This window comes from Marmota flaviventris, chromosome 3 (assembly GCF_047511675.1).
Source record: "Marmota flaviventris isolate mMarFla1 chromosome 3, mMarFla1.hap1, whole genome shotgun sequence".
Lineage (NCBI taxonomy): Eukaryota > Metazoa > Chordata > Mammalia > Rodentia > Sciuridae > Marmota > Marmota flaviventris.
The window spans coordinates 24480684-24552087 of NC_092500.1; the positions used below are offsets into that span (position 1 = coordinate 24480684).

At 39.4% G+C, this 71404-nt stretch overlaps 2 protein-coding genes, 1 non-coding gene and 1 pseudogene across 4 annotated transcripts in view; 3 read left to right on the top strand and 1 right to left on the bottom strand.

Moving 5' to 3' along the window:
- Window positions 1–13447: 13447 nt before the first annotated feature.
- Trnad-guc (transfer RNA aspartic acid (anticodon GUC)) lies at window positions 13448–13519 on the bottom strand. Its single transcript has one exon. It is a non-coding gene; the product is annotated as a tRNA-Asp (tRNA).
- Window positions 13520–13898: 379 nt separating this feature from the next.
- On the top strand, window positions 13899–51585 carry Lta4h (leukotriene A4 hydrolase). 2 transcript variants are annotated; one of them, XM_027951603.2, is made up of 19 exons: window positions 13904–14137; window positions 19764–19894; window positions 21452–21572; window positions 24843–24911; window positions 26424–26528; window positions 27634–27686; window positions 30139–30211; window positions 30441–30581; window positions 31520–31543; window positions 32111–32181; window positions 37437–37548; window positions 38063–38207; window positions 39151–39254; window positions 39946–40016; window positions 45365–45419; window positions 47079–47174; window positions 49177–49259; window positions 49888–49992; window positions 51367–51585. In XM_027951603.2, the coding sequence occupies exons 1-19, from the start codon at window positions 13979–13981 to the stop codon at window positions 51482–51484; spliced, it is 1836 nt and encodes a 611-aa protein (XP_027807404.2). In that variant the 5' UTR covers window positions 13904–13978; the 3' UTR covers window positions 51485–51585. The 2 variants fall into 2 exon arrangements, with proteins under 2 accessions (XP_027807556.1, XP_027807404.2); XM_027951755.2 differs by lacking the exon at window positions 49177–49259 and having other exon boundaries at window positions 13899–14137; window positions 51367–51457.
- Window positions 40035–45420, top strand: LOC114105376 (transmembrane protein 230 pseudogene; annotated as a pseudogene).
- Window positions 51586–56203: 4618 nt separating the features above from the next.
- The window catches only part of Hal (histidine ammonia-lyase), an 18813-nt gene continuing 3612 nt past the window's right edge, over window positions 56204–71404 (top strand). Inside the window, exons 1-17 of the mRNA XM_027928783.2 lie at window positions 56204–56450; window positions 57109–57169; window positions 57274–57301; window positions 57764–57838; window positions 57937–58009; window positions 58103–58169; window positions 58419–58456; window positions 59123–59248; window positions 59675–59814; window positions 61606–61653; window positions 62281–62428; window positions 63105–63200; window positions 63296–63354; window positions 65388–65468; window positions 67668–67733; window positions 67811–67976; window positions 68698–68832. Coding sequence (XP_027784584.1) covers window positions 56204–56450; window positions 57109–57169; window positions 57274–57301; window positions 57764–57838; window positions 57937–58009; window positions 58103–58169; window positions 58419–58456; window positions 59123–59248; window positions 59675–59814; window positions 61606–61653; window positions 62281–62428; window positions 63105–63200; window positions 63296–63354; window positions 65388–65468; window positions 67668–67733; window positions 67811–67976; window positions 68698–68832 — 1654 coding nt within the window. The remainder of the gene's footprint in view (window positions 56451–57108; window positions 57170–57273; window positions 57302–57763; window positions 57839–57936; window positions 58010–58102; window positions 58170–58418; window positions 58457–59122; window positions 59249–59674; window positions 59815–61605; window positions 61654–62280; window positions 62429–63104; window positions 63201–63295; window positions 63355–65387; window positions 65469–67667; window positions 67734–67810; window positions 67977–68697; window positions 68833–71404) is intronic.

The following is a 71404-nucleotide window of genomic DNA, read 5'->3' on the forward strand; positions in this document are numbered from 1 at the left end:
TGCTCAGCAGGTAAAAGTGCATTAAATGCATTTTTGACTTTACGACATTTTTCAACTCATGATGGGTTTGTTGGGGGTAACCCCGTTTTGAGTTGAAGAGGCACTTGTGTGCTTTAAGTATTCAGCCTCCCACACTGATGTTTAATGGTTTCATGTTATGGTCCCCATTTCCCAGTCAGCTTATAAACCTCCCAGGGACACATGGGATGGGCATCCATGCTGTTTGACACCTGCTGACAGTGTCTGACGATACCACAGAGGTGTGTTTATGCCTTTGCCAGTTCAGGAGTTGCAGTTATCCCTCTCCAAGTGGAGACCAAGGGGCAGAGGGCAGGAGAGCAAGGAGAAGAAAAAGTTGAAAAACTCCAAAGAATCTGGAAGGTTCTGTTGGCTTCCTTAAAGAGAAGATATAAAAGCTCAATCTATCACAAAATATCAATATGTAACTTTATATTATTCCTAGCTGGGTGATTTCTCTCAGAAATAAAAAGGCAGCACTTCAGGAGTGAGCGATGGGGAAATTCTTAGAAGCTAAGTCCTCCTTCACAAAACCACCACCTTGGCTTCCAGGATGTCTCTTCTTTGTGCCATCTTTCCTTATTTGTTTCCCCCGCTTTCCTCTACTTTGTTTTATGCTCTTCTTCTCTACTGAGGGTCTACTCTGTTGTTTCTACTGAGCTGGATGCTGTTGGAGAGCTTTAAGAAGCCTTTAAGCCACCTTAACTTCTTTGGAAAGAGGGAGACAGAAGTATAAAAAAAAAAAAAAAAAAACAAGTCCAAACTATCTGGAAGGACAAGAAATGCGTCCAGTGCACTCTCATGACCTGCAGTGGTGATAATCTACCAAGCTGCAGTAAATAGTGAGTTAGTAAGTCCTGAATCACTGCTCCCAGAAAAGTACAGCAGGTTCCTGTGAGCCTCTGGTCATAACACTTTCTTCAACCAATCAATACATAACCTCGTTTTATGGGTGTTTCTGTTTAAAGAAACTTTATGTAACATCTAGCTGATTCATTAACATTGAACTCAGCGCCAGGGGACCATAACTCATGCCTGAACATGGCTTCTCTAACACACGTGTGTTTACTCTAAAGCACAAGGCAGGCTTCCTGCACTTAGGAGCCCTAGACAGCACTCGGCACTCACTGCGAGCAATGTAAACAGTAAAATCACCAACAAAAAGCCAAAAAATATGAAAAAAAAAAAAAAAAAAAGAAAGAAAACATGGCACTAATCTGCAAAAGGGCACTTGTTTGTAGTCCAAGAAACAAGGCAGAGATGTCACCTTGTCTGGACTCAGTGGAGACAGCCTTTGGCATCTCAAATTTTCACAGCTCTGAGTGTGTCTGAGAATGACCACCAAAGCTCTGTGAGTACTGTTTGTAGGATAACAAATAAGTTTCAATAAGTAGTTGAATTTGCAAATATCAAATCCATGAATAAAGCAGATTAGCTCTATATTTATACACATATGTATGTAAAGTTCATGATCAGAAGAATTAAGGATCAAAAGAGAAAGGGAGCTGGGGTTGTGGCTCAGAGGTAGAATGCTTGCCTAGCATGCATGAGGCACTGGGTTCGATCCTCAGCACCACATAAAAATAAACAAATAAAATAAAGATAGTGTGTCCATCTACAACTAAAAAATAAATATTTAAAAAAAGAGAGAGAGAAAGGAAATACACTGGGGAAATATTTGTGGAGAAAGAGGGCAGGGAACCAAGGTGAGAAGTGTGGGAATGGAGGGCCTTGCAGGATCCTGGCCCAGATGGGTAGAACTGAACAAGGTTCTGCATGTCTGGGACAAAAGAAGAGACACACTGGGGAAGGGGTTGCTCTGGAAGCCAAGGGAAAGCATCTTGGAAAGGAGGTGAGGCCAGGTCTCGGGTCTGTGCAAGTTTGTGGCTCAGTCCACAGGGTACAAAGCCTCAGTTAGGGGGAGTAAATTGGATTTTTTTTCCTTTTATTGAGATCTGTTGCACAGTGTGGAGAAGACAGCTACTGGTTAGGTACTCAACATTTCAGTGCCATTGGGAGAAGGTAGATCCCAAATGTTCTTGTCATAGAAGGTGTCAAATGTTTGAAGTCGTGGATGATTGATTGGCTTGGTCATTCCACACTGTATTAAAGATTCATAATATCACTTTGTGCCCCATAGTTATATACAGCCACAATTTGTCAATTTATAAAAAGAAAGAAAGGAGGGAGGGGAAAGCAAAGGAAAAGAAAGAAAGAAGGAAGGAGGGATGGAGAGAGAATAATTTCTCAAACACAAAATTAGTTAGTTTCTTAAACAGATTTGTAGGTGAGAAGAACATTGAGGAGGAAAGCCTTTGGGGTTGGTCTTCAATCATGAAAACATTTCATGAGCAAATAGAAATAACCTGCTCTGTGGGCAAAGCAAGAGAAATTGGGCCTGGAGCCAAACAATTCAAAGACAGAAACATGGCTTCTGAGAAAGAAATCCTGCAAACACTTGTCAAACCCTCCCCATGTTTTAGGTTCTTAGAACAAAAGGTGTAAGTTTCTGCTGTGATGAAAGATCATGGCTATTTAGTAAGAAAAACACAAGGAGAGCTGGAATCTCTGAGTCAGAGAAAACAAAAGAAAACAAAACAAAAACCGGTATAGCCAGCTTACTATCAGATGCACCTAGAAAAGAAACGGAAGTAACTGAAAGGAAAATGAAGTAGGGTCTAGACCAGCATTGGAGGATTTTTTTCCTTATAACTTATAGACAGCCCCTCTCCTTCATTTACCTTCCCCACTTCCCAAGCTGGGGTAGGGGGAGGGGTTGTTGGATTTGTAGAAACAGAACCCAGTTGCCACAATGAATGATTTTTCCATTGGTGCAGCAATCCCAAAGGAAATTTCCTGGCGTGGGTTCAGCTGTCCAAGTTTCAAAGCAGCACATCAAAATCTGGCTACAATCTGTTCACCAACAGACATACATTGGAATGTCCATAGCAGCACCTATCAGGAGCGGTGATGTGAATTGTGGTCTCTCAACTGTCCAGCAACAGGAGGGTGCCTCTGCTGGGAACTCTTGGTGCAAAGGTAGGAGTGAGACTGCCCAGTTGCTATGGTGACACCCCATTCAAAGGGGTTTCCATGATTGCTACAGGACTCAAGTCTTGACCCTGAATTTGGACACCAGCTGCCACAGTACAAAAAAGAAAATTATAATTGGTTTCCCAGAACTTCAATCTTGATCCTGTGAACTTAAAACCTATAAATAAATGTGTTGAGCTGGCTCTGTGTCATTACCTCTCCATCATGGTGTAATGATCCACCTGGTCTCAGCTTTCTTTCTGCTTGTCTCTTTGTCCTTTCTAATCCCCCATCATCCCTTACCTGGTTTCTGAATTAACCACAGTACAGGTCGTGGCAAGCACCAATAACCCAGAATTGTGCTGGGAACAGTGGCAAACCCTAGTAATCCCAGCGACTTCAGAGGCTGAAGCATGAGGATTGCAAGTTCAAGGCCTACCTCAACTGTCTAGGGAGGCCCTGTCTCAAAAAATAAAAAGAGCTGGGGATATAGATCAATGGTAAAGCCCCCTGGGTTCAATACCCAGTACCAAAAAACAAACAAACAAACAAACAAAAAAGATCCCAACATCAACAAAACCAAGCCCCCCAAAAACCCCAAACCAGAAATTACCCAAATGTCCATCCACTGTAGAATGGATAGAAAAATCAGCACTACCTAGCACTGAGAATACACAACCTACAACCTAGAACTATACCACAATATGTGAGAATCCCATAAAAATAATGCTGAGCCAAAGGAGGCAGGCATGAGAGTACATACAGATGTTTCCATTTATATCAGAGAAACAGCAAAGCATGTCAAGCAATATGCACACGGTAGGCAGTGGTCACTAGGAAGCAGGATGTATAGAGACTGGAAGGGAACTTATGGGAAGCAGCTAGTGGAATGTGATAATGTTCTGTTTCTAATTTGGGTGCTACTTGTACCAGTATGAACTTATTCACACTAATGTGCACTTACATAATGAAAGTTCCCCCCAAAGTTTATGTATTAGAAAATTTATCTTCAAATTCATATTACTGGTGTCTGGAGATAGCCTCTTTGGGAGATCATTAGAATTAGAGGAGTTCATAGAGGTGGGAACTCCATGATGACATTAGTGGCTTTGTAAGAGGAGGAAGAGAGATCCAAGTTTTCACACTTGGTTAGTCTAGGTGGTACCCTCTGTCATGTTTAAATGTGACAAATGGACCCTCTTATCAGATGCCAGCACCATGCTTTTGGACTTTCCTGCCTCTTGAAACAAGAGCCAAAGAAATCTCTGTTTTTAATACATTACCCTGCCTCTGGTATTTTTTTTTAATAGCAACAGAAAACAGACTTAGGCAGGTAGTAAGCTTCAGCAACAATGCTTTAAAGTGTCTACTATTAGCAGGAGGGTAACCAGGGTACTTGGTGTTGCAAGCAAAACTATTGCCTAGTGGCATCAGAAGACAAGAAGGGTCCAGAGGGCGCCTTTTTCTTTGTTCCAGAGTCAACACTGAGTAAGGCACTGATTAAGAGGTTATCTAGAACTTCTGACAAAATCTCATTCATTAATTCATTTACGCATTTCATTCATTCAACAAACAAGCACAGAGAGGGAAAATATACAGTCTGGGGCTTAAGGACATGCCATCTAATAGGAGAGAATGACAGGCACCGTGTGGTAAGGGCTTTGCTGGGGATAACATTACTTTATTAAGAGAGTACTGACATGGGCATCAAGGGCAGCAGACACCCCCAAAGGGGTCCTGACATAGCTGTTAAACTCTTGAGCTAAATTTCTTCCAACTCCAAAAGTTCCCTTTGAGTCTCTAAGGCACTGGTGTCATTTAATACATAAAACAGATCACTTGGGGACTTCAGAATGCCGATTCTGATTTTTTGAAACCCGTATTTCTGATGAGGCTTCTAGGAGCTGCTGCTACTGGCGGTGGTCCTCAAGCTCACTTTCGGTGGAGAAAGAGAAAAGTCATGTGACCACAGGTCATGGTCAGGCTCCAACCCTGGACAGTTTAATGATCTATTTTGCTTAGGCCAGTTCTGAAGGGCACAAGTAGAGAAACAATGGCAGATTGGGTGGGAGGGGTCACTGGTGACTGCAGAGGCTCTCCAGACCCTGCCTGCTGTCCATCATGGGAGTGAGTCAGGAGTGGAGAGGTGGGAGGGGAAATCCACTTATGCTGTTTTATACAATTGGCAGGACTTTGTCTCACGCTCTTTCATTTCTGGTCTCCCCAGCTGCCAGAACCTTCTCTTGACACAGAGAGCAGACTGGAGACGTGAATATAAACATGGAATTCTTGCACAAGGCTGCACAAGCAAAAACAGATTTAACAGGAAAATGGAGAAGTGGGCTAGTGTTGCCTCCACCATTTTGTAAGCTAAATACAAAGAAAAAGGTGGCTGAAATCATTTCCTTTATTTTGTCACTCACTGGAGGGAGGCAGTGCAGGGTGTGGCCTGTGTCTTGTTCCCCTGGGAAACAGATTCTACCAGACTAGAGGGAGAGGAGGCCTGAGGGAGAGAAGGAGAGTCCTGCCACAGTTAGGGAGAGGAGTCAGAGGAGGAGGAGGGGCCCTGGGGCCTCCAGGCTTGAGTAAGAAAGAGTCAGAGGAGGCGGAGAGCTTGGGTAAGGTGAGTTGTGCGCAGCTCACACAGGGCTCACACAGGGCCTGTGGGGCCACCTCAAGAGGCTGCAGAGCTAACTGGGGCCTGTGTTAGAAAGCAGGAGTAAACAGGAATCCAGGGAAGGCTGTTTGTGTTTGTGGTTTCTGGACCAGTGACCTAGATTTATTCAATTTTCATATCAATAAAATAACTATTTGGAATAGGAAATATATTCACTTACATCAAAACTCCAAAGGGATTCTGTTGTAATATCTGCTTCTTGCCTCTGTTCCTTGGCCACCCAACTTACCTTCCCCACAAGCAAATGATACTGTGAATTTCTTGAAAATCCTTCCAGAAATATTTTACGTGGGTCTGGGCGAATGTTTTATATATTCTCCTCTCACCCTTCACACGGAAACAGCAAGTCACACATAACCAGTATTTGTCACTCTCTCAGAACACACTGCTCCATTACCTTTCCAGATTGTTAACCCCCACTCCAACCATCTTTTGATCTTATCTGTTGACTCTATCTCTTCACCATCTCTCATGTCCCTGGGCTAAGTCCTCCTAGGCAGCCAAGCATGACTAGAGAAAATCCTCCCCAGTAATGCTGGCCTGCTTCATGTTAATTCCTGACCAAGATCTTCCAATGGCCCTTGGAGGTGCTCAGCCACCAAACAAACCCCTCCAGTCTCCCTTTCTCCTTACCTTACACCTTCTCTTCTCCCCTAGAACCTCCAACACCTTATTTTCCCCCAACCTCATTTTGCCAGCCTAGACAGAGGATTCGGCAAGAGCATTACTAAGAAGTGATCCCATTCAGCATCGGTTTAGCAACCTGAAACATGGGATCATAGCAGCTGATCCTACATCATGGAAAAACTGAAGCAGTCAGAAGGGCAAGTCCATGACCCACCTGACTGCATCTGTGCCAGGTGCTCTCTCCCCTCCTGTGCTAGAGGTGACTGTGTGCTCCAAGCTAAGGCCACTGTCTTCCCTTGTGGCCTGGATCTGGGGCGCCTGAGCAAGAACACTGCTCCAGCTTTTCACCCACTTCTCTCCTACATCAGAGGCTCCCCCTGAGCTGGAACAGTCCCAACAGCCAACAAACACACTTTTATATCTTCCATCTTAACTGAAATCCCTCAGCAGCTATGATCCCATGTTTCTGATCTCCTTTTCAGAAAAAAATCTTAAAAAAAAAAAAAAAAAGAGCTACTTATATATATACTCTGACTTTAATTCCTGTCTCTATTCTCTTCAACTGGGCTTTCACTGCCTGTGTCTCCCTGCCATCTGTCAAAATTGTTCTTGTTGGGGTCACCAATGAATTTCAGGTTGCTAAACCCAATGGTCAATTCTCAGCCCTCATCTGATTTAACCGCCAGTAACATCTGACATAGTGGATTACTCCTTCCTCCTTGAAATACTTTTTCCACTTTTCTTTTGAGACACATACTCACTTGGTTTTCCTTCAACAGTAGAGACCCTCCTTTCGCAGTCTCCCAAGCTAGTTTCTTCCTTCCTTCCTTCCTTCCTTCCCTCCCTCCCTCCCTTCTTCCTTCCTTGTCTTTCTTTCTTTCTTATCTTTCTTTCTTTCTTTTTCTTTCACTATCGGCATGCTGAGTTCAGCCTTCTCCAGCTTTTCCTCTGGACTCTGTGCTCTATATCCAACTGATTGCTCAACATTTCCCCTCAGATGATGGACAGACACCTCCAACTTACTACATAGAAGACTGAACCCCTGAGTTTACCCTTCCCCACCCCAATCTACTTCTCCCACAATCTCCCCACCTCAGCTAATCAAACTACATTCTCCTGGTTCCTTGGGCCCAAAGTCTTGACATCACCTCTGACTCATTTCTCTCATATTCCATATCTGAACTGCCCATAAATCCTAGTAGCCTGCCTGCCAACAGTATGCCGAATGGGATCACTTCTTAGTAACGCTCCTGCTGAATCTAGGCTGGCACCATCTCTCACCTCAGAACTCTTCCCCCTACTCTGTTTTCCTATAAAACTGTCAAAACTGAAGATACCTACATGTTTGTTTTTTAAAGCAACAAGAAGGGACGTAGGAGAGGTAAACTTGACAATTTACTGTCTTTCCTCTTCTTCACACCTCCCAACACACAGCCCTTCAATCTGTCTTCCATGCAGCTACAGACACATCTTTCTAAAAGACGATAGAAGAAAAATTCTGAGATGTTCTAAATTTAATTACAAAGATTGGGGACATGTGTGTGGGGGGAGCTGCTAAGATGAATGTAATCAATTAAAACTATCATCCTAAGCCAATAAAAGACTGCTCCATATTCCTGAATATGAGTTAAAACCTTGAATAATACCCCCTGTGGCTGAGTCCTAGAGCCACTGCCTCCTGTTTACATGGAAATTTTCTGGATGCAGTCAGTCTAGAAGCAGTAAGTACTTCTTATGGGTTCCCTCTTATCCCAAAACTTTCCCTCCTTATGTTATCCTATTCTTCTTATCTGTAGTTAATGTTAGTTCAAGGTAAACCATTTGTGCCTTCCTTTCCCCAAATTTTCATTATAAAAATGAAAACAGGTCTAATGGACACATTCCCCACTGCCATCCAGCCAGCAGACAGTGGGACTGGTGGATGTGGAACTTCTCCCAGGACCTGGTTCTTCCCTTGCTAGCATCCGTAGCTCAATAGGGGTTCAACGACAGCAAGGCCTCATCCTGCATGTCCCAGTTAAGGTGACTGATGACTTCCTACAGCCTTGAGGAGAAGTTCTAGCTCCTTCTTCCTGTGGTGAACATGATTATTTCAACCAAGCCCTTGCCTTCCCCTTCAGTTCACCTCCAGGTCTACCCTACATGTTCTCAGGTTACCTAGAGGCACCAGACAGGGAACTTCCAGGAGACAGGGAAATGTCCCTGGAAAAATAACACATGTGGGGGATGCACACTTGTGATACAGGGTGGCACGCAGGAGCAGGCGGGTAGTTAAGAATAATCAGAGGCCAGAGTACTTTTGGGGGAAGAGTGAATGATGCAACTGGAAAAGCAAGTGGGAACAAGACCCTGAAGGGCCTGGTGGCCACGATGGGAGAGCCTGCTGCTTTTGACCAACATGGGGAATCATGTTAGGTTTCAACCTGGGGGTTACATTGCTTAGGTGAGATGAAATATTAATTTGACTGACTTAAATAACTTGAGGTAAAGCAAGATATGAATTTCTTCAAGTGGGAAGCAAGAAGCAGAGTTTATGAGGAGCTAGAATCAAAGGATTACCAGACTACATAAGGTAGAAAGCCATTCTGTTCTAATACGATCTTAAAGAATACCAAACTCAGGAATCTAGATGTTACTTCTACAGTTTTCTGTAGATATCTTAAAAATAAGCAATGTAGGATTCTCAAAGCTTATAAATATCAAATGCAAAAATAACAACCACCACCATGAAACGGTGAACTTAGACAAGAAATGAGTTTCATCTTTCATTTCAACACTACAAAAAGCATAAAAATGTACTGCATATATATATATATATATATATATATATATATATATATATATATATATATATATTAATGATGTGTTATTAAAATTCTTTGTCCAATCTTTCTTTTTCTAAAAAAAAAAAAATCCTTCATTGACCTTTTAATTCCTTGGATTGTATGTCAAAAATTCTAGTATTTGAAAATGGAGGGCTGGAGGTGTACCTCAGTGGTAGAGCAGTAGAGCACTTGCCTAGCCTGCATGAGGCCCTAGAGTTCAATCCCCAGTACTATTTTAAAAAAAGAAAAAAAAAAAAAAGAAGAAGAAGAAACAGCCTAAATTAAAAAAAAAAAAAAACAAACACAGAGCACATCTGCTACAGACATTGGTGAGGTCTTGAAGTATTTTAAGCAAGATTATTAAATTAAAAAGAATGTTTTAGTAGATAATGCAAGAGAGAAGGAAAAAAGACCTATCTAACACATAATAACATTTTTCAGATTTATGCAGTAATCCACAATCAAGTCGTAGCAAACTGACAGAGAAGGGCAAGTCCAAGGTACAAAACTGATAAACTCATCCAATTTTGACTAGGTATCTTAGTAAAGATCGAATTGCTTGTGAGTGACAGAAAATCCAAAATAATTATCTTAAACAAAGGATGTTTACCTTTCTCGCAAATAAAAGAAATCCAGAGAAGTCCACATGGGGAGCTCATGATCCCCAGAGATGGAGCTATTTGTAGCTCCTGCCTCCTTTGATCTTGCTGCCTCACCATCCTCAGTAGATGGCTCCAATCTCATGATATAACATGTCACTTAGAGGTCTAACCATCAAGTCTACATTCCAGATAACAGAACAGGGAAAGACTCCCCCCACCCCCTACACTTAAAGATCCTTTTAAAGACACTTTCTAGAAGTCATCATTGACAACTGCAATTATGTACCATGGGTCAGAACTTTGCATAAATACGAAGAAGGCTGGGAAAGGTAGCATTTTCCTAGGCAGCAATATGTCCAGTTAAATATGGATAATTTTACTAAAAGATGAAAAGAAATGGGCAGCAAACAGATATATAACTTGTAGAGGAAAGAAGAAAGGTATATTATTAAAGAGTGTGTGCAGGCATTGCATTAGCTAGTAGAGTTTCATACCCCCAGAATTATTCTTTCCCAAACACATCTCTGCTTCTGGCCCATTCCTTGATTCCTGCTGTGTTTACCTGCCCAATCCCCATTCCTCATGCTCTATCCTACCATTTTCCCTACTACAACCCTTCTCACTCTTCAATCCCAGCTCAAATGCTATATCATCCATGAAGTTATTCCTGACCCTCTTCAAAAGGACAGAAGTTGATCCTCTAGGGTTTCCTGTAGAGTGTTCCACAGGCCTTTGTTTTCATCTTAACACCAACCTGTCTTATGGCATTGGTATAGTTGGGTACAAGTAGAAGAGGCTTCCCCAATTCTTCTCTAGGTAGTAAAGTGTAGAAGAATGCACTTAATATCTATAAGATCTGCAAATTATATTGAAGTTTAAAGAAAGGAAAGGACTATGTGGGAGAGGGTGGGGAATGTGAAGACTATATACCTTTTAAGGGAAGTGTCAATGAACCAAATGAAATTTCCTGTAAATGCATTTCCAAATATGATCTCGCCTAATGTTGCAATCCCTTTTCAGAAGCCTAATTTGGTATGACTTGCTGTGCTGGAGAAACATTTGTTATTTCTCACTTCTCAGTTCTCAGTTCTTCCTAAAAGAAATATTAAAATTATGAAAATAGACAAAACGAAAGCTAATAGCAATACCAACACTAGTTAACATGTAACATACACTCATTCACATTCATAATCTCATTTCATCTTTCGACAACCCCACAAGGCACAGGTACCTCAATTATCTTGAGGGGATGGAGGGATAAGCTAATTTTTCCAGGTGAGCAGCAAGGTTAGAACACTTCCTGTTCATACAGATCAGTAAATATGTGTATTATTTTTCATAAAACTTTATATAGATTTTTTTGTGGGGAGCACTGGGAATTGAACTCAGGGGCATTCAACCACTGAGCCACATCCCAGCCCTATTTCATACTTTATTTAGAGACAGGGTCTCACTGAATTGCTTAGCACCTTGCTTTTTGCTGAGGGTGACTTTGAACTCACGATTTTCCTGCCTTGGCTTCCCAAGCCACTGGGAATACAGGCCAGATTGTCTTTTTTCATCCTTTAACTCTGCTTTGGTAGAGAGGCTCTGACACAACACTTATTTTATGAACATAATGGAAACCCTCGTTTTTAAAATAATTTTCAATCCTACAATGGCCATAAAAAACACTCTGATTATTTGTGAATTGCTCTTATTGTACACTCCACTTTTGAGAACCAGAAATACCTTAAAAAATAATTCCCATTGTATAACTATCTTTTGATAAACCTATTAATGAGTTGAGGAATTCATCTGGAGTTATCTGTGGGTATCTTTTCTTGAACACAAGTAGCATAAATCCTGTAGGTTCCTGGTAATCAATAATGGAAGATGATAATATTGCCATTTATTTCATTAAAACAATCTATTCTTTTTCTATACTAGCTAAGAAAAGTAATTTGACCGTATGTTATTTTATTAAATTAATTCTACTATATGATATTTGTTGTTCTAGATTTGGTAACTTCAAAAAATGTTTGCAAATGTTGATCGTGTCATACAGTCTTAGGGCCTATGACATTAGGACCTATGTACGTTTGAGGAACTGGATTTTATAATTTGGAATGTTTTTGTTTTATTTTGCTTTCCTTCGGCTTGCAGGGGCCTGCACAAAGATACCCAGATGCTTGGCATCTTTTTCTGTTGCTGGAGCCAAACCTAATTGTTAGACCACTTTGATAGAGAATTGGATTGTCCCAGCATGCTCAATCCCACAACTCTCCCTGACACTTCAATTTTCTCTTCTATGGAACTCTTTCACCTCTATACCTAACTATGTTCTGGTTTCTCTTGCCCCCCCCCCCCCCCCCAAGTAAAAAACACTTTCTCAATGCTGCCTTCCTCTCTTGCTACCCCTTTTGATTTCCCTTCTTACACTGGCTGAGCATCTCGACAGTGACTAATGCTCTCCTTCCCTTTTTCTCTTCCAATGCTAAAGCCAGGACTCTAGAGCTTCACTTTCAATCAAACCACAAAAGTACATAAAACCACTATCTTCCCCACCCGGACACCACTGCCAAAGCCAAAAGAGAATTTTCACTCCTTATTTTGATGGCCTTCTGCCTTGCCTTTGACATCGCTGGCTGGCTCTTTCTAGTTTATTTCACAAGGATCTCTTCCACTAGTTCTTTTAAAAATTTACTCTCTGGTATTCTCCCAGCTTCTAACTTGTTTTTACTGCTGTTCTCATGACACATTCTCCTTAGGTTGCGTTTACCCACTGTCATAATGCCACCCACCACATTATAGCGCCTGACATTTCCCCAGAGGTATACATCTATATCTACCTTATACTTTCCCAGAGCTGTAGATTTAAATATATCAAGTGAAAGGAGGTATCTGCTTTGACTTCCGTAGGTTCTCAAACTCAGCATCTTCCCTTTAAATCTATTCTCTCCTTAGAGTCTACTATCTTTGGTGAATGATTCCAGCAACTGATGCCAGAAACCTGAGTCTTCTTAGGTTCCTCTCCATCTGAGAACCCACTTAACCTCTCAGTATTCATTCCGTTCACTTCTTCCTCTCCATCTTTACTTATTACCTACATCAGGTCCCCTCCATCTTCTGTCTGAACTATTGTAGTAGTTTCCTAACTTCTCTGTTTAAGACCACATCTTCATTCTCTGAATACTGTCAGTGCTCTTTGTAATATAAAGCTGACCATGCATGTCACCCCCTTGCTTAAAAGTCTTCAATGTGTATTCAGGATTAAAGGCTCAGCTGTTTTAAAGTTCTCCGAAATCGGTTCTCTTCCAACTATGCCCAGTTCCACCCCTGAGGCTGCGCCTTTAAAGGCAAGGCATTCTTCACCCTCTCTGGGAAGAATCCCAGAGTTGATCAAAATGTCCCAGATTGCACTCCCATTGTTACCGGTGCATGTTTCTATCAGTGAATTTTAGAATTGCAGTTTCTAAAACAGGAATGTTGGCTTACTCTCACTACTACTGCTTATTCTCACTAACACTGCCATTGTTTTAGATCTCCAGGACTTGGAAGTGTGCACAATAAGCCCTAAAGTGTACGAAAATGAGTTTACTTTGATTAGGTTGCCAACATGGCAGGGCGGCAAACAGCAACAATGTCACCGCTAGTGGTAACAAAAGAAAAAGGTGGACTCGTGCCTCCCCGTCGGGGAATCGAACCCCGGTCTCCCGCGTGACAGGCGGGGATACTCACCACTATACTAACGAGGAGTCGCACAGAAGAAAGCCTTCTGATAGGCATTTTATCTGTACCCCGCCCTGCTCTCACTACTATTGCTAATAAGAATGATATTCATTTGTTGTCATTGCAGTTTCCAGTGAAGTTGAATGAAACTAAAATGGAAGTGCTCTCTCCGTCTCTCTGATCCACTTATTTCCCCAGCCCACCGTCCCTTTACCGCCCCGCGCTCCAGAAGCCCCCCGATCCCCAGCACCACCCCTGACACGCACGCTCCCAGGCAGCCTCGCGCAAGGCTGCTCGCGCTGCACCATGGGACCTGTAGTTCCGTCCCGCCACCTCTCGCGCTCCTCTGACTTGTAGGGACTCCGTTTCCCGGTGTGCCCCGCGAGTCCCTCTCCTCCTCACCTCCCTCCAGTTCTGGCTCTCAGTCGAAGTCCGGCCGCTGAGTGTCTGAGTTCGTTCCGGCGTACGGCGGATCTCTTAGAGCCATGCCTGAAGTCGTGGATACCTGTTCTTTGGCCTCTCCGGCCTCAGTCTGCCAGACCAAGCACCTGCACCTGCGCTGCAGCGTCGATTTCACTCGCCGGGTGCTGACCGGGACCGCTGCGCTCACCGTCCAGTCTCAGGAGGACAACCTGCGCAGCCTGGTACGGGGGCTTCTGTGCAGTTTCCACCTCTCCCCGCCACCCTCTTCTCGTCCCCTAGCCCCTCATCGCGCTTGGCTTCGGGATCTCGGTTCCCCTCACCGCGGCAGCCCCCCAGCCCCGCGCCCTGGTCTGCTCCTCCTCTCTCCCCCACTCTCAGTCCCCTCTTCCACCCCGCGTCTGCCTCTGCATCCATCCCGCCTAGGATGAAGCGTCCCTCCCGCCGCCCCTCCTCAAGACCCTTTCCTTGGTGCCCGCGCACGTCCTAGCGCCCCATCCGCGCCTTTCTTCCGTCCCATCTTCGCAGCAGTCCCCCCTCTCCCCATCGCCCTGCCTCCCAGCGCTACCCGCCGCCCCCCGTGGCCTCCCCGTTTCCTCTGGCCCACTGTCCAGAACTCCCTCCTCAGGCCCTGGACTTCTCTCAGCCCCCAGAGCACCTTCCTCGTTCCAGTCTTAGCCAACTCTCCGCTCCCGATCCGGTATCCTGTTGATCCCTGCTCCCACTTTTCCCTCCCAGGCACCTTTTTTTGTAGCCACCAGATGTATGGGTTACTCTGGATCGCCCTGTTCCTTGATCTCTCTGCCAGTAGTTCTCAAGGCTCTAGGGATTCCCAGGCCCAGATTCTTCTTTCCGCCCTGCTTTAGAAAATTTCAGTCTCTGCTTTCTAAAGTGGAGGTGTAGCTTCTTCCCTTCAGGGTCTTTCCTCCCTGTGCTTCTCATCACCCTTATCTTCTAGCAGTTTAAGGGAGGTGGGGGTGGGGGCAGGATATTCAAGCTTTCTAAGGACGACTCAATACAATCAATTAATAGTTGGTTCCAAGGAGCAAGTAATGACTGCATTTCTTAGAAAAATATATGCTTCTATAAGCTTTTTAACCATTTAAATAAAAATATGTTGATTAATAAAATATTATTCAATGATTTTTATCTGGACCATTTAACCTTTATTCAATGTTCTTTCTCATAATGCCTGATGAAAAACATTTAGAAATAAGAGAGACATGGAAAGCCTGCCCACATTCTGTCTCCTAATCAAGGCCGGATGGTACACAGTGTATTTTGCAGGGCAGTATGTTTGTATCTACTGAAGCAAAGCAGTAAGATAAGATATTGAGGAGGGAAATTAGCGTCAAACAATTAAACAAAATTGCAAATATAGATAAGAATGGATACTTTTTTGTGTCTCTTTTTACTACTTGTATAATCTTTGAGTTTATTAATATGAATTAATAAAGCACTGAACTTTCTTATTCTTCTGTATTGATATGTAATCACCAAAAGTACTTTAAGTAAGAAAGAAAAAGTATTATAAGCAAAAAGATAACTATTTCCGTGTAGATTGCACTTTGGTCTCTTGAGTACCATGCTATATTTTATTGCAGCTTTGCCCTAGCAGGGCTGAAGTTAAGTCCTGTTTCAATGCAGTCTCTCCTTTTATAAAAAGAAAGTGATTCTTGCTAGCTCATTGCTGTTTAACATGCCCTTGCACTGCCCTCTCTTTTGTAAAAATCAAAAATGTTTTACCTCTGTTTCATGAGTAAGTGAGAATCAGTAGGCTTAAACTTGGAAAACTTTGGAAAGAATATACCAATCTAAAAACTTGCCCATTGGTTTTACATTTCCATATCTAGAGTAAAATGAGATTTTTAAATGATGATTTCTGGCCAGCATGCATGTTTAGTAAATTAGCTGGAATTATATTAATGTTAACTTTTGTATGAGGAAGGTATTTGTAGTACACAGTAACATCTGTATATAATTGTTTGCATATTTATGAGACCAAGATCTTGGTCTTATTTATTTTATTCATTTGAAGTGAGCTTGTTTCTTTCTTCCACAAGATTAGGTACTCTTAAATGTAGGGATTATGTTTCAGATCTCTTTATATTTTAAATTTTTAGCATAGCGACCTGGAAACTAGAGGACATCCAGAAGTTTGGCTAATGGATAAATTCAGTTAGAAAACAATGCCTGAACTTAAAATGGGATACACTGATAATAGTGCTAAGTATCTTGAAGGTGAGAAGGCATCAAACTGCACCACCACCCACAGAAGAGACCCAGTACCAGTGCTGGGTGAAGAGACATGATATCATGTCTTCTTTTCCATCCCATTCTTGCAGTCTGTGATGCCTCCAAAATGAACTAATTTCCAGCTTTCTAATATCCTTTTCAAGTTTTGTTTTATTTACACTGAAGTTTGGCATTCAATATTTATGATGACTTTCAAACATTTGTTTCTTTCATTGAATTTTTCAATATCATTTAGGTGTCCTTTCAGTTGATGGCTCAAATAGGTTCAAAATCATACGTGAGTGTTAGAATCCAGGAATTGAACATAGTTCTTTCTGACTGCAAAGTCCCTGGTCCTCACTAATATATGGCTGAGCTGGAGCTCATATCAAGGTGATTTTGGTTTGGTTTGGTTTTGGGTTGGTTTTAACACATAAGCCTGTAGGGGTTTTTTGCATCACTGCAGACTGTAGATAACAAGGAGAAAATATACATACTTCATAATGAAACAAAAGGATTTCTTGTTTCAGATTCTGATTTGTGCCAGAAAGAATCTGAGACTACTTAAAATAGCACAGTATTATAAGACTAAAAATAATTAAGAACTTTGGAGGAAGAGAAAAATGAAGATAGTAGAAATAAGACACATAGTATAAAACCCTTCACACATAAGAAGGGGTGGATTACAAAGCTGACATGGAACTTCCCAGCATCCTAGGCAAAAAGGAAATCAGTTGTATATTACAATAACTGTCCAACTGGTCAAAAGTATAATCCTGTTGTGGTGTTTGAAGAGGACACTGAGATATAGTAAGGTATATTCTCAATAACTACCTGCCGTAGTAGGGTTGTTTTTTATAACTATATATGGGCATCTTGGCCTTGCACATAGTTGGTATTCAAGTACTAATTGTTGAAGAATACAAATTCTAACATCTACCATGTCTTTTCTTTTGTTTTTCTTATTATCGTTTTTTTGGCCAACTTTAAATTTTTTTTTTTTTTTTTAGTTGTAGTTGGACACAATACCTTTATTTTATTTATTTATTTTATGTGATGCTGAGGATTGAACCCAGTGCCTCGCACATGCTAGGCAAGCACTCTACTACTGAGCCACAACTCCAGCCTGTGACCAATTTTTAATGACACTTATCAGAGAAGTTTGAAGGGGAATTTCTTACATAATTTGGAAATAAATATTGAGCCTTAGCAGTTGAGATACACAGCTTAAAAATTGCATTTTCTATTTTCTTTTGCTCTACAACTTAATTAACATCTACTATTTTTCAGGCACTGTACTGAGCCTTGAGAATGGAAATCTAAGTAACATTATCTGTCTATTTAAGCACCTGTAGTCTAGGGGAGAACAAATCATTATGATGCAATAAAGCAAGTATTATGGCAGAGTGTAGGCCCAACTACTATAACATGCATTGGGGATATGAAAAAGATTTCACAAAAAATAGTCTTGGAATAACCAACTCTTCTGCTTCTAAACAGATTTGAGAAATTTAAGCAATACAGAAAATAGAATGTGCTTCAATGGGAAATGACTCAGTTAATTTGTCTTTATGGTTATAAGGGATGAATAAGATGGGTTGTTATGAACATAGATAATCAAATATCCTAAAATAAATGAGATGCTCAGAAATATGTACTAGAATATGAAGAGTAAAGGAGTAACTATTATTCTTGAGATATAAACCATATATTTTGAATATGCTAGTGTAGCCAGTTCTAGTTAGGGTGACACTTGAGGTAACCCCAAAAGAAAGTAACCTGAAAGAAATAATTGCCCATTAGGAGGAAAACAGATGATGCTCATAACAAATTTGGCTGCTCAGGAAGGAAAGCTAGAAGAAAATTAAACAGGTGGTAATCAAATTCAGTGATTCCCCTTATGATTTTTTTTTTGAGCTGGTCACCCATGGTTAACTAAAATTTTTAAGAGAAAGGTGGCTAGGAAGTGACTGTTTCTCAATGTTCTAACTTCCAGTACTTTTCCAGGCCAGATATCAGGAGGAAAAAAAGATGACAGAAATAGAGAGATGAGGTAGATGGGAGTTCCAACAGTCCAGGTCTGACTTAGGATGGTGGTAGGAGAGGAAAAAAATGTGAAGACAGTATGAAAACAAACAAACAAACAAAAAAACCTTCTTATTGGCTATGTGAGATTGGGAATTGAGATTGATTATGTATTGAGATTTTCAAATTTTAGCTGACTTAAGGAATTGCATTGAAGGAATCAAATAAATCAGAAGAGAAAACTGATTTAGGGGATATAATGGTTTGATTTTTTGGAAGCCTGTTGAATATAAGATGGTATGTCCCATGGAAATGTTAGGTAGGCAACTACAGATGTACAGCTGACATCACGCCTGGGATACAACTCTGGAAGTAGACTGGTCACCATATGTATTACAGAGATATTAATTGAAGATGTGGACATGAGTAAGAAGCAGAGAATGAAGAAAATGAAAGGGCCAAGACTGGAACATTGAGGCCTACCTGTATTTGAAAGATAGAACAGGACAACAGAAGCATTAGACAAGAAGAAGAACCATTTATGTGTAAAGGTAGAGAAGCTAAGAAAGGGGTTTCAGCCAGGTGTCATGGTCCACAAGAGCTATGAGTAGACAAAAGGTCAAGGTCATTGGATAGAAAAAAAAAAAATCTGTGGACCAGGGAAAATCCCCTATCAGTATCATAGGAGCTAGAAACCAAACTGAGAAGGAAGTATGGTTGATGAGAAATTGAAAGTGAAGCCATAGATTGATTGTCCTTCTTTAGAAAGGAAGGAGGGGAAGTAGAGAGTTACTAGGTAGAAGGATCAAGTGAAGTTTTAAAAATAATATGAGAGGCTTGTTCAGGTTGTTTGGAAATAGTTTGGTGATATAAGAAGGTTGAAGATTTCGGAACAAGAGATGACTTGAAAGATAATGAAATTGTTTGGTTTCTGGGATTCAGGGATGAAAACTACTCAAGACACTTGCTACCATTCCTTTCTGCCCCCAGCAGTTGTTAATTGGCAGTGGCAAGAGTGGTGGTCTTCTAATCCTCTACAGGGTCATTTGGTCAGAGTTGCCTTATAAAGTTGAGCTTTTACTAAAAAAACAACCCAGTGGGATTGTTTTATCTGTTTATCTGCCTAGTGAGTGCCAAGGAAATGAAGTACTTAAGGAGTAAACTATTAGATATGAAAGTACACATAGGATTTGGACTATATGAATTCTAAAAAGAAATGTATGGTAAGATAATATGGAGTCAGGATGAAAGAAACTTTAAGTTATAGGAGATTGTTTTTTTTTTTATAACAGTTTTCAGTAGACAAATTAAAGGCATTTTAATTTGGATTGATTTTACTTAGAGCCTAAAATTTGTGTGACTATCCTAGAATTGCCTAACAATATATATGCAAACCTTAGAACCAACCCAAAAGATTTTAGGAAGGTTAGGTTCCCAAGAGATAAGCCTTATACTAACTCTTTACTCCTATAATTTCTATAATTTCACTCTATATTTTGCTCTCTATAAGCAACTAGTTTTATAATCAATTATAGTTAACATGTATCTAGAGCTAGTTTCTTCTGATGTTTAATACTAATTTGATTGTAGGTTTTGGATACAAAAGATCTTACAATAGAAAAAGTGGTGATCAATGGACAAGAAGTCAAATACACTCTTGGAGAAAGACAAAGTTACAAAGGATCGCCGATGGAAATCTCTCTTCCTATTGCCCTGAGCAAGTATGAGTGCTGTCCTTTTTCTTTTATAGCCAAATAATAGCAAAAATGTATTTTAAGAAAAATTAGACATTTTTCCTTTTTTGTGTTTGTTTATGTATGTAGTAATTGGCATACTATTCCTACTGATCTGTTCAGATAAAAGTTTTAAAATGAAAGTTGTATGTTCTTAAAATTCTAAAGAAATTTATTGCACAAAACACTCAAGAATGGGACTTTGGGAACTGTGACTTCTTTATCTCCTCATCTGGAGTAACCATGGGACATGCCATCCAGAGGAGGTGTTTCAGGATAGCCTGGTGGGAACAGCACATTCCACCCTAGGCCACCTGCTGTTATTAATGGAATAATAATAATGATGCCAAACATAGAAGTGTTAACTGTGTACAGTCTTAGGATAAGTGCTTTAGGTGTATTCTTTAATCCTTACAGTAATCCCGTATAGTATGATCTGCACTACAGATGAGAAAGGGAATCTCAGAGATCAAAGTAATTTAGTCAAGGATGACAGCTGGAATTGTCATATAAGGAATCTATCTCAACCCTGGATACATTGGAGAGGGGAATAGAGGTAAAAACTATTGGCCTAGAGCAAGGTTGAGCTATCCCCACCTTCCAGTGGCCAATGAGAAATTGAAAGTGACAGCCATAGATTGCCCTTTTCTGGCCTTCTCTTCTCCTTTAAGAAAGAGAAAGGAGATGCTCAGCATAGCTTGTGAAGATGTCAGTAACCCCATTCTGCAGATGAGGAAACTTTGGTGTAAAGAAGTCACATAATTTGCCCAAGTTTACAGCACTAGTACGTGGTAGAGTCAGGATTCAAACCTAAGACTGAACATTATTAGTACTTCCAAAACTAGTAGGGGGAAGGACTAGTTCTTATTTTCTCTAGCCTATTGTAGACTGATGCTTTTGTAGGATGCAGTAAATATGAATTAGTAGGAAGAAATAATGAAAAAGATTTTATTATTAGATTCAGCAAATAAAAATTACACTACGACACTACAGGGGGTGGGGTATAGCTCAGTGGAAAAACACTTGCCTAGCACATATGAGGTACTGGGTTCAATCCTCAGCATCACATAAACACACAAACACAAAATTTGGGACAAACCTTTACAAAAAACAAAATAGGAGACTACAAGTTTCTAAACACTTCCTCTTTCTTTCTTGACTTTATGTGTTTGCAGATCAGTAGCAGTTTGCAAATCAGACTGCTCTGTATTGGGCCCTGGTACTCACCACTGTGATAGTTGAAGTTCCAAAATTATTTCTGCCACTCCCCACTGTTTCAAAGACTGAATGGTATCACAGATGCAAAGTATGTGACACACTGTGAGGCACTGAACTAATACATCTTCATTAGCACAGTAGAATATAAAGAACTCACAGGGTGGCTTTCTGGTAGGAAAGCAAACTTACATAAGGTGTAACATTCCTAGAACTCACTCTCAATCAGTAACAAAAACTCATACAATGTTATTTATGTTATTAATTTGTAAGTAATATTATAGTTAGATGGAATTATACTCTGCTAATGTGTTGATTTGTTTCATACAGAAATCAAGAGGTTGTCATAGAAATTTCTTTTGAGACATCTCCAAAATCATCTGCTCTTCAGTGGCTCACTCCTGAACAAACCTCTGGAAAGGAACACCCTTATCTCTTTAGTCAATGCCAGGTAAAAACATTCCCAGCTCAAGCAGTTTAATGAAGCAAGGTGAACAGTGGTCTTATTCATATATGGGCCTTTTGTAACATATTGTTTAAATTTATTTTGTTATAAAAACAATATACTAATTTATGTCTCTTGCTATTAATTCATGTATTATTTTTTAAAATAAGTGTCCTTTAATTTGGAAACTATCTACATTGGAGTATTTAGATCTTATTTATATTTACGTTCCTAGCTCCTAGCATAGAACTTGCCATAGAGTGGGAATTCAATAAATGGTCATAAAATACAAGGAAAAAATTAGTAAAACAAAAATAATAAGTACAGTACTGGTTATGAAAAATGCTAACAGTAAAAGTGAAAGATCAAATGCCTAACCCTCTCTGGACATTATTGTCTGGAGGCAAAACATTAAGTTTGGAGTACAGCTTTTCAGATTTTCCTTATACATTTACAGATAAATATATTATACAAATATATTAAATGTACTTTTAAAATGATATGATTTAAGTACTTCTGTTTTCCATTTTAAAAGTAAAAACAGATAAGCTGGGTACAGTGGCATATACCTGTAATCCCAGTAGCTCAGGAGGCTGAGACAGGAGGATCATAAGTTCGAGGCCAGTCTCAGCAACTTAGTGAGACCCTGCCTCAAAATAAGAAAATAAAAAGTATTAGGGATGTAGCTCAGTGATGAAGTACCCTGGGTTTAAGCCCTAGTTACCCCCACTTCCAGTTAAAAAACACATACACAAAGGACAAATAACGATACAATTAGAGATAATCTGTCACAAGGATAATAAGTATCAATCTGTCTTCTGAAAGACAAAAGATCTAATTTTGCTAATAATCAAATAACTAATGATTAAATTTAAAGGAGTACAACAGACACTAGTACGGCAATATGTAAATCAATGGATGTGTAACTGATGTGATTCTGCAATCTGTGTATGGGGTGAAGGTGGGAGTTCATAACCCACTTGAATCAAAGTGTGGAATATGATATGTCAAGAAATTTGTAATGTTTTGAACAACCCACAATAAAAAATTAAAAATAAAAAAATAAATAAATAAAAATAAAAAGACAGGAAAGAAATGTAAAAAAAAAAAAAATTAAAAAAAAAAAAATAAATTTAAAGGAAGTCACTTATTAAAACTACCGAATCTTCAGGCATTGTGTTAGGTACTTTGCATATTTAATCATCTTATTCTTGTGTGATAGATATCATGTTAGCCTCAAATTTGAATCAAAGTATATAAATATTGAAACATGATTTAGATATATTTACTTTGCAGGGCTACTTAAAATATCTTTTTAATCTAAGAAACCTATTCTGCAATCTGGAAGAGATACAATGTTCTAGGCAAGAGTGTTCTCTCTCTCTTCCTCCCTGTTTTTTTTTTTTTTTTTTTTGGCAGTAACAGGGATTGACAATCCCTAAATCACCACTGAGGCTGGCCTTGAACTTTTGATACTCCCACCTCAGCCTCCTGAGTCCCTGGGATTACAGGCTTGTGCCACCATTCCTAGTTTTATCTCTTCATAATACCTGATTTTCAGCCAGTATTTCTCATAGAATATCTGTAAGGTAAAAGCAAGAAATGTAATGTTTGGGCGCTGGGGTTGTAGCTCAGTGGTAGAGCACTTGCCTAGCACATTGAGGCGCTGGCTTTGATCCTCAGCACAACATAAAAAAACAAACAAAATAAAAGTTTAAAAAATCGTAGATTTATTTTAAAAAAGAAATGTAATATTTATGGGTAACTAGAATGCATATTTTAAATATATTTTTTCTTATTGGCTGCAATGTTTGAAACATAAAAATGAGATTTCAGCTAAGTTAAAGAATTGCAGTTGGCAAGAAACATGTAGATGTAATTTTGTTTAAAGAATTTGCTTACAGTTGTTCTCTCTGCATATTTGCCTGGGTTTACTCCTATCCTATGAAATACTTATAAAAACCCCTTTGGATTGCCAAGTCACCTATCTGCAATCCATAAGGAACTCTAGAGATATGATCTTGGAGCCTTGTTTTACAAGAGAGGACCAAGTGGGTCTTCTAGTCCTTCTTAATTCCTCTTTAGGTCATCTGGAAGCTCATGTCTTTGGGAAATCTTCTAGATCTGGTGAGAAGGACCGGAGTCTATGGGTTTTAAGAAGTCAAGGATTTTTAACAGCTTCACAGAGGAGTGTTAGTTTTCCTTTAAGCTCAGTAGACTGTCTCATTGAAGCTGGGGTTCTTTTGCTTCTCGGAGATAGATACAGATTTATTTGAAAATATGCTAGCTTATGAAATTGTAGGTTCTCTGGCCTTTTTTCTTGATAGAATCAATATTTATGAAAGATTAATGTGGAAGCAGAGAAACACTTTACAAAATATCAGAATGAATATGTCTACATGGTATTCAGAAATATCATTTATTCTCTCCCTTCTTTTTGTTTCTTGGTTTACTTTCAAAATGTGCTATAAGATGAAATGTCAAGGTTTTAGTATCATATTTTGATGTTTTCTTTAAAACACTGGCATTTCATTAGATGTTAATAACTAACCAGAGAAAAATGGGTTTCATGTTAAAGTAAGTGTGGAAAATCAGGTTTCTTTCTTTCTTTTTTAAAAATATGTTTTAGTTGTTGATGTACCTTTATTATTTATTATTTATATGTGGTGCTGAGGATCAAACCCAGTGCCTCACACATGCTAGGCAAGTGCTCTGCCACTGAGCCACAACCCCAGCCCCAGGTTTCTTTCTTTCCTCTCTGCTCCTCTCTTTTTTCCTATTGTTGGGGATGGAACCCAGGGTAAATGCTAGTCAGGGCTCTACCACTGAGCCACAGCCCCACCCCGGGCAGTTCTCTTTTTCTATAGGTATTTCTGGAGCCTTCAGGAGGCCAATGTTCCTAGTAACTTTCTGAGACAGGAGTGTGATGTGCTTGTGATTTTCAAATTTATTTTGTTATGGAGCCTTTTTTCTCCAGGTTCCTCAGAACTTCTCACTGGGCACTGCTACTATACAGTACAGTTGGAAACACTGCTTACTAGTTGGCTTCATATATCAACTGAAATATGAGGATTAATCCTAAATTAAATGGGAAAATCTGATTTTTTTTTAACCCACAGGTCTATTTTTGCTACTTTAAGAAATCCCAATATATGAGAGACTTGATTTTGTTTTTGAACAGAATATTTCTAAGAACAATGCTGTAATTTTGATGATTTCTTAATGACTCAGTTTATGAGAAAGGGAAATAACTATTTCTTTTCCTTCCCCTCCTAGGCTATCCACTGCAGAGCAATTCTTCCTTGCCAGGACACTCCTTCTGTGAAATTAACCTACACTGCAGAGGTAAACATCACAGTTGTTAACCAATTAAATGATAGGTAAATGTGGTCTAAGTGATAAGGATGATAATTAAATTTTTTTGCACTAAAAATATTTTATTTAATAAATTCTACTTAAAATATGACAAGATTCATTCTGAACCTCTGTTTTATAAGTGGTTTTAAACATTGTGACAAAAAAAGAATGGATATCATTATCATTTTACAAAAGGAGTTCAGAATTCTGTATCTATAAACAAGAATTGAGGACCTTTATTTAACTTTTAAAAATTGACATTTGCACAATTAAAGTTTCTATAAATGCATTCTATAGCCATGTAAACATCTGTCTAGATTTCCTAATATTATAGACTTTTCTCAATACATTTCCAATGTATTCCTTTTGTAGGTACTGCTAATCTTTTGGAGAAAAAGTAGGCTACGGTTGATAACACCATCTCAGAGACTAGAGCTGCTTAGGCCAAGCACAGAATTTATGGGGCTTCTTGATTCCCAGATCATCCTACAACCAAACCACACCTACTATAGTGCTATAGAATGTAATACTTGGAGGCAAAGAACCATAGGTTCTGGACTCTCCTTCACTGTATGGCCTTAAGCAAGTCTTAGGACCTCACAACCTCAATTGTCTCATGTCTGTAACATATGTCTATCTAAACAAAGGGAGGAGATGAAACAAAGTTAGTTCCTGAATGCTGGTTGTTATAGTATTGGTTCAAGTACTCCAAATTCTGTGCCTGCCTCTATAAAAGTTTGGGGTCTCAAGTCATAAAAAAAGAAGGGACAATCAGGCATGTGCTGGAATGTATGCTTGCTAGATCATAAATATCCAGGGGATGGTCCTTTATTCTGACATTTATTAGAAATTAAATTTTCAGAATTGCGGAGCTAGGATACACACTTAAGTGACCTCACAGTTATTCCATAAGGATATTTTCCAGAGAAAATTTATTCCACAGTTTTTGGTAATAAATTTTAGTTTCTCACAGTTTCTACCCTTAAAAGTTCTATTTATAACCCCAAGTATATATTTTAGATAAAAAGTTGTTTAAAGTTAGTCTCTGTCATACAATGAGTCATACATTTGGCTTGGAGATATGGAGGGGAGCTGAGCTGGTGACTACCATAGCCAGGCATGGTGCTGGGCTCCTCATTTCTATATGTATTTCCTGCAGCAAACCTGTGAAGTTTTACCCATATTTGATGGGGAAGTTTAGGCTCAGGGAGATTTTTTGCAAACTACCCACAGTTAGTAGATGACAGAGCTTGGATTTGAATCTAGTTTCCATTGAAATTGTGCTTTTAATATGCAGAGATGAATGGATAGGTATTTCATATTTGTTTTTGGTGAAGCCAATTTTAAGTATTGCTCATACTAATATGTACTTACTTTTGAGCTCATAGCCCATTTAATATATGTATAGTCAAAAAAGGGGGAAAAGATTATTTTATGTTATGTAGTCTGATACATAGGCCCTTTTATTTATGACTAGAAGTGACATTTTTTCTTGATTAGGTGTCTGTCCCTAAAGAACTGGTGGCACTTATGAGTGCTATTCGTGATGGAGAAGCACCTGACCCAGAAGACCCAAGCAGGAAAATATACAGATTCAGCCAAAAAGTAAGATCATAGTATCTAGATTTTGTTTTAGTTAATAGTGAACTGCAAATAGCTTTTACCTACCCAGAGAGCAAAAGAACTCTTGAAATACTTCAAAAGTTTAAAGAACAGCTTTTCTTTTGGTTTTTTATTTTTCTTTTGTGCTTTTATAGGAGTTTGTTCCACTTAGAGAGGGTATTACACTGAAGAAAGTGTTATACTGAAGAAAGAGGTTGCCAGATAGTGTAGCAGGGATGCCCTGATTCCATTTTCCCTCAATCTAGTCAGTGACAAGCTTTCTGTTCTTCTAAGTAGTTGTATGTTTGCCTGCCGTGGAACCACTGTGTGATCTTATGGCTGTTTAGGGTGTTTACAAATGGAAGAGCTATGTTACCATCTTGTAAGTTAAAATTCCTAGGTAGCTGGTGATTGGACTTGTATCTTTGACTTTTAACGAATAGAATGTGCATGCATTGTGTATGTATATGTGTACATGCATGTGTCTTTTAATAACTGATCCACCAATGGACAGTTTTGTTCCAGATCTAGCTTCTGGGGTTTCTAAGCTCCCACAATTTTCAATTTCACTCATTGCTGATTTAAAATATGGAGAAATTTTTTAAATTAAAAATATGAGAGGCTGCAGTTGTGGCTCAGTGGTAGAGCACTTGCCTACCATGTGTGAGGCACTGGGTTCAATCCTCAGGACCACATAAAAATAAATAAATAAATAAAATAAAAAAAGTATGTGTCCATCTACAACCAATAAATAAACAAATAGAATGATGTTTTAAAAATCAAGGAAAAAAACATAATGAAAAAGCACAGTTGCTTTCTTATATGTTACTTTTTGGAGAAATGTTTCAAAGTACCTTTTTAGGCTATGTGAAAACATGATTTTCACATGTCAGAAGTTTCCTTTCTTGGAATAAAAGGGAAATAGATGTTTTGAAATGTTTTGCATCACAATTTTGAGTTATTTGGCCCCTTAAAAAGGAGAACTATTTGAGAAGTACAAAAGGAAATTTGAAAGAGAATTTACTTAATTTGAAATATGAATTGTCTGACCCTGTATTGTTTTTAAAAACACTAATCCAAGCATGTGGTTTGTGTTTGCCCCCTTTAGGTTCCGATACCCTGCTACCTGATTGCTTTAGTTGTTGGAGCATTAGAAAGCAGGTGAGCTTTTGAACAAATTTTGAGGTTTATGGGCATCTTAAACCTCTATTAGGATTAACACTCATTTGTGTGTCTCTCTAGATATCATGCTAACAGCTCTAGAAAAATTCAAATCTAATTGTAAAATATTTGACCACAAATAAATTTTCAACTAAAAAATCTTTACTACTTGCCCCTTAGATTTTCCAGGTATTATAGAATAAGCATGCTCTTACCTTTGGTTTGACATCTACATTCTAATGTAAGTTGGAATGAGTCACTCATGATCTTCATTTCCTCATTCTAATTATGAATTTTATAATTATAAAATCTGCCTCTTCTACCTTGTGTAGGGTGGTTATATGAAATAAACAAGATAAAATACATTAAGGCACTTGGAAACTCTGAATAGTACAGAAATATAAGATATTTTGTTAAAAATTTTACCAGTAGCTGGAGTTTTCTAATAGCTGAAGTGCCCTTCCTTCTTAATTTTTTGTGCTTTCTTATTTCTAAACAATTGAAAATTAGAATGTTTACAGTAGTCATAATCTTTAAATTGCTAGAAGCGTGGACATGATAGAGAACTCAGGCAGACAAATTAGGTCTTATCTCCAGTAGTTATTAGCTATATCCTGGGGCAACTCACTGCCTCTTTGAGTTTCCTTTTTTTTTTCACCTGGAAAACAGAAATAATACATGCTTCAAAGAATTTTTGTAAGAATTAACAGACCTAACATATGTAAAACTCCTGGCCTATAGGAGGCACTTAGTAAATGATAATTTTAGTAATTGTCCAGGCACTTGCCCTTTACAAGCTCTTACTATGTGCTAACTTTAGTGCATTCCTTTATCTCATTGCTTCCTCAGTTCTATGGAGTAGATATGATTTATTTGTTTCTGTTTTACCAAGAAGAAACTGGTGCTCAGTGAGTTTTAGTAATACAGCTTGGAATTGTCAGAGCCAAGGCTCAAACCTAGCTGCATCTAGACCTGTACTGTCCAGTAACCAGTTACACTGCATATGTGATGTTATTGGGCATTTGGAATGCAACTCATCCAAACTGAGATGTGCTTTAGGTATAAATATTTGCTAGGTTTCTAAAGCCGTTTAAAAACGTAAACTATTGTGTTAATTTTTGTATCAATTGCATGTTAGAATGATAATATGTTGGATTAAAAAATGTTATTAAGATTAATTTGTTTCTTTTGCTTTAAAAAAAAAAGTGGTTACTAGGCAATTTCAAATTACACTTGTGGCTTGCATTTGTGACTCTTACTGAATTTTATAGGGCTTAGCACTGGTTACCATTGATGCTACACACCCAGTGTAGTTGTCAGACTAATAGCCTTGGCCTTACCTGAGAGTTGGTTAGAAGTTCTTAAGCCCTGTCCCAAACCTACTAAATCTAAATTTATATTTAACAACTGTCCCAGATAATTTGTATGCACCTTAAAGCTTAAGAAGCCCTGTTCCAGAGACTCCTTCTAGGACAGAATGCCAAGGCATAATCTTGTTTGAGGTATAGTATCAAAATTTTTAAGACAAAATTTAAATGAAAAAGATTTTTATTTCTAGCGCTATATATGCGATACATTTGTTTCTTCTTCATTGTCTTTTAAAAAAATATCTATGTTTTTAGTTGTAGTTGAACACAATACCTTTATTTTATTTATTTTTATGTGGTGTTGAGGATTGAACCCAGGCCTCGCATATGCTAGGCGAGTGCTCTACCACTGAGCTACAATCCCAGCTCTTCGTTGTCTTTATTGTAAATATATTTTAACCTTTTGTAAGTGTGCCATTCAGTGGTGTTAAATATATTCACATTGTTGTGAAAGGAATCTCTAGAACTTCTTCATCTTGCAAAACCAAAACTCTGTATCCATTAAATAGTTCTTCCCCTCCACTCCCTATAGCCCTTCGTAACCACCAGTATATTTTCTGTTCCTATGAATTTGACTCCTTTAGATACTTCATGTAAGTACAATCAGAATATTTATCTTTTTGTGACCAGTTTATTTCATTAAGTGTAACATCCTCAGGGTTCATCCATGTTGTACCTGTTCAATTTATTTCTTATATAAAAGTGGTCAACTTGTAAGTGCACAACAATATATTTCTTTTTCTTGTTCTGGAATAATCTTTTTTGAGCTACAAGTGGGTTTCTATGGTTGTGATTGAAAGAGGAAACTAGATCTCTAGAAATCTTACCAGAGTCAGTAAGCTAACCTTTAAGGGCACTTCATGTCTTGGTTTTCCTTTGACTCAGACAGGCTTCCATAGAAAGCTGCATGGGTAATAGCAAGCTTGTGTCTCAGGCCATTTACACTCATATCTTCCCATTTACACTCATCTCTTCAATCCACTCCCACTTAATAAATGTCTGTGTACAAAATTTTAAGTCCTTCCATAACCAGATAAATAATTTGCCTTGAATTTCTTTTTTCATGAAACTTTTTAATTTTACAGGCAAATTGGCCCAAGAACTTTGGTATGGTCTGAGAAAGAGCAAGTGGAAAAATCTGCTTATGAATTTTCTGAGGTTGGTCATATTGAAGATTTTGAATGTGACATGATGGTTTTAAGTAATATGGTAAAAGAACAAAGAATGTCTTATTTTATGTGAATTTACAGTTGCTACATTCTTTTTATTACTTTCATTTAAAATAATCTTCATTAACTCAGAAACTTCATAGAAAATAACATATGCTTTTAAAAAATTACTTTGGTAATCATTAAGACATACAAATGTGTATGCATTAATTTTTCAGACTGAATCTATGCTTAAGATTGCAGAAGATCTGGGAGGACCATATGTATGGGGGCAGTATGACCTATTGGTGCTGCCCCCATCCTTCCCTTACGGTGGCATGGAGAACCCTTGCCTTACTTTTGTAACTCCTACTCTACTGGTAAGTGTAAATATTTCTTGTTTGAAATTGAGATTTCCTTAAAATAAACCTAAATAGGAAGAACCTTAGATTCTTAGTAATACTTTAAAAAATATTTTTCCATATTTATAGAACTCTTGTTTCTTTTTTTTTTTAATATTTTTTTTTTAGTTGTGGTGGGACACAATATCTTTATTTTATTTATGTGGTGCTGAGGATCGAATCCAGGGCCTTGCATGTGCTAGGCGAGTGCTCTACTGCTGAGCCACAACCCACCCCCCTTGTTTCTTTTTTTTTTTTATTGCCCATTTTTGTTATCCAGTTTCACTTTTGAAAGAAAATGGTTTGGCCATGTAAGAAACAAGAATATTACGTTCAGGGTATTTGGATGTTGGGGGTGGGGATGCTATATAACAACAATCCATTGATGACTTATGTATCCAGATGAAGAAATGACACCATTTACAGTTGACACAAAGGTAATAGTAAAACAAAACAGAAGCTAAGTCACTATGTATAGGAAAGGATCAGGCCCAGAGCCTCTTACTGTATTCTATATGCCTTGTAAGCTACTTTGAATCCTTCTACTTTGAACCAAATGAGTAATAGAGTAGCAGCTAAGTAAAAATGAAATGTACCGCAGGACACAAAGAATCCTATAAGCTATTCTGAAATATATTGTGGGTGATAAGGAGAAAAGGAACATGATGGGTAAATAAAAGCAAATGTACAAAATGGAAGTAGGAAAAATTCCTGGAAGTCAGTTAGAAACCAGTATACTGGCCCTCTGGATTTATTTTTTTCCTTCAATGTTTGTCTCTTTTGAACTCTTTTGAAATGCCATAGTGGAAACAGAATGGGCTATCAATGCCAGTATACTAGATGTAGAGGTAGGCAGTCTTTAAAATGTTGTCTGTCATTTGATTACTGATATTAAGATATTTTCTCTCTCTTTGTAGGCAGGTGACAAGTCACTCTCCAATGTAAGTCAAAATTTCCAATTATGGACTTTTCCTCGAGAAGTTTTAAGCAACTGACTATAAAATTTGCATGGTATTATAATATTTAACCTGGTTATGAAAGAAAACTTGGGGATTCTCCTCATGAGACATTGTTATACTAACAATTAGATTTAACAGACCTAAGAAAACTTAATTCACATGAAATATTTTCAATGAGTGATGTATTCATTTAATTTAATACTTTTTTCTTTTTTGTTTTCCAGTTATTTTAGTTACACTATACTTTTTTGGTCTCTAGATAAATCACTTTTTTTTTTTTTCTTTTTTTCTTTCTTGACCTGAGTAATTCCCTGGTGGAGGAGTGTGTGTGTGTGTGTGTGTGTGTGTGTGTGTGTGATACTGGGGATTAAACCCAGGGCTTTGCACATGCTAGGTGACCACTCTACCACAAAGTTATATCCCCAGACCCTGAATATATTTTTAAAAGAATTGAGTAATGTGGGGTTAAAAGAACAAGTGTGTTTAAATAATGGCTTGTTTCAGATTAAGGCAATCAATTTTACTACTGATCAATACTGTTTCCTTTAGGTTATTGCACATGAAATATCTCATAGCTGGACAGGAAATCTAGTGACTAACAAAACTTGGGATCACTTTTGGTAAGACTTTTAAAATTTACTTTTCTTTATTCTTGTTATTGATTGCTTTCTTTCCCTGTCTACCTACCAAGACTCTGAATTGTCTTCTACATTCTCTTGTTTTTTTTCATCACTTTGATCACTTTATCAGACAGGGATTTTTTTTCATTCTTGTTTTGTTTTAATTCTGTATCATTTGTCATGGTTTTAGAAAATAGTCCAGCTGTTCCGTTTGTGCTTGTTATTAAGTTCTAGAACGTTGTAATACATGGACATGTAAAACCAGAACTATGGCTTAATTTTCCCTGTTGCCATCTGATTGGCTGAACTCCCTGTTGCTGGGTTGACTGCTTGGGAACCACACTGGCAGTTTGCTTGGACTGCAATGAGTAATAGAGTAGCAGATAAGTAAAAATGAAATGTACCACAGGACACAAAGAATCCTATAAGCTATTCTGAAATATATTGTGGGTGATAAGGAGAAAAGGAACATAGGAAAGCCAAAAATAAAGTGCTTTTTTTTCTTTAATTTTTTAAATTGATGCATTAGAATTATACATAATAGTGGTGTTCATTTTTTTATTAGAGCTTTATAGTTACACGTAGTAGTTGGTTTCATCCTAACAAACTCATACGATACGTTCATGGAAATCAATTTCAGTCAATAATCCCCACCATTTTCCCTCTACCTTTTCCCTCCCATCCTCCATCCCCTCTCCCATTCTCCTTCCTCTACCCTTGACTTCCTTTTGCTCATCTATTAATGCTATATTTGATTGGTTCTTTATGTTATCCTATCCTTCCCTCCCCCTTTCCTTTATTTTACCCTCGCTTCTGCATATGAGGGAAAACATTCGACCTTTGATTTCTGGCTTATTTCACTCAGATGATAGTCTCCATTTCCATCCATTTACTGACAAATGCCATAATTTCATTCCTTTTATGGCTGGTAGAACTCCATTGTGTGTGTGTGTGTGTGTCACAGTTTCTTAATCTATCAATTGTTGGGCATCTTGGTTGATTCCATTATTTAGCTATTTTTAATTGTGCTGCTATAAACATTGAGGTGGCTATATCACTAAAGTATGCTGAATTTAGGTCTTTTGGGAAAATGCCAAGGAGTGGGATAGCTGGGTCATATGGTTCCATCCTTAGTTTTTTGAGGAATCTCTATATTGCTTTCCAGAGTGGTTCCCATCAGCAGTGTACACGTGAAACTTTTTCCCCATGACCTCACTGGCATTTATTGTTTGTATCCTTGACCATTGTCATTCTGACTGGAGTGAGATGAAATCTTAGTATAGTTTTGATTTGCATTTCCCTGATTGCTAGAGATGTTGAACATTTTTCATATATTTGTTGGCCATCTTATTAAGGATTTTTGCATCTATGCTCATCAGGGATATTGGTCTGCAGTTTTCTTTCTGATGGGTCTTTGTCTGGTTCTGGACTTCATAAAATGTACTGGAGAGTGTTCCCTCTCTTAAATGGTTTTTTAATTCCTCTGTGTGCAGTTTGTCTTTGAATATTCCTTGAAGTGCTGGCTTGGTGCTTATGAGTTCTTTTAGTTTATTCTTGTCATGGAAAGTTTTTATTTCCCCCTCAAATTTGAAATAGAACTTTACTGCATATAATAACTTTGACTGGCAATTGTTTTCTTTTAGGGCTTATAATATCCCATTCCAAGCCCTCCTTGACTTTAGGGTCTGAGTTGAGAAATCAGAAGCAAGCCTTTTTAAATGTGACCCAATGTTTCTCTCGTGGCTTTTAATATTCTTTCCTTATTTTCTATATTAGATATTTTGATTAAGATATGTTTTGGTGAGGTTCTCATTTAACTAAGTCTGTTTGGGTACTGTTAGCCTCTTGTATGTGGATATCTAATTTCTGATATAGGAAAAGTTTTCTGTAACTGTCTCATTAAAAATATTCTTTATGCCTTTGGTTTGTATCTCCACATTCTCTTCTATCCCAGTGATTCTCAGGTTTGGTCTTTCACTGTTGTCCCAGAGTTCTTGTATATTCTGGTTATGTTCTATATTTTTTCCCTTTTGTTGCATTCTGTGTTCTCAAGATCATATACCCTGTCTTCAAGGCCTGAAGTTTTGTCTTCAAGAGCTGAGGTTCTATTTTCTATGCAATCTAATCTGTTAGTGATGCCTTCAAGTGAGTTTTTAATCTGATTGTGTCTTTAATTCAGAAAAAGAGAAACAAGAGAATTAAACAAATGAAAATAAATAGAAAACCAAACCAAAATATATAATCCAAAATGGATAATCATTTCTGAGAGTTCTGCTTGGTTTCTTTTCACTATTTCTATTTCTTTATTAAAATGGTCTTTCTTCTCCTGTTGGCTCTCTCTCAATTCCTTCCTTAGATCTTCTTTTAGTTCACTAAACTTTGTAATGATCAGTTTTGAATAATCTTTCTCTGGGCTTCCAACCACCTCACTATCAGTGGGATTCTTTGTTGGGGACTGTGGATTTTCGGGGGAGATTTGTTTGCCTCTTTCCTTGTGTTTTCAGACGTCTTGGACTTTCATATCAATTGAGGTAGATTCCCCTACTTTGTTTTTTTGCACGTGTTCTTTTATGTGTAATTATCTAATTTGTCCTGGGACTTTTCTCTGTTGTTGATGTATGATTAGATGCTAAGGGGTGGGACCTGAGTTCCCTCTCTGATTGTTCCTCTTGGGTCCTTCTTGATGGTTAAGGGCTTTTGTCTCTTCACTTCTTTGAGTTGGAGTAATGTCTGGGAATGTTTAGGTCAGCAGCAGAGTTTCTAACCTGTGAAACTTTTAGTGTCCCTGTAGGTTCCCAGCACCTCACAGAATGGGGTGAAATAAATAATAGTAACAACTGTTGCAAACAGTACAGTGTTAAAGTAAACACTCAGTTCCTACTATGTTGTCTTCAACATTAATTACCATCAATAAACAAGAATAGTGGGTTTAGCAATTGTCAATATTAAAAACAATAATCATGCACTAGCTCTGGCTTTAATGCAAACAGAAAGTGTCAACTATATTCTCCACAGCAGTAATGATTGTAATTAGCATTAATGGTAGGAGTGAAGATATATAATCCAATTAGTTCTGAAAGATGGTAAAAATACAGTTAATTAGGGGAAAAGAAAATGTGTTAGGAAGTTAGAAAAGAGTTTGTAATTTCAAAAAGTTAAGAGTATATAGAAGAGATGAAGCAGGTGATGTTTATATGGAACTAAAGGAAACAAATAGAAGCAGGTTATTGGGAGAGAGGAAGAGAAAACAATAGAATTTCGCTGTTACCAGGAGAAGAAGAGAGACAAGAGAAGTAAACAAATGAAAATAATACAAAACCAAACCAGAATGTATAATCCAAAAAAAATGGAACTCTCAAAAGACAGTTCTAGGAAAAAATAATAACATTTAAAAAATCTAAAAGAGAGAGGAGAAAGAAACAAATAAGTGTATGTATCCATAACATCTCTCTCTCTCCCTCCCCCCCCATATATAGATATATATATATCTCCCTGAACCAATCAGCATAGCCAGAATTCACATATGCTTGTGCACACCCACACAAACACACATGGAAAGAATAGACAAAAGTAATTTTTTTTAAAAAAATACTAATATCTTAATGAAGAACGAAGAAACTGTCTCCACTTAGGTAAGCAAAATAGTTGACCATATTGGGTGGTCACTGTCTTTGTCCAATAGTCTTTCTTCCTAATTCTTGAGTTATGTACTGATAGAGCAAGGGGTGGGGGGTTATTAATCCCTTCCGGTTTTTGCAGTGCTCTCTCAGTTGCCAGTTGGAACAACCTAAGATTGAAGCTGTTTGATGTAGGACCCCACTTCCCTTCTCACTAGAGGTGGATGAGTTAGGAAGTACTGTCAGTTGGACTAACTGGTGCTCCCCCAGGGTACAGCTTCTGCAGCATTCTGTGAGGGGAGTTCCAGCAGGTGGCGCTGATGTCTAATCAGTCCTCAAGGGCTTTATTGGGTGGGCCTTTGGAGAGAATAGATTGACCCATCCCTAGGGCTAGAACAGCAAACCATCTCTTCTGCAGGTCCAATTCTCAAGAAATCCAGTCATGGGGCAGGAGGGCCAATCCCCCACTCACTGCTGCCCAGGGGCGCAGTCCTCCTGGGCTTAGACCCTGGGTATATTCACCCCACCCACTCAGACTCCTGGCCTGCTTCAGCTGGTCTTGAAGCTGCCAGACACAAAGGAGAAGTGAGCTGGGCTCTCCTTCTTCCTTCCCTCTCAAATCTCCCTGATAGTCTACTCCACGTCTGTTTCACTCAAGTTCCAACAGACCTAGTCTTGGTCCCTCAATAGGCACCTGTTGGGGTATTTTGACCGTGTGTGTGTGTGTGTGTGTGTGTGTGTGTGTGTTTCTGATCTCCTGGGTCCTGCAGTCTCTGCAGTGGAGTACTCACCCCAGGGTGGCTCCTGCCTTAGCTCTCTGTGGCCAGCTGAGATACAGGGCTCGCTTTTCAAGCACCAGCACACTGTGCAATCTGGATCAGCTAAGATTAGGCAGCATTTTTGATCTCAGGTTTTTCTGTACCAAAACTGTGTTCCCCCCCCATGTGGTGAATCTGATGTATTCTTTTTTTTTTTTTTGATTGTACCCAAATTTCTGAGTCCCTAAGCTGCTTTGAGAGTCCGATATTAGATTTCACTGAAATCACTCATTCACCTACCTCTCTGAGAAGCTGAATAGCACTTCTTTGGTCCCTTGCCACAGTGCAGCTTGGAATGCATCTTTCCTCTATTCTGCCATCTTTGTCTCCTCCCCACCCAATAGTGGAATTCATTATGACATTCACACATGCACATAACATAATTTCCTCAATCTCCTTACCTAGTACCTTCCTTTTCCCTCTCCTCCTCCCTGTCCTGATCCACTTGCTGTGCTCTATTAATCTCTCTTCTATCATCATCATCATTTTAATGAGCACATTCTAATTATACATATATAAGTGTAATTCATTGTGGTATATTCATACATGGACATAGCATAACTTGGTTGATTTTTGTTCCCTGTTATTCCCCATGACCTCCCTTCCTCCCTTCCCCCTCCAGCTTCTTCCTTTTACTCTATTGGTCTCCCTTACCAAAAAAAAAAGTATCTTCTTTTGCTGTGTGGTACTGGGAGGTGCTCAAGTTCTCTACCACTGCTATATCCCCAGCCCCCAAAAAGGAATTATTTTGTTGATTAAAATATATTTTTCCCTTGGCTATGACAGCATTTTAATTTAAAAAAAAAAATCTTGTTTTCAGGTTAAATGAAGGACATACGGTGTATTTGGAACGCCATATTTGTGGGCGGTTGTTTGGTGAAAAATTCAGACATTTTCATGCTCTGGGAGGATGGGGTGAACTACAAAATTCGGTAAATAAATTGAACTTTTAAAAGCATTCATCCAAAGTTGTATAGTTGTAAAAAATTGAGTTTGTAAAGTATCTATGCCAACTAGCAACAAGGAAGTCATTTTTACAGCTGTGGAAAATGAGGCAGATGCAGGTAAAATCCTCTGTTGGTATATCATTGAAGGTAGTGTTCATGACCTAACTTGAATTGGGAGTTATGGGATCCCATTGGATCTTTGCTGTTAATACAGCTGAATATGTTTGAATTTTATTTTACATACTTATGTCATTTTTAAGTGCTTTGTCCTGAGAACTGAATTTGCTGACCAGGCATTGAATCACTTTTCTAGATTTTGTGGAAAGGCTTCCACAAGTTTTGACAACATTATCAATGTTTCCAATCTGTAAGTTTGTTTGAGTTCTGCAGTCCCCTGAAGTAGTTATGCTACTGAGTGGAGCAATACTTCCTTACAAGCTTGTTTGCTTCGTGATACCATCTTTATATCTGAACATTCTTGGTACTTCATATCCTGCAGATAAAAACTTTTGGGGAGACACATCCTTTCACCAAACTTGTAGTTGATCTGACAGACGTGGACCCTGATGTGGCCTATTCCTCAGTTCCCTATGAGAAGGGGTTTGCTTTACTCTTTTACCTGGAACAGCTTCTTGGAGGACCAGGTAAGTGTTGGCATTTTCTGGATTTTGTTTTTTTCCCTTTTGGAGGCTAATGTGTGAAGGATAGGGAAGAATTATAAACGGTTGTTTTCTTGTTATACTTTTGGTTCATTCGCTAGAGAAATCTGCATTGCTTTCTAAGGTTACTTTTATACTTAAGACTTTGAATAACCTGAGCTTTATATAATGCTGCTTGACTTAAAAAACAAATCTCAACAGAATTTTAAGGATGATATTATGTACTTGTTGAAAAAATTCCTATTTTATAAGAGATTTTTAAGAGTAGCAAGTGAGAGCACATCAACTCCACCCACTCCCCAGGGTGGTGCCCGTGTTAGCAGTCTGCTGTGTTTGGCTCCAAACCATATTCTAAGTGTAGATGATTAAGCAGACAAATACACATGGTTATTTCCATTACCCCCCCCCCCAAAAAAAAAAGGATCATAAGTAGTTCTCTCTTAATCTTGGTTCCACTTAGCATAGTCTCAGTTCCTAGCAGTCAACCATATAGCAAAACTGGTACGAATTTCTTTTTCTTTCTTCAGCTTCATGAACAGAAGATTTGTTCTTACTGTAGATCTTAGTAACCTCAAAATATGATTTTTGTCTTTCCTTATTAAGCTGAGAACTTTCACCTTTCCACTTAAAGGAAGCACTTGATGGCTTTCCTGTGGTGTGTTTGAATTGTCCTCTGGTCAGAAGAGGATGGTTGCTTTTACACCTTGTGCTGTGTGTTCCTGTTCTGTCCTCATGTGTCCTTCCCTTACCTATAACTAGGACTTCTCTTCTCCCTTAAAATTATATGTTTTTACTCTTAAAGCCCTCATTGGTTTCCCTATTCTTTGAGTATTCTCTGTTCTTTGTGGTTAATAGTACAATGCTGAGCCCCAAAAGTAAGTCAGATAATTACTTTTCTATGAATTGATTGCTTATGTTTTGCTTTTAGAGGTTTTCCTAGGATTCTTAAAGGCTTATGTCGAGAAATTTTCTTACAAGAGCATAACCACTGATGACTGGAAGAATTTCCTATATTCCCACTTTAAAGATAAGGTTGGATTAAAAAATATTTTATTTTATATTTATATTTATATTTTATTAATATAGCTTTATTTATTTATTATTTGTTAGGCTAATTTGAATTTCTTAATAGTAGCATTGGTCCTGGATTTGCTTTTAGACTCATTCTTTTTTTTTTTTAATATATATTTTTTTTAGTTTTAGGTGGATACAATATCTTTATTTTACATTTATGTGGTGCTGAGGATCGAACCCAGTGCCTCATGCATGGTAGGCAAGCTGTCTACCACTGAGCCACAACCCCAGACCATAGACTCATTCTTTAATTGCATTTTTTTAAAATGTGATCTCAATAACATGAACTAATATGTAGAATTTTCCTATTTCAGAGAGACCCTCAATAATGTGGTTTGAAATTTTACTTTTTGTGTATACTTTTTTCTTATTTTAATTTTTTAATAGAACATTAGTAATGGATATAAATTTATTTTATATAGATAAAATAATGCATATATTAATTAGCTATATTTAATCATTTCACATTGCACATGTATATGAAAACATCATATTGTATCCTATAAAAGTACACAATGATGATCTGTCAATTAAAAATATTAATTTAAAAAAAGGAAGAGACTTAGAAATTGTCTTGATATGGCAGAGTAGAGAAAATTGTAGACTCAAGGACTTGAAAGTTTTAGGTTTTTGGTCTTACTGTTCACAGGTTGATATTCTCAATCAAGTTGATTGGAATGCCTGGCTCTACTCCCCTGGCCTGCCTCCTATAAAACCCAAGTAAGCACTTACTTGAGAGGAGTTCCCTCTCACTCTCCTAAATCCTAGAGCTCCTCAAACTATCTGAAAGGATTTTATGCCTTCCTTAGCCTGTTACTAGAATGTTGTGACAGCAGAGTTCTGAGGTGTTTAGGCCCTGAGGCTAAAAGACTGACTTCGGTGATTCATAAACATAGATTAGTTCGTTCCACTGCAGTAATTATTGAGTGCCTCCTTTACACAGCAGCAACAGTGAGGGACTTAGAAAAGAATAGCTGTTGTCCCTTCCATAAAACTTTTGTCTTAAGAAAAATAACATATGTTAATCATTACAACAGTGTTACAAGTTATTATTCCCATTTCCAGAGGAGGCAAATTAGGTTTAGTTCATTTGCCCAAGCTTGCCTGAGGTTGCTCAGCTAGTAAGTAGTAGGAGTTGAGATTCAAGCCCTGGCAGTCCTACCCCTCTAATGTATTCCCTTCTAAAGTAAACACCCTACCCTGGTCTTCATCAGTCATGTGAGGACTTTGACTTCTGCGTGTTCCAGCTTCTTGCTGCTTTCCTTCAGGTCACTAAAACTGCTTACCAGCCACTCTTACATAAACAGTCTAGTGTGACTGATGCATAGGGGAGCAGCAGGAAATGAGGTAGAAGAATACATGTCATGGTCATGTGTGTTTGGAAAGCATCTCAAATGGCCAGGCTGGGAGGAGTTTGGTTTTGGGAGATACCAAGAACTTGGGCATGGAAGAGGTAACCAGAGCTCCTCATTAACTAGGAGGTCCTGGGTACTGTGAACTGTCGTGTGAAACAGGAGGTCAGAAGCTGGGGAAGGGTCATGTCAATAGTACTGTTTTTAAAGTTTGTTTTGGAAATAGGCAGATGGCATAAATCATCAGTAAATTTTTATTTATTTATTTTTGATACTAAAAATTGAAATCAGGGCACTTTACTAATGAGCTACATCCCCACTTTATTTATTTATTTATTTATTTATTTGGTTTTTGGTAGATGGACACAGTACCTTTGTTTTATTTATTTATTTTTATGTGGTGCTGAGGATCAAACCCAGTGCCTTACACATGCTAGGCAAATGGTCCACCACTGAACTACACCCCCAGCCCCGGAAACTTAATGTCTACAATAAGCCACCAAAATAATGCTTTTTCCCCCTAACACTTCCTAGTTTAAGAAGTGCCATCAATACATTATCTTCTTACCAGAGATCATGAGGGCCTGAAGTAATGCAAGGCTAATGGGAAAAAAAAAAAAAAAAAGAATAACTGAGAAGGGAAATGTTTCAGGGGTGGAGTCTATTGGCATCTGATTGACCATAGTGAGCAAAGTAGGAATTAAAACTAATGGGGCAAAGAGGTCTTAGTTGAAGATTCAGTCCAATCCAATATACATTGAGAGGCAGGCACTATTATGATGGATGATGAATAAGGAACCCACAGAGCAAATACAGATTTATCAAGTAATTACAATACAATGGAAGTATTTCTAAAATATTTAAATGCTTATTAAGTGCTATAGATGAGAAAATATTAATTTAAGTAGTTCTGGATTTGGACATCAGCCCGGAGATGATTTAACAGAGAATAATGCTAGAAGTAAAGCGTAGAACCTTAGTGGATCTTCATTTGAGACCTAGGAAAGAGGAAAGATGAACAAAATTGGCTAAAAATCAAAAAGAGATTGCAGATAGTAATTTGAAAGTGATAGAGTGGGCAGCAATGTAGTGTATTGTAAAAATAGGAGGGAAAAGGAACCAGAGGGAAAAAAACATTGAATTTAAAGTTAGGAATCTTTTCAAAGACTTTTAGTTTCAGTGGCCTGATTGGAGCAAAAGAGAGCTGCAGAAAGTTGAGTGAATCAACTGTTGGCCATTGGTTTGAACTTTAAAAAAATCTGGGTGAAAAATAAGTTCTTAAAGGGTGTTTCTCTGATACCAGCATTGCTATGGGATCCTTTTTGATTAGTTCATTCTCTATCCCTGAAGATTACTTCCATGTCATACCAAAGTGCTAGAGGAACCCTGGAATCATTTATACACCCAGGGATCTTATAAAGAAAGATTCTTTGAAAACCCCAAACCACAGAAAATACTTTGCTCCATTGGAGCACAGAATGTTGGTTTCCAAGTCCACTGATCTTTAGTACTCTCATCACTTGTCTATATAGAAATATCTTCTCAGGTCTATCCCCTCACTCCACCACCAACCCTCTAGTTCAAACCCATGTCATCACCTCCACCTGGAAAACTGCTCTGGCTATGCACTTGTGTCCCCTCTGCCCCTCCCTATCTTTCTCCACACAGAGCTAGTGCAAACCTTCAAGCACACACCTGTATCGTGCCATCCCCTGCTTAGCAATCTTCACAGGCATCTTGTTGGTTCGGGGCTAAGGCTAATCCTATAATGGACACTACAAGGGTCCTGACTCTGCTCCTTTTGCTTCAGTCAGAATGGCAGTTTGGGGATCTCTCAAAACTCTCCACACTCCCTTGGACATAGGCCCTGAAGCACAATATTCTTTCCACCTCAGGCCTCTTTGCCCAGTTAATTGCAATCCAGCTTAAGAACCATTTCCTCATGGAAGCATCTCTTGACCTCTGTGACCAGGTTGGATCTTCCATTCGAGAGCTTCTTGGTGCTGGGTATCGCCTCTTCATCGTGGTTGTCACGGTTTTAACTTTACACTTATTTGTGTGACTGTGAAAGCCTTTCCCTTCACAACACTCTAAGACTCATCTCTGATTTTATACATTACTTTTCTTAGGGTTTTACAGTAAATAGGGGTTGCTTCTTTTCCCTGGGCTTATCCTTAACTCAGTTCTTTTAATTACACTGAGAAGAAAATTTCAGGATACTAAGCCAAAAGTTTCCCTCTGTCCTATTGTTTAAGAAATCATTGCTGAAGAATGTTCTCATATAAGGTGGTTTACTGTCTGAGGCCTTGAGAACCTCTGATCCCACTTGTTCTTAAAGGCAAACACAGTGGTTTGCGTACTTCCACAGCCTGACTACTGCATGAAGATAAGCTAGTTGCTGCTTCAGAAGAAGGAGGTGTGTTGCCCTCTCTGTTCTGTCCCCTAGGAAAGAACAGGAAACCCAGTCTTTAAAGCAGATTTAGTAGTAACTCCTAATTAAAACTTCACTTCTCTTAGGCCCCAAGTGGCAGGTGTTTCCCTGTTCTCTAAAGATGTTTCACAGCAAGCAAGCCTGATTTATGAACAAAAAGGGATGTTTCACAAGAATTTGGCACACGTTACGTGTTCTATTGTTGCAAAATGTACAGTTTATTTCCTAAGATGGGAGTATACATATATTGGTATAACTCAGTTTGCTTAATTCTTTTAAATCACAGTGTAATTCTTTTAAGTGGTCTTCATTCACTTTCTTCTGAAAATGAAGGAATGCAGTCATTACACAATGATTTTGGCTCTCTCAAGGGTCTAGCATATGGAATAGTGCCTGTTATCTAGTAGGTACTTGCCAGTCTGCTGGATGATGAGAAGGCTGGAACAAGAGAAAGTAAAATCCATGAGAATGGGATTTTGTGTTGTGCCTCTTGTTATCTTGAGTGCCTAGATCTGTCTTGCCAGAGAGTGAACGCTAAGTGTGCTCCGTAGACTCCAACTACTTTGCTATGCACTCCTTGAACATGTCACAGCCTTGTCCTGGGTGTTGCTTTGGTATTCCCTCAGGATAGTCAGGCGTTTCCTTCATGTCTACTTGGATCTTTAAGTTCTTAGATAATGCCATAATACTTCAAGTTGGGTCAGAAATTTCCACTTCCAGTGGCAGGCTGGTGCTTGCTGGGGTGGAGGTTAGGTTGGCTGTGCCATGAGGCCTGGGACGCCTGGTGTCCATGGGCAAGTTCCCTGCTAGCCCCAGTCTTGACGTGGTGCTCGGACTGTAGCTGTGTCCGCGTGTTCTGATGCCTTCTCGTACTTATCTGACTACTGGAATCGCCAGTAGTAAAGTAAAATACTCAAGGCGCTCCAGCACAGATGATGGCTACATTGACCTTCAGTTTAAGAAAGCCCTCCTAAGATCCCTTATAAGGGTATAGCACTTGCCACTGTGCTATTTTTGATTGGCGCCTTTCTCATTATCATATGCTCCCTCCTGCTGTCAGGCTACATCAGCAAAGAGTGGGCAGACCGGTCTGTTCCTGTCCTGATCATTGGCATTCTGGTGTTCCTGCCAGGATTTTACCATCTGCTCATCACCTACTATGCAGTTAAAGGCTACAAGGGTTACTCCTCCGATGATATTCAGACTTTAATGACTAACACCTCAGCCCTAAGACAAGTCACAGTGGGACTGAACCCAGGTTTAAAATATTGAGCAGAAACTATGCGTAAGGGCTGAGGAATTATGCAGTTTTCAGATGTTTGACCAAACAATGGCCAGAGTTTATGGGTCCATCCCAAAAATGTTTAGCTAATTAGGAAACAGTGTGTTTTTATCTGGCCCTGGCAAAACCCACATGAATTTGTATCATGGAAGAATAGCAATGCTAATTATCTGGGAAAGCAGGAGATTATTCTGTAGTGGAAAGTGTTACCATTCCTTCCTTCTTTAGAGTTAGCATTTCTTTTAAATAGTCTTCATTGTCAATTTGTTATTGTAGCAAATGGAAGAGTATGGTATGTTTGATTTCTTAGTTACAAAGTATTTTATTTTTAAAATATCAAAAGCTCTTATCCCCTACACTTAACTCTACCTTCACATTCTGGTGGAAGACCTCCATAAAATCACATATTAGCGTGGATCCATCTGTAATATTTTTTACTTTTTTCTTAGTAACAGGAACCAGGAATTTTTAAAGCCACAGAGTAAGTTTTCAAAGAATAAGCACTGTCTCTGATAACCAATCCTTGGTCAGGTCTGATCTTGTTTCCCAATGGGTTAGCCTGCATATAATTTGGGTCATTCTGTCGTTTGTAGATCAAGATGTTCTATATACAATGCCTTTAAAGACTGGACTTTTGGCTGTTCCCTAATGAAAACTGAAGATAAATTGTTGCTACTTAGAGTGTATAACCCTATTGCTAGCACCTGGTACTATAGTGTCATTCTGCTGAAGATCTCAAGACTTGACTTGGATCCCTGGAGAACCACATCCTTAGGTTGATTCTGTTTCTTTGCTTGAAAAAAGTGACTTACATTCAAACCAAATTAAAATGTCAGAATAAAAAAAAAAAAAATTCTATTTCCTTCACTTTGTAGTTGTTTATCTTTATTTAAAAGGAACTTTGAAATATAAGTGCATTCTGTAGCTCTAACACTGCATTGATGCAAAAGCATGTGCACATTTATAAAATTTTAACATTTTAATATTTATTTATTTATTGCAGTTATGACATGACTCTGACAAATGCTTGTATTGCCTTAAGTCAAAGATGGATTACTGTGAGTAGTAACGTGATTTTTTTTTTTTTTTTTTTTTTTTTTTGCTCCTTTGTAAATTGTACAAATATGTCTCTACTAGTGGGGATGATGCTTCAAATAGTGAACAGAAAGGCTATTTGAAAGAGAAGTTTGCTCAAGCTGATACTATCTCCACCCTAAATGTATAAAATTAAGTTTCATGGGAGGAAAATTTTTTTCCTCTTAAGTCACTGATAAGATGCTACTTCAGACATAGCAATTACACATACCAAGTAAATCTAAAATGATCTTGGGTGACTGCAGTGGGAAAAATTGAGGGACTTTGCTAGTCATTAGCTTTGTTCATTTTTCTAAAATTTCCTAAAGAAGAGCTTCTTCATGTATGTACTGAAACATAACTCTTTTTTTTTTTTAAGTTGTTGATGGACCTTTATTTTGTTTACTTATATGTGATGCTGAGAATCGAACCCAGTGCCTCACACAAGCATTCTACCACTGAGCCACAACCCCAGCCCCCTGAAACATAACTTTTTTTAATATGTATATATTTATTTATTTTTTTTAGTTGTAGTTGGACACAATACCTTTATTTTACTTATTTATTTTTATGTGGTGTCAAGGATCAAACCCAGTGCAGCACACATGCTAGATAAGTGCTCTACTGCTGAGCCACAACCCCAGCCCCCTGAAACATAACGCTTAAGAAAAGTGGAGTAAAGATGCACCCTGGATAACTCTTTAATGGAAAATAAGGAAAAGAAAAAAAAAACCAGTAGTTTTATTCCAATTATTTGAACAGATTTTGATGTAGCTGTTTGAAATTTGTTTTGAAAGTTTATTCAACAGTATTCCTTAGCAGTCTTCATCATTCAAAATACTATACCTGGCCTGGGGCTGTAGCTCAGTGGTAGAGCACTTGCCTAGCATGTGTGAGGCACTGGGTTCCATCCTTAGCACCAAATAAATAAAGGCATTCTGTCCATCTGCAACTACAAAAAGGAAGTTTAAAAAAAAATGCTATACCACACATTATGCAGGATACAGAGATGAACTTGCCTTTGGAGTGTCTGTAGTTTAATTGAAGAAATTAGATTCTTATATAAATAAATGTCATGCTAAGCAGTAAGTGATAAGCAGCATGAGAAAGATACAGATGAAGTAATAAGAAAGAAAGTGCCTTTTCTACCCCCAGGATGGGGATTGGCATGAGGGATTGCTGTTTGCAGGGCAGGATATTCCTGCTGGATCTGAATATGGCTTGGGCATGGACAAGGTGGAAGAGGACATTCTGGGTGAGAGAGACAATGTTTAAGAAGGTTGTTATAAATTAGTTGGCATGCTTTTTGTAATGTTTCTTTACTTTGGAAATCGCCTCACAAGGGGTGTTTGTGTGTGTATATATTTATTTATTTAAAAAAGAGAGTGGCTGTTCCTCTATTTTTACTATTAATAGTCTTTTTTCTTAGATTTCACACATCACATTTTAGGAATTATTAGCTTTTTAAGTTAGAGTAACATAATCTCAGGATTATATAAGTAGCTCAAGCTTAAATTTATTTTGTATAATGCTCACCTGTGCATTTCTGTCTTTTTCTTAATTTTTACTTTATGACAGATAAACCAATAATATTACTAAATTGTACAAAACCAGAAATAACCAGGTAACTTTTTTTTTTTAAGGCCAAAGAAGAAGATTTAAATTCATTCACTGCCGCAGACTTGAAAGATCTCTCTTCTCATCAGTTGAATGAGTTTTTAGCACAGATGCTCCAGAGAGTAAGTACTAGCTCAAAAAATGAGAAATTAAAATGGACACAGAAGCACAGCATGTATGTTGTGCCTACCTTGGAAAATATTAATGTGGAAACTCATAGAAAAAAAAAGCAATTTATATAATTATTTTAAAAAGCATTTATTAAATGCCTAATATGTTTAATATTGAGATTATTACTAAAATACTTAAGAAAGACTACACCTTTGTTCTCAAAAAGCTTGTAATCTGTGGGAATGGGAACATATATAAAATTTAGCAATAAAAGGAAATATATTTTAGTTCTAATTTGAGAAAGTTTAATTAGTACAGAAGAACTCATTTCCATTTGAGGTCATCAAAGAAAGATTTTTGAAGGAGTGAAGTTTGATTTGGAGGGAGGAAGGTATTCAAATTGGAGAGAGCATCAAGGTACCCAGTGTTGAAGAGTAAGCCGTTGGGTTGGGTGAGGAAGTCAGTGAAAGTATCACTGAAAAGACTTGTAGGTATGATGAGTCTTAAACGCTAAATCAAGAAGTTTAGATTTTATTCTGGTCAGTTGGAAAGTGGAAAGGATCTCAAATTCTTAATAGAAGAGTCACTTGATGGAGTGGTGAGTAATGAAAACTAATGTGACATGAGGGCCACAGAGTTGTGAAGTTGGTTGGGAGGCATGAGGAGTGAGCTGATGTTGAGGAAGAGACCAGGCCAGTGAGAGAGATGGTACAGGATGAAAGCACAGGTTTTGTGACTGACTGGATTTGAGGGTTAACAGGAAATAATCCAGGCAGATTTTAAGGTAATTAAAAGAACTCATGAGACTAGAAGGTAGTGCATTTTGAATGGGGAGATAATGACTGGGTCTCTATGTAATATATTAAGGGGGATTCCAGTTTAAGAACCTCAAAGGAGATGGAGATTTGAAACAATTTCCTTTGGGATTGCAAAGATGAAGAATAGGATTTTGAGCAGCAGGGGTCCCATTGATGTAAGATACCACCAGTTTTTAGTGCATCGCGTCATCATGGTTTCATAAATTTCTGTAGCACTGCTATGTGGCCTAGGACCAAGAAGAGAGAAATCCTGATGGGATGACTTGGGAATGGGTGCAGCAAAACTTGGGGAGGGTCAGGGAGCCTCAACAATGACCTTAACCAGGTGGCATACCTGGGTATATTTGAACATATCCATAGAGGAGCTAATAGTCTAAATAATTTGGGGTAGGCCTGGCAGTTAGTGAGAACAGATACCACAAGTGAGTGTGACGTGGGTCCTGTAAGGTAAGGAGGCCGCTGCTGGAGAGGAGAGTTTCTGTCTTCTAGCGGCACCTCTGCCTGTCCTCTGCAAGCACCTCAAACTCTCTATCTGTCCAGACTAAACTCATCTCCTTTCTTTCCTTCACCCAAACTTGTCCCCCCTGTTAGTGGGTTAATAGCACAGGAAGTTCATGAGCCCCCAAAATTGTATATAGAAGTTTGTATTTTTATGGTAAATGTATTTCCCTCACCTATAGTAGAGGTGCATATTATTCATTAGCTTGCAAAGGGTCTATAACATAAAAGTTTAAGAACTGACATTTTGTAAGGATATAGGTAACTTAAAAGTGATTTTGGAGGACGTATATAAAGATAAAGCCAAAGGCAGTCCGTGAGGAAAAAAATTAAGAACTATGATTTAATCTGGAGAAGTAGAAAAATTTAAGCTATATAATATGTAGGGAAATACTTGAAAGACTAGAGAGTCTGGAAGGTAATATTTATACTAAAAAGTCTGAGGACAGTAATTCTCATTTATTTCTTTTAAGTACCTTATAAAGTAAATTATCCCTGTGTTCCTAGTAAAAACCTCCAGAGTAAGTTTGAACAAAACTTACTTTAGTAAATATTTGTTTATTTTACTTTTTATCTCACTTACTTCGCTATTATAAAATATTTAGAATTTTAATCTGGCTAAGAATTTCTCTCCAGCTCCTTTCTTCCAAGAAATCCTGTTGAAATGATACGTTATGCTTCTGTATTTTGCTCTTAGGCACCTCTTCCATTGGGGCACATAAAGCGAATGCAAGAGGTGTACAACTTCAATGCCATTAACAATTCTGAAATACGATTCAGGTACATCATTTTAACTTGTCTCTGTGGAAGAAAGCAGAACACTGATTTAAAATCTGGAGAAGGAAAGCAGAGTACGCACCATCCATGGGTCTTGAGAAATCCTTATCAATTTCCTTCATTGTTATAAATAATTATAGTGGTATTTATGTCTATAAGACAAGAATATTAATCTTTTGTTAGACTTTGTTATAAGCTTTTTGCCTTAAAAAGAAAATTAGAATGAAGGATTCAGTGGTAAAATGGGCTTTCTTTCTCAGCCAGCTAAATTGAATAGTTGGGAATAGTTAGAAAACTTTGATTCTGTTATAAGTTAACCTTTCTTAAATCAAATTTGTAGTGTGAGGTTTAAACGAAAGTTCAGTTCCTTGAGAAATTGCATTGATAAAGTACATGAGCACCTCTATAAGCCAAATCTTTTAAAATATGATCTTTTTTTCAAGAACCAACTCCGCTTCCTTCTCTTCTCCAGTAACTAAATTGTGTATAAATATGTGGGTGTGAGAGTCTCAGAATAAAGTGGTGTACAATTTGACTGTAATGGGATTATTCATCTTTACATTTCCTTTGTCGTTTCCTGTTCCTTCTTTCCTATTTTCTCTCCCATGCCCCCTAAAAATCCACATTTCAGATGGTTACGGCTCTGCATTCAATCGAAATGGGAGGAAGCAATTCCTTTGGCTCTAAAAATGGCAACTGAACAAGGAAGAATGAAATTTACCCGACCCTTATTCAAGTAAGACCACATCAAACTGTGCTTCATAGTTATGATACATGGAATCAGAAGAATAATCAAAAATTTTGTAAAATGCAGTGTTTTAAAATTCTTAACTTTTTTAAAGTTCATTTTTATAGATATAATTTTGGAAGAGGAATTCACACTTCTGATTGTTTAAAATTTGAAATAATTTTATTAGCTTTTTTAGAAACATTATTGACCAAATAGAGTTAGACAATGATAAAAAGGATATAAATTAAAGATGGTCTTATATACAGAGAAGGATTTTTAAAAGAAATAGAAGATATTGGTGAGTAGGTATGAACACAAAAAAAGTGTCTAAAACTAAATGCAGGGAGATAGATGCCAGCAGATAAGGTAAAACATTTTTTATTCAAATGTTGCTAAGAAGTGCAAGAGCAGGTTGCTTGACATATAATAAAAGATGCCTGGTACAGGGGGGAAAGTCATATTTTGGCAGCAAGATGTAACTTAAAAATATCTTTGAAATACTTTTACTATGTATTTGGTCTATGTTCTGAAAAAAATATAATCATGACATAAATATCCATGATTAATTTGTTTTTAATTTACTTCACAAGTTTAAAATTTGGCAGCACAAGTCATCCATTTTTTTAATATGGCCACAGAATTCATATTTTAAGTAAAGTATTTCATCAAAGCATTATTATTTCACTATAGTTAGTATTTTCCTTCTCAAATTATTTGAAATTTTCTGAAATTCTTTTTCTAAATTTACTATTTTTATACTTTTAAAATCTCAATGAAAAAATAAACTTTAAAAAGCCAATTTTTAGCTGGGGTGTGGAGCACACCTATAATCCCAGTAATTTGGGAGGCCGTGGCAGGAGGATCACAAGTTCAAAGCCAGCGTCAGCAACTTAGTGTGATGCTGTCTCTAAGTAAAATATATAAAAAGGACTGGGGATATGGCTCAGTGGTTAAGTGCCCCTGAGTTCAATCCCTGCTACCAAAATAAAAACAAAACAAAACAAAAAAGCCAATTTTAAAAAAGATAGTCTTTAAGGCACATTCTCATACAAGACCAGTATTTGGCCAGTAAGTGAAAGGACCCTGTTCAAATAATAAAATACTTACATGCTGCCACTCTGGCCCTTCCCTGTAAAACCCCAGAATATCTGTGATCTGCCAGTTTAAGGGTCAGTCTCTGGTGCAGAGATTGGCACAGGCTACCTAATAGGCCAGGATTTGTGCTTTATTTGGGTGATATTTAGCTATTCCTAACCATCACTTTTAACTTTATCTCTAATATTAACTTAATGTTTGTTTTCCCTTCCTGTGTGTGTGTGTCTGTCTCTTTCTCCCTCCCCCTCTCCCTCTTTCCTCTTTCTTTCCCTTCTCTTTTGGCAGGGATCTTGCTGCCTTTGACAAGTCCCGTGATCAAGCCATCCATACCTACCAGGAACACAAAGCAAGCATGCATCCTGTGACTGCAATGCTGGTGGGGAAGGATTTGAAAGTGGATTAAGGACCTGCCTTTTACTGATTTCCAAAATTTCCTTTTTTAAAATTGAATTCATGAAGAAATATAAAACTTCAGCTCATGTCATTAATAAAAATGTCTTTTTATTTGTGGTGTTTTATTGTTTTGTCGGTGACTTTGTAAATTTTCTACCTTTTTAAAAAATAGTGGTATATTCTTTATAAATTTTAATGAGTTTTAATCTGTTAATTTACATGGTGTAAATGTTTGAATTAGCTTCATTATCAATTTTTTTTTTCCTCCACGTTTTTTACTGGTGCATTCTAGTTGTCCACAATGTTGGGATTCATTGTTACAATTTGCACACAACGTAACAATATATTGTTATTAGTTTTCTAACTATGATCACAAAATATGCCAAAATATTATGTACCTGATGTTTTATCAAAGTTCTTTAATTTAAATCTGCCTTAAACCAAAAATTCAGCATGATGAGAGTTTTGCTTTTAAAATAATCTTAAACGTGGACACTCACCACCCACCTGGTGCACGTTGATAGCATGAACTCCCTTACCAAACTGTAAACTCTAGCAGGAGCCTCAGCTCTCCAGCCCTGGGTTCATCTGGTTGATCTGGGAGACTTGTCAACCTTCTTAAGGGATCAGGTGGGCACCCTGAGCATCAGCACCTCCATCAGTCTCTCAGGTAGCCTCCTGATAGTCGTTTAATGTGCCTCATGTGTGGCCAGCTGGTGTTCTTCACATAGAACATGCAGAATATAGAAACATACTGAAAACATCCAACTTGAACCATATTAAAGACTGGAATAACAGCACCCTTGTGAATGCAGTGTGGTGCCCCAAGCGCCTTGGCATACAATTTAGGAACCACAGCTGTATTGTGCTGCAGTCTGGCTGGGCACAATTCACGAGCCACTTGTCAAGCAAAACGAACTTTATTTTTAGAACACACACTCTGCACCACACTACCTCTTCAGGAATTCCCTCAGAGCCCAACTGCCACCACCCGCTGCAGGGGAGCCTCTCAACCCCCCCCCCCCCTCCTCCCGCTCTTAAGGCCTATTGGCTGGGTCGCATGGGCGGAACCAAAAGAGTCCCCCAATGAGCAGCTCCATGGTCTGAAAGGGCGGGGAAACAGCCCAATGAGCATCACGCAGAGGAGCCAATCAGCTGGCAGCTGGAAGTTTGCTGGGGCCCCTTGGGCTGTGGCTCTCAACATCATTGGTTAGGATTCTTTGACAGCAAGTAATGACAATCCAAGTGACTGGAAGTCACAAGGGAAGAGGGAGATTACTTAATGAGACAAGATAGAGGTTACCAGAACCCCGGGACAGGAGACTAGCCCATCACTACTCCTGACTCATCCATTTTTCTGGTGCACATTGTACAGTCTGGATGGCCCCCGGCTCTGCTGTTTGAAATGATTCCTTCCACGTGGAGAGACCATCTCAATTCCAAATTCCCAGACAGGAGACTGACCCAGATTGGGTCAACCCTGGCCACATAGACTCTAGCCAAGCAGAAAACTGTCTTAGAGTGTAAGCCTGATGGGGGTGTGATATCACCAGACTCAGACAGTGACTAGTCTTAAAATAGGAGTGAACAGGGAAGATGAGGTATTAAAATGGCAAGTTCCTGTCCCTCCTGGAATCCTCCGCCATCTCCCTTGCTCCCACTTGCCCTAGTAATGCTGTCCTTTGGGACATAGACCTTCACTGGTCTGTTTCTCAAGGCTCTCTTCTCTCTTGACTTTGCCAGGAATACCAGAGCAGAAAGATCAGTTCAAGCCCCTAATATATAATCACATTCTGAGTGCTTAGACTTGAACAAATTCATGCATTTAAATAATGCTTTTTAAATATATATATTTTAGTTGTCAATGGACCTTCATTTTATTTATTTTATTTATTTATTTTTTATATGTGGTGCTGGGGATGGAACCCAGTGCCTCACTCATGCTAGGCAAACGAGCTACCACCCCAGCCCCCCCCCCCCCAATAATGCTTTTTAAAGTTTCTTTTGCCATATGAGCTTAAAAGAAATGGTACTAATGGTACCATTTTTCAAAAATCCCTTGGGATGCTTGAAAGATGGGGTGGAAACGTGCTATGAAGAAGGTAGAGGGCGCTAAAGACAAACACATCTACATACAGGTTTCCCTGGAGTTCACACTGACACTTCAGCTAACATGTTGAGTGTCTTTGTGCCAGGTCTGATACACACATGATTACGGGATGAACAAAGATAAGTAATTTCTATAGATTGCTAAAGGTTGGGGTGGGAAACCTGGGGCGCCATGCTGTACACTGTAATTCCAGCTATTGGAGAGACTGAGGCAGGAGGATCCCAAGTTCAATGCCAGCTGGGCAGCTTAGTGAGACCCTGTCTCCAAAAGGGATAGGGACATAGTTCAGTGGTAGCACGCTTGTCTAGAAATCTAGCATGCACAGATTTCCCCAATATTGTGCAAAAAGATGGACAGGAGGAGATATGCTAACGCAGCCTAGAAAGGGGTTGCTTCACCAGCCCAGCCAAGGAAAGATTTAGGAAATACGGCCCTGGAGAAGAAAAGACCTAAACTGAGACTTCCGGAAAAAGACATAGCTACCAAGCAGAAAAGTTGGGAAGTGTTGGAGGGAGGGTAACAGGATTAAATGGCTCTGCAATGTTGAGGGCCTGACTTAAATCACTGAGAGCTGGTGTCATCTTGGAATTACTCAAAAGCTGAGCTCAGCTGGGCCTGTCAGCTGGAGTACCCAGGAGTTTGGGTTTTCTTCCAGCATGGGGGTAGTTGGACATCTTATTGGTCTAAGTCTGTATGCATCACCAAACACTGTCACGAAGGAAGGGCGTCGTTATCTACATTTTGTTCCTAGCACCTCCCATAGAGCTTAATACATAACAGGTGTTCAAGAAATATTTGTTACATGAATGAATGAATGAAGGCAGGCAGAGAGTAAAGACGGTTCATACCTGAGGACATTCCGTTTTCTCAGAGATGTAGATGTTAGGCTTTCCTCGGAGAGTTAGGTGAATGGAAATTCTTAGGGGAGGGGGAGTGGGGAAAAGGACAGTACTAGGAATCTGCAGGATCTCAGGACTTCTGTAGTGAAATCTTCCTCCTGGGTAAACAGAGGTGGCAATTTGTTTTGATGACCCAGGGCATAGGTTGAGGGGTGCAAAGGACCTTGAAATTTGTAAGAAGAGTGATTCAAGTGGGGGAGCCGAGGAAAGAAGAGACCAACCAGAGGTCAGGGTCAAGGTAAGAGAAGGTTAAAGTAGGAGTTGGGGGAAATTGGAAGGTTAGAAGGTTGAGTCAAAAGGTGGATTACTGGAATTTAAGATGATTTATGTGAGTCAAATTCAGGCAATGACAAATTCCAGGCCACACTCAGGAGGTAAGTGCTGAAGGACAAGTTTCAATTACTTTCAGGAAGTTGTCCAAGGAAGAGACTGTGGGTGTGGGTATGGGTGTTTGTGGGAAGTGGCTGTGTCTCTGTCCAAAGAGTCTGTTGTGGAAACACATTTTTCAGAATTTAATCTTGCAGTAATCAAATCTCTATTAACTGGCTTTTTACTGAAGTGCTACTTAGTTAGAATAGTGTACACAGTTTTTAATTCCTTCATGCTGTCAGAATTCTTTATGCTAGGGATAAATGAATTATGTATTGGGAGCAATTACAGTGGTGAAGAAACTTGATTGATTTGAGATACCCACCTACAGAAACTAAATATTGACAAAGCATCAAAAGTATTATGCATGTAGAAGATAGTAATCACAAACATTTCCATAGCATTCCCAATACTCAGAGGCTATCCTACGGGCTTTACATGCATGAACTGGCATTATCCTCCCAATGGCCCTTTGAGATAAGCACTTTCATTATTACCAGTTTACAGTGAGGAAACTCCTGAAGTAAAACAGCTCAGATATCCAGAACCAGGATTTGTTCCTAGCTAGCTACTGCAAATTCTGCAGTGGAGAGATAGTCCCTTTGCCTTTGAAAAGGAGACAAAGGCTAAGACCTCACTGGCTCTGGGCTAATAAGTCATAGATCGCCAAGCCATGGCGGTCCATTTGTCTAGGTGATGACCTTTACTTGTGAAAATGATCTCTGGCCTTTGCAGTCTTTTTTTGTGGAGCAAGAGCTTCAGAAGCACTTACCAGTGACAAGGAGTCGTTACTCAATATGTGTTTGTGGAATAAACAAATGAATGAAGATTGCCACACTCCCGGGTGTCACAATTGGCCAGTAGGATGAATTTTACAGTTGAGTAATTCCAGATAAAGACAGGAACATAGTGTTTATAAGCTGCCCCCAGTGTAGGAGAATGTATGAAAACAAGGGGAAAGGGAGAAACTGGGGACCCCGGCCAGAGGGGACTAGTAGAAGGTGCCTGAAATCACCAGGGCGGGAGACCCTGGGCCTGACTGCCCACAGGGCTGGCTCGCAGAAGGACAGGGTCTCAGCTGCCTACATCCCCATTCCCTGCACCTAGCTCAGTTTCAAAAATCCAAAGGGACACCTGGAGCCCTCAATAAATATTTGTCCAATTCATGAATGAGTAAAGGCGAGGGAGGGGGTGTGTTCTGAAAGCCCATCCTGGTCCTCCCGTCCTCCAGGCCAACCACACCCCAGCAGTCACAGCTGGATAAAAACTCTCCCTCCCAAGACTATCTCCGGGGAAGAAAGAGCTCTCATTGCAGCGGCCTCACTGGGCCACAGGACTGCAGGAGCGGACAATGCCCAGGTACACGGTGCATGTTCGCGGGGAATGGCTGGCGGTGCCCTGCACGGACCCACAGCTCACGGTGGGCTGGCTAGGCCGTGAGGCCGTGCGGCGCTACATGAAGAACAAGCCAGACAATGGTGGCTTTGCCTCCGTGGACACTGTGCGCTTCCTTGTGCGCCGGTGCAAGGGCCTGGGCCTGCTGGACAATGAGGATCTGCTGGAGGTGGCCCTGGAGGACAATGAGTTTGTGGAAGTGGGTGAGTGGCCTCAGGGGAAGGGAACAAACTGGTGGCCATAGAGCTGGACTTTGTCCTTATAGGGCCTGGAAGGAGGCTGTACTGTCACCCCCATTTCAGGGGAAATGATGAGAACAGGAGCACTTGTTGAGTGTTTGCTCTGGGTGGGCATCTGCCATGCCTCTGTGAGAGAGGTCGGTCAGCTTCTTGTCCACCTTGGAGCCAGTAAGTCAGTCGGCTATTCGTGCTGCATTCAGGCAGCTGGTAAGTTTCAAAGCCTAAACTTGAACTCAAGACGGAAGGCCTGAATCCCTTTGCAGTTACCAAATCATTTCAAAGGTTCTTTTGCCCTTGGATAGACTTCAGCAGGCTGGATCCCGGGAGCACAGAGGCATCAGAAGTTCACATTTAAAAGGCAGCAGTCAGGAGACGGGAAGGAGGTGGCAGGCAGATCTTGCACTCTCAATGTAAACACCTGGGGCTCTATCTCTGCTCTTTGCTTTCCTGTGTAAAGATGCTAAGACCACTTGAAAGCCTTGGGAGTTGTTTTAAAGCAGCCATTTCTATAGAATCTAAGGACAACCTAAGGACAACCGATAGGCCTTTCTTGGTTTAGCAGCAGCCCAAACATGGCTGTAAACTGTGGGCCATAAGGGCTCTATTTTGCTTGTCGTTTCAGTCATAGAAGGCGATGCAATGTCCCCTGACTTCATTCCCTCTCAGCCGGAAGGAGTTTACCTGTATCCTTTCCTGCAGGATCTTTGCTTAGCTCTGAGGGCCACTGGGACATAATGGGGCTGAGGCTTTTGCATGCTGTCCAATCTTTTCCTTTACCTGGCTTCAGATACAGCAAATACCGGGAGCCTGAAAAGGTAAGCTGCAAACCACTTTCCTTTAGGGCTTTCCCCAGCTCTGTGTAATAGGGAAAGGGAGCTTGGAAATGCATTACTATGCTTTTACATTTCAAACCCTCCTTTCCTGGGCTTTTATTTTTTTCTTTTGAAGTACTGGGGATTGAACCCAGGATCTCCACATGCTGGGCACTGAGCTACATCCCCACCCCTTTTTATCTTATTTTGAAACAGAGTCTGGCTAATTTACCCAGGCTGGCCTCAAACTTGCGATCCTCCTGCTTCAGCCTCTGGAGTAGCTGGGATTATAGGCATGCTCCGCCTGGCCTCCAGCCTCCTCTTAAGCCAGCTGCTTTTAAAGTTAGAACATTGATGTTTTGCAGCAGTAATAAGATCTCTGGAGTGTCAAAGTTCAATCCTGCTGGAGGCTTCTTGTGAGAGGGATTAAGCTGTTCATACTCACTGAGATTCCCTCTTTTTCAGTACATTGACTTAGATGGGGACAGTCTGACCACAGAGGATCTGGTCAACTTGGGAAAGGGACACTACAAAATAAAGGTATGGGGGAGGAAGGGAAGGACATCCTTTGGCCATTTCCAATGAAGTTTTGATGCAGACACCTTCAAGGTGCTCAGTTATGACCTACGTTTTCCTAGCTCACTCCAATTGCCGAAAAGAAGGTACAGCAATCCAGGGAAGTCATAGACAGCATCATAAAGGAAAAAACAGGTATGAATTTCTCTTTATGTTATGAAATTCTTTTTATTGTCAAGAAAACTTCCAGCGTCTAATTGCATAATATCTTTTTTTTTTTTATTCTAGTTGTTTACGGCATTACTACAGGTTTTGGGAAATTTGCCAGAACTGTCATACCTATCAATAAGCTACAGTAAGTTTGAAACTCACCTGCGCTCATCTTTCAAACACCCCTATCTTTGAAATTATTTTTCATCTAAGAAACTCACTGATGTTGGCCCCAATTTACAGATGAGCAGGGTGAGGCTTGGGTTAAACTGCATTATTAGTTGGTAGTGAAAATACCCTTCCAAGGATGTCACTCTTCTTGCCTTCATTTTCCCAGCTGGGGGCACGTTTTCACCTGGAGCAAGTTAAGAGAGTTTTTAACTTTCTCTTCCAGGGAGCTTCAGGTCAATTTGGTTCGTTCCCACTCTTCAGGTAAATTACCGGGAGCATGGGGTACCTCCAAGTTCTTGTTTGCTTCATGAATAAAATATAGCACGGTGTGAGTAATTTCGTAACAGCTGTGAACAGTTGTGTTCCCAATGCATTCCAAGGACAAGGTGCTGGGATGGAGGAAGGAAAAGAGATGGCATCAGATCAGATTGCCTTTAGGCTGAACCTCAGAAAAAGGAATGAGCCGGGCGGAGGAGGAGGTTGGGACTCAACCCTTCAGACACGGTGGTGCATTCAGGAGAAGTGGGAACTCAGGGAATGAGTTAGGATGGGTGAGATGAGAACACAAAACCTCTCAAGACTCAGTGCCCATCAAACTGAGCCAGAGTTTGTACTGAGGAATCTCAACACTGTATGTAGGGGGTGGCAGTGGGGTGCTGGGTGACACTATTCTAAAGGTTTTGGGGAGACTGGGGTTCACTGAGGCATTCTAGGGAGGGAAATTGAAAAGGCAAATCTGAGGCTTTGTCTTTATCTGGAAGCTGAGGCTTCAAGAAGCAAGAAAGGCAGCAGAAAGAGCCAACCAGCCAGCTACAGAGAGTAAGGGGAGACTGGAATGAGGAGGGAAAAGATTGGAGAGATGGAGGCAGCTGAGAGGTAGAAAAGGGTTTGGTTTCCTTGGGGAAAATGTCAATTCTGTTTTTGTAGGTGTTGGGAAACCGCTCAGTCCTGAGAGGTGTCGGATGCTCCTAGCTTTAAGGATTAATGTCTTAGCCAAAGGATACAGTGGCATTTCCCTGGAGACCCTCAAACAAGTTATTGAAGCCTTTAATGGTAAGAGATGAAGCCCCAGACCAACCTTCCACAGAGGCTGGGCATGGCTCACAAAGTGGACTTGATTGACTGGACGCTTCAGGGTCCGCTTTTTGGCAAGAAGGAGGAGGGATGGGGCTAGGGGAGCAGAAGGAGTGACAGTTATTCCTGTGAACTTTAACCCACCCAATAGCACCCTTCACTTAGCACTTGGCATCTTGAAGACTAGAATGAGCCTCTTAAGTCTGCCCTTAAATTCAGGGACTAGACAGAACCTTCAACTAGGCTGTTCCTTAAGCCCTATCTGTGCTTGAAGAATTGACTTTCTTTATGCCCTAAGGTGATGCCACATTCAGTCTGGGGTGGGGGTGGTCTTCCCTGGCAAGGCCGGGATAACCAGAAGGAAGGAAGGGCCCTTTAAGCCACTGATGGCCACCTCTCTTGCAGCCTCCTGCCTTTCCTACGTTCCAGAGAAAGGCACTGTTGGTGCCAGTGGAGACCTTGCCCCGCTCTCTCATCTTGCTCTTGGGCTAATTGGAGAAGGGAAGATGTGGTCTCCAAAGAGTGGCTGGGCTGATGCTAAATATGTAAGACTTTTACAACAACTTCCATTCGCGGTGACTTCTCTAAGCTGGATGCCAAGTGCTCTCGAGGACTTTCTGTCACTTGATCCTTCGGACAGCCCAGTGAGGGAGTCACTGCTATGCTTACGTTAAAGATGAGATAAGCCAAGCTCAGAAGTCAAACTAGTCGAGGCCATTAGCTTCCCTTCCCAACTGTCAGCCTCCTGGGTTTGGGGATCACCTCAATGAAAAGGTACAGCTGTCAGTGTTAACTAGGAATTGATTCTGCACCCATGATACTTCTAGTGCCCTTTGGGAAGGTCACATACTGTCCCAGTTGTCTTTAGGAACTATATTTACTAATGCAGGACAGTGGGCCATAGCACTGACTGTGTGGCCTCCTTCAAACTCCCTCCCTGGTGGCTAATCAGAAAAGTGTGTTTTCAATAAATCCGTGTTTCCTCATCCATCAGTAAATTTCATCAGAACAGCCCAAAGTGTCCTTTACAGGGAGGTCCCCTAACAGTAAGTGAAAGAGACAGAGGGTCAAAGAGGGGGAAGATCCTCATGAGGTTCTAGATCATCTTTCTTCTATGCAGCTCCCTCTTGATTGTGGACAGTGTTTCCCCTTCTACCTTCACACCAGGCATCCTGGCCTTTCTAAACAGTAAATCCAAGAATGTTCTGGTTAAAACCTGTCATGCTTCCCATTATGCTCAGGATAAAGTCTAGACTTAATGTGGCTTCCGGGGTCTTGTTCCTCGTGTGATCCTCTAATCCCTCCTATCCAGGGTTCTTCCTTACAGACTCTAGAGGTTGCTTGCAGCTGGGGTGTGCTGGGTACTTGGCAGAGCCCAGTACAGTATCAGGCCTCCCCACCTGCCTCACTCCTATTTCTCCTTCTGAGAAGTCCTCTAGGAATCTTCTCTCTCCACTCCTCTGGTCCCTTTCCTTACCCTTCACATCCCTCATGCCCACCCTCTATGCTTTCCTAGCAGCTCACTGATTACACCCTAGTGTGCCCTGCACACTTCCTACATCTCCAAGGACTCCACATACCATTATCTGATTGCCCCTGAGCTTGTCTCCATCTTTCTACCCTCAGCCCTAGCCTAAGCCAGAGAAGAGAATGTGGCATGAGATAGGTGCTCAAATCTTCCTGTGAAATGGACCTAGTTAAGTAGTACTAGCATTATCTTTCTCTACTTCCTCTTCCTTCTTTCCTAAAGGGACCATATTTAGTGACTCTCTTTACTTTTGTTTGTTTGTTTGTTTCAGGAGAAGGCTATTCTTCCTCTTTCCTCCAAGATTCTGTCTCTATCTGGTAGAGGGGATTCCATTATCCCCTCTTCATGGACGCACACATTTACCACCCAAGCCCTGTGCTGGGGTTCTGCCAGGGTTTAGAGAAAGGAGAGATGAGAGGTCCAGATTGGAGGCAGGGACAGGCTTACGTGCATACAGGACCCACCCAGCCTTAGCCTAGAACAGGTATGTCTGGAGCCAGCAATAATGAAAGTGAGTCAAAGGTGTAAACTGAACAAAAAGATCTTAGAAACCAAAATTCATTATGTAGATGACAAGAGTCCCTGATTAAAGTAGAAAAATTATTTGAAAGACCAGTCTGTCTTCGGACTAAAGAACAGGAGTAGAGAATATGAGCAGAGCCAATTCCTGCAGGTCTACTCTTTTATAAGATGCTCTACCAAGTACCCTCTTTGGCCTTAAAGACCTTTTATTGGATTTCATATGAAATCAGAAATGGGCTGGTGTTTCATTTGATAATCATTTTTAATACTTTGGATCTATCTATAGGTCCTGGAAGCTCACGGATTGAAACCAATTGTTCTGAAACCGAAAGAGGTAATGAGACTCAAGGAAAATCTGTTTGCATTAACGAGTGTTCCTGTACCTACCATCTTCAGTGTACAGCCAGTCTCACTAATTCTCTAAATCAAAAGTGACTTCCATGTTTGTTAGAAGTTGCTCACTGAAGAAAGAGCCTCTCCCTTTGTGAGCATTTAAGATTCTTCATGCCACAAATGCTTGGGGGGATCTCCTAAACTTTAAATCTAGTTCTCTAAGGATTCCTAAGACATGCTCTCAGCCCTGGTCCCTTAGGATGCTCTAAGCCAAAATGCTTGGACCAGAATTGTTTTAGGATGTCTCTCCTATCATGGTGAGAAACTGGAAAAAGGCAGCATAATAAAGATTGTGCTGTTGACCCTCCAGAGATACATGGCTCCCTTGAGAATGGGGACACTCAACAGGTATTCATTTCTCAGATCTGTAGTAACAATTTCACATATGATAGCATGTATTCCTCAATGGCTTCAATAAGCATTACTGCCCTGCACTTTTAGAAACATGGATAAACAGTTCAGCTGACTGGCTAATATTTCTCTTCCAAAAGCAAAAGATATGAAAACCACTTTCATTTAGGTTCATTATAATAGATACACTAGGAAACTTTTCTCTCCTTCCCCGAAGGGCCTGGCACTCATCAATGGGACGCAGATGATCACCTCCCTGGGCTGTGAAGCTGTAGAGAGAGCCAGTGCCATCGCCAGGCAGGCTGACATTGTGGCGGCCCTGACCCTGGAGGTGCTGAAGGGAACCACCAAAGCCTTTGATACCGGTCAGTGGGTTCTTCCCATCAGTGAGGTTCTTCCCCCAGAGCTGGTGGGGCAAGTTGGTGGCAGGTTTTAGGCATGGGAATTGTGGGGGTAGAGAAAGAAAGGGAAAACCCAGATACCCACGGCACACCCAGTTCTGATACAGCTTCCTCTGAGTTATGCCACACTTGAGCTTTGCAATGACCATGTTTACAGATGCTGACCTTGGAAGTTAAATGACCTGCCCTAGATCACGTAATGCATGTGTCAAACTGGGTGTTGTTTGAGGAATCTGTTTGCAGGACTTTAAAACTAGAGTAGAATCAGGATTGGTCTTAATTAGAAAATTGGGAGATAAAAACTAGAGAAGTATCTTATTGAGAAAGCAGAGAATTTTAAAAAGCCCCTATATAATAAGAAGTAGGGCAGAAAAATAATCTTAAATGAGGCCACTATTTGAGCTCCCTGCTATCATTAGCCCAGTTCTTTTGAGTATCTCCAGTTCAGTTCTTTGTAGAATCCACATATAGTCGGCACCTTAGTATTTTAAAGTACAAAATAGTAAAGTTGATAAGGAAAAATTTTGCTTTTGGAATTGAGTTTCTAACTTTGAGTGGTAGGGAAGGACTTCTGGACTTTTCGATGGTCCTGATAGCAGTCTACTAATTTCTCAGATCTTTTCACCTTGCTCATTTCTAGACATTCATGCTGTCCGCCCTCACCGTGGGCAAATTGAAGTGGCTTTTCGGTTTCGATCTCTGTTGGACTCAGATCACCACCCTTCAGAGATAGCAGGTCTGGGCATGTTTATGTGAGGAAGCTTATTTGGCTGGGTATTCTCTAGGAAGCATTGGCAACAGGTAACCTGTCTCCTGCTCCCTCTTCCACAGAGAGCCACAGGTTCTGTGACCGTGTTCAGGATGCCTACACCTTGCGTTGCTGTCCACAGGTAAGACAAAAAGCAAGACAGTCAACCAAGTTTCTTTTCTTTTCCCAAATTCAGCAGAGAAAATGGAAAAAGAGGTATTAGAAAACCATGTCATGGCCAATCATAATCCGATTTTCTTTAGTACCTCTATGAAAAATTATGTGCATCATGCCTGCATTCTTCCAGTTACTAAAAACTCTCTACTCTCTGTGCTAAACCAGTTTCTTTTGAATAGCTTTACCTTAACCTCTTTTCAGAGTCCAGCAGACAACTTGCTTTGTTGATCTAGAGCAACAACTCAATAGAGTTAAAAGAGTTTTGCTGGTTCACCCTATTAGATAAATCTTAAACCAGCTGGTCAGGGATGTGTATAGGAGACCCTCTTTCCATCTTTCAAAATTTAAGTGCCAAATAGCTAAACTGTGGAACCAACCTAGATGCCCTTCAGTAGATGAATAAATAAAGAAAATGTGGTATATATACACATGAAATATTATTCAGCATTAAAAGAGAATAAAAGCATGGCATTTGCAGGTAAATGGATGGAGTTGGAGAAAATAATGCTAAGTGAAGTAAGCCTATCCCCCAAAAAACAAATGCCGAATGTTTTCTCTGATATAAGGAGGCTGATTCATAATGAGGTTGGTAGGTGGAGCATGGGAGGATTAGATAAACTCTAGATAGGGGAGAGGGGTGGGAGGGGAAGGGAGAGGGCATGGGGATAGAAAAGATAGTGGAATGAGATAGATATCATTACCCTAAGTACATATATAAAGACACAAATGGTGTGACTATACTTTGTGTACAGAGACACGAAAAATTGTGCTCTATATGTGTAATATGAATTGTAATGCATTCTGCTGTCATATATAACAAATCAGAATAATAAATAAATAAATATATATATAAATAAAATTCAAGTGCCTGTCCATAAATATACCTTATCTGCCTCTTAGGTAAATTATCATAAATTAATATGTGCATCTTTAAAGTGCAGATGAGCTGCGCTGGCATTAGGCATCCTGTTTTGCTGATTATATCAATTCCTATAAATTGATTGAGAGATTAACAGGCATTTAAAAAAATAATATGTCAGTTAGTTTGTGCCAAGTTCAGTCTAAAGTATACTACTGGGTCCTCCTTAGAGTAAATGCCCTTATTTCCTTTTCCTCAGCAAATCTTATTCTGGAATATTTACAGGAAAGAATTGCCAAATGAATTGGCTTAAGAGCATTCTGATAGTCTTAAGAATGACAGCTGACTCTATGGGACAGGCACCACAATCAGTGTCTTCCAAGCATTAATGCCTTAATTTTAATTTTTCAATGAGATAGCTACTTTCTCCGATTTTATAGTAGGGAACTGAGAAACAGAGTTAAGTACCTTGGCCAAGATAGCTCAACTAGATCTTTACTTCCTTGACATCTGGAAGAAGCCAGATGGCAGGCGCTGCTATGCAGCATTATGGCCAAACTTGGCTTGGTGCAAGGTGGCTGCCTTACTTCTGAGTATCTTTTAATGTGATACCTTCGTGCTTCATAAACTTAACCTCCCTGGATAAAAGGCATCGTCTGAATGATCTCTGTGAATCATGTCTGAGAGTTTGTCTGCATTGTCTTATTTATATCTCACACACAGTAAGGTAAGTTTCGTCATCTGTTTTCCATTTCTGCTTCAACTATAGACTTCAATAACTTGCCCATGTGCTACCATGTCCTACCTGAAAGCAAAACCCCCTGGAATTGACATCCTTTATTTCACATCCTGCAGTTTTGTAATAGATTGTTCTGATGTAAATTCATATTATAATGAATTTATTCTAATTTGTTTTAATGAAAACTCAGAAGATTTAACCATGCTATTTTCCTGTTCTAAATGAATCAAGCATAATTGTCATGACTGTAAATTCAAACCACTTTTCTGGGGGAAATACTAAAGATGTTATTTAGTATTTTGAACATTGTTTTCTTACATTAGAACATTGTTTTCTTACATTAATGGGTTATATTATTTGATAAGATTGTATTTATATTATTTATATGACTGTATTTCAGATCCATGGTGTGGTGAATGACACCATAGCGTTTGTGAAAGACATCATTACCACTGAACTGAACAGTGCAACAGATAATCCTGTATCTTTTTGAATGTCTGCTGATCTGAATTTATAGAATACCAGCTGGTAATTTTAGGATTGGCTTAAGCAGTCATTTTGCAGAGCATTTCAATGCTGGAGAAAATGCACAATTAACACCTTGAATGCAGTTCATTGTCTGGGTTAGCAGATGATCACACAATACCTGTGCAAGGTTTCTCACAAGACGTTCGGTGTGTGTTTTCTGACAAAACTATCTTAGGATGTGTGTTTTAGACTCTCTCACATTGCTTCATAGTTAATTCAAACCCACACTAAAATAATTCTCAGGACTGTGAATCTCTCAACTCACCTCAAACAGTCCCCTTCCACTTTGGCCACCAAGTGGAATAGTAGTGTTCATGAACTCTACTGAATCTAATCTCATGCATCCATTCTTGCATGGTAGGGAAGAGGAAGGAAGGAAGGAAGGAAGGAAGGAAGGAAGGAAGGAAGGAAGGAAGGAAGGAAGAAAGGAAGGATGGATTACCATTGAATTCCTGGATGAGGGGGAGGGGACAAATTTTTTTATTTTCTCAACGAAAGACTTCATTATGATTTCTATATAGGCTAATAATTGGGAGTTCTCCTGAAAGAATATATGCCTCAATTTTTTATTGCAGATATAGAGCACCTATTACATAGTGCTGGATACTATGGACATTAAAGTCTAATTGCTATAGTCCAATAGTCAACAGACAAACTCAGAACAACTACAGGACAATAGAACATACTTAAGTCCTCAATGAGCGCAGAGATCAATGGCTACCAGGATTGAAAGAAAGGAGAGCCCAAGGTCTCCTGTGGTGGGGCAGGTTTATGGAGAAGAGCCAGAGCCAGGCCTAATGAGTTTCCAGTTGAGGGCATAGAAACAGTCACTCCAAACTTGACTAATTTAATGTAACACATGCAACACCAATTCTTTGAAGGTCAGACCCTTTCTCACACACAGTAAGTTCCCAGTTAATGAGTTGTCCCTCAGTTTTTGTGGGGACTCATTCCAGGACCTCCCCCCCCCACCCCGTGGATACCAAAACTGGAAGATGCCAAAGTTCCTTTTATATAAAGGCATAGTATTTCAGATAAATTTTGCACATCCTTATATGTACTTCAAAACATCTCTAGAGTACCTTTAATACCTAATTTAATATAAATATAATACCTAATATAAAGAGTATATATATATATATATATAGTATTTAATATAATAGTATAATATAATAGTGTATTGTAGTATTTAATATAATATGAATAGTGTACTATAGTATTTAGGGAATAATGACAAGAAAAAAGTATGTACACATTCAATACAGACACAATTTCTTTCCAAATATTTCCTTTCCTTTCCTTTCCCCTCCTTCTCTCCCTCACCCTCCCTGCCTTTCTTTCTTGTAGTAGTGGGGATTGAACCCAGGTTTTGGTGCATGTAAGGCAAGTGCACTGACCTACATCCTCAGCTCTCCAAATATTTCCAATTTGAGTTTGATCAAATCTTTAGATGCAGAATCTGTAGGTACAGGGACCTATTGTATTCTTTAGTAGGTGAAAATGAGCTCTTTGGAACCAGAATGTGTCTGCCTGGGTGCCCGCCGGTTTTTGAAAGGTTGGAATTATTTCTGCAAGTAATGCTATTCAGTGAGTCTAAAGTTGCCTCCTACTGATGGATTGGGAGGATCCATTCACTGCCAACTGTTGTTAGACACTGACGGGCAACAGAATTATTGAGTAAAGAGTTTGAAATTTTTCCCAGCATTAATTGTTTCAGATATTTTGATGGTTGCTCATCAGCCCAATCTTCCATTCAACAGGTTCCTTCATGGAGTACAAGCTCACAGTAGCCACTGAAGAAATAGAATTTGCTTTCAAACAGGCATCCTGGTCTCTATTCTCAGTTTCAACTTAAACAGTTTTTGAATGCAACTGCTAATCACCAGATTAGTACATTATGGTGCTTGGGAATCTCTGACCTCAGAGAAGACACAATTTCCTACTCCATGTTTCTGTGGCCCCAGTGGGTATACACAATTTACCTTTAATTTTTTTTTCTTTTGTGCTCCTTTATGTCAATGTGCTTTCAGGAAGACTGTCTCTTTCCCTTTACCCCACATCTGTACCAGGACCACTGCTTCATTGCTAAAAGTCAGCAGGTGGGGCAGGAGTTAGGCTTGAAGTTCTATTCCACCTTAACCTATTTTCAAAGATGGTCTTTGCCAGTCGGGGAGAGACAATTTCTGGAGGGAATTTCCACGGTGAATACCCAGCCAAAGTAAGCTTTTGAAAATCACTCCCAACCCTGAAATACATATTCCAATAGAGGCCAACTAAACTGCAAGATTCTTTCAGGCCCTCGACTATTTGGCCATCGGCGTCCATGAACTTGCTTCGATTAGTGAAAGAAGAATCGAAAGGCTCTGTAACCCCTCCCTCAGTGAGCTGCCTGCTTTCCTGGTGGCTGAAGGTGGTCTGAACTCTGGCTTCATGATAGCCCACTGCACAGCCGCAGCCCTTGGTGAGGACCTTGCCCTCCTGGAACTCAAGTTCCTTAAACTAGGTCCCTGATGCTTAAAGTATAGTCCTGGGTGCTTGTTAGAACAAGGGGACCTTAGGGCTCAACCCAAACTCATTATCTGTATTATAGCAAGATTCCTATGATTTTAATGCACACAATCAAGTTTCAGAGGACCCGGTGAAGGCTTCCCTCACCTCCCAGAGATATTTCTGGCCAACACTAAGGCCTTATTTCAATTCAGAATGTCACTTATGTCATGCTGAGCATTTGGAACTGTTAAATCTTTCTGCCCAAAACCTGTAGGACCAGCCTCAGCCCTCAGATGTCACACCTGAATTCTAATCTTGTCGCTTCTGCTTACATAAGCAGTCAAATTGTTTTCCAGTAACTGAACATGATCATCATGGCTTTTTTCTCCAAGTCTCCAGGGCATACGAAATGCTTCCAGTGTTTTCAATTTGGCCTTGTAATATGAGAGTCTTAAGCGCTTCATCCCTGCCTTATCTCAGAACTCACTAGAACTTTAGAGTCCTTCTCACTCTGGGGAAAAATTGACTTGCTTCCTTTTCCCAGAGTGATTTTAAACCATCTGGTGCTTGGGTCATGGCCAAGATCTCCAGGTGATGGTCTTCCATGCTATGGAGACTTTGAGGAAGTCACATGTCATTTTGGTATTTAATCCTCTTGGGAGCACTTCTTAATTTGCACTGGTCTCTTGCAGTTTCTGAGAACAAGGCTCTGTGCCACCCCTCATCTGTGGACTCGCTCTCTACCAGTGCTGCCACGGAGGATCACGTCTCCATGGGAGGGTGGGCAGCCAGGAAGGCCCTCAGGGTCATTGAACACGTGGAACAAGGTAACACGCTTATAAAATATTATGTTGGTGGTTCTCAAAGTGAGATCTTCCCCACCACCAGCAGCAGCAACAATTGGAAACACATTAGGAAATGCAGGTTCTAAGGCTCCCTCCCAGACCTGCTGAACCAGAAACTCTAGAGAGAGGACAGCAGCAACTTCTGTTTAAAGGGTCTTCCAGGTGACTCTGATGCTTGTTGAGAATTAGAAACCAAGGAACTATGCCAAGATCAACTGGTTCCTTGGATTTTTAAAAACGAAACTTTAAAAACACATTCAGAACTGGAGAGAATAGTACCATGAACCCTTGCACACTTCACTCTGACTCAACAGTTAACACAATTGCTTCATTTTTTCTTTTACTTTTCCCAAATTATTTTCGAGCAAATCCCCAATGTCATATCATTTTATTCCCACATCCTTTCTCTCTTCAATATGGATGCTTTCTTATCTACCAAGGCACCATTATCACATCCAACACCATTCAGTGTTAAGTCCTGGTGTCACCACCAAATGCATATTCAAAATTTCCCAGTTACAGTGTCTCAATGTCTTTATGGTGGTTTTGTTCAAGTCAGGATTCAAGGACCATGTTTTAAATTTGGTTGTCATAATTTTAAACAACTTCTTTTTTTTTTTTTTTCGGTGTCGGAGATTGAACTCAGGGGCACTCAATCACTGAGCCACATCCCCAGCCCTATTTTATATTTTATTTAAAGACAGGGGCTCACTCAATTGCCTAGTGCCTCACTTTTACTGAGGCTGGCTTTGAACTCGTGATCCTCCTGTCCAGCCTCCTGAGCCACTGGGATTACAGGCATGTGCCACTGTGCCCAGCTTAAACTTCTTTTAATCTATAAAGTCCCTTGTTTTGTTTTGTTTTTCCCCATGTGCCTTTAACTAATGGAAAAGTCAGGTTAGTTTTCCTGTAGAAAGACTGACATTCTGGATTTGCCTGTTGGCTTCCTTATGGTGTCACTTTTTAAAAAATCTTTTTATTCTAATTTGTTATATATGACAGTAGAATGCATTAAAATTCATATTAGATATATAGAGCACAATGTTTCATATCTTTGCTTGTATACAAAGCATATTCACACCATTCATGTCTTCTTCATACATGTACTTAGGGTAGTGATGTCCATCTCATTCCACCATCTTTTTTTTACCCCCTTGCTTCTTTCCTCCCCCTCCCTCCCCTTTGCCCTATCTAGAGTTTGTCTAATCTTCCCATGCTCCCCCTCCCAACCCCACTATGAATCCTCCACCTTGTATTGGACACAGCCACATCAATGTTTATTGCAGCACAATTCACAATAGCAAAACCGTGGGAACCAACCTAGATGCCCTTCAGTAGATGAATGGATAAAGACACTGTGGTATATATACACAATGGAATATTACTCAGCAATAAAAGAGAATAAAATCGTGGCATTTGCAGGTAAATGGATGGAGTTGGTGTCACTTTTAACTTGTCATTTGTCCCATGCATTTCTTATACATTGCAGTTAAATATAAAGACTTACTAAGATTTAGGTCCAACTTGTGTGACAAAGCTACATCACAGAGACAACTATGATAAGTAACCCTCTCTCTGCTTTCTTAATCATTGTTCATTTTGTTTTTTAAAGAAAGAGAAATTGCCTTCCTCTAGACATTATCCTCTTAATTTCCTAAGTTTATGCAATAGTACTTCATAAATACTATTGGCTGACCAAAGAGCAGAACTATTTTAAGGTAAATGTGAAAATTGAATATTGTTTTTTAGGGAGGGGATAATAGCTGTTTTGAGATATATTCACCTATCTTACAATTTACCAATTTCAAGTGTACAGTTAGGGATTTTAGTGTATTCACAGAGTTGTGCAACCATCACCATAATCAATTTTAGAACTTGCTCATCAGCCCAAGAAGAAACCTCGGCCCCTCTAGCTATCACATACCCATTCTCCCTTCTACTCCTAGGCAACCACTGATCTGCTTTCTGTCTCTATATATTTATGTATTCTTGACAATTCGTACCAGCAGAATCATACAATATGTAGTCTTTTTTTATTGGTTGTTCAAAACATTACAAAGCTCTTGACATATCATATTTCATACATTAGATTCAAGTGGGTTATGAACTCCCATTTTTACCCCAAATACAGATTGCAGAATCACATCGGTTACACATCCACATTTTTACATAATGCCATACTAGTAACTGTTGTATTCTGCTACCTTTCCTGTCCTCAATATGTAGTCTTTTTTGACTGGCTTTTCTCACTTAGCCTAATATTTTCAAGATTCATTAGTTGTAGCATGTATTCATTAGTTATAGCATGTGTCAACACTTCATCCATGTTTATGGTCAAATAATGTTCTATTGTATGGATAGGTCACATTTTGTTTATTGTTTCATCAGTTGAGGACACTTGGTTTGTCTCTACCTTTTGGTTCATATAAATAATGCAACTGCGAACCTGTACAAGTTTTTGTGTGGGCAAGTCTCCATTTCTCTAGAGTGGAGCCCTGGGTCAGATGCTAACTCTGCATTTGTCTTTTTGAGGAATAGCCAGAGTATGTTCCAA

What these genes read in the sequence shown, in the direction of transcription:
- Lta4h (XM_027951603.2), top strand. Translation starts at nt 13,979, where the DNA reads ATGCCTGAAGTCGTGGATACCTGTTCTTTGGCCTCTCCGGCCTCAGTC. An exon ending in CTTCCTATTGCCCTGAGCAA is followed by an intron (nt 19,895 to 21,451) that starts GTATGAGTGCTG and finishes TGTTTCATACAG; the next exon opens with AAATCAAGAGGTTGTCATAG. An exon ending in CTGCCTCCTATAAAACCCAA is followed by an intron (nt 40,017 to 45,364) that starts GTAAGCACTTAC and finishes TATTTATTGCAG; the next exon opens with TTATGACATGACTCTGACAA.